Source organism: Sapajus apella, unplaced genomic scaffold (genome assembly GCF_009761245.1).
Source record: "Sapajus apella isolate SASKATOON/1434 unplaced genomic scaffold, GSC_monkey_1.0 scaffold37, whole genome shotgun sequence".
Classification (NCBI taxonomy): domain Eukaryota; kingdom Metazoa; phylum Chordata; class Mammalia; order Primates; family Cebidae; genus Sapajus; species Sapajus apella.
In genome coordinates this window covers 19674126-19741529 of record NW_022436977.1, presented here as the reverse complement: position 1 = coordinate 19741529, position 67404 = coordinate 19674126, and the positions used below count along the sequence as shown (strand labels likewise).

General features: G+C 41.3%; 1 protein-coding gene, 1 long non-coding RNA gene and 2 other non-coding genes across 7 annotated transcripts in view; 2 read left to right on the top strand and 2 right to left on the bottom strand.

Moving 5' to 3' along the window:
• The window catches only part of LOC116564442, a 33593-nt gene extending 31950 nt beyond the window's left edge, over positions 1-1643 (top strand). For both annotated transcript variants that reach the window (XR_004274895.1, XR_004274896.1), the window contains one exon: positions 642-1643. This is a non-coding gene — a long non-coding RNA (uncharacterized LOC116564442). The remainder of the gene's footprint in view (positions 1-641) is intronic.
• Positions 1644-9974: 8331 nt separating this feature from the next.
• SLC30A4 (solute carrier family 30 member 4) lies at positions 9975-41480 on the bottom strand. Of its 3 annotated transcripts, XM_032297559.1 has the most exons (8): positions 41279-41480; positions 40636-41140; positions 31666-31812; positions 15251-15404; positions 13520-13721; positions 12336-12441; positions 11443-11577; positions 9975-10210 (listed from the first exon to the last, which is right to left on the bottom strand). In XM_032297559.1, exons 2-8 carry the CDS (start codon positions 41024-41026, stop codon positions 10056-10058), a joined length of 1290 nt encoding a protein of 429 aa, XP_032153450.1. In that variant the 5' UTR covers positions 41027-41140; positions 41279-41480; the 3' UTR covers positions 9975-10055. The 3 variants fall into 3 exon arrangements, with proteins under 3 accessions (XP_032153450.1, XP_032153452.1, XP_032153451.1); XM_032297561.1 differs by lacking the exon at positions 31666-31812 and having other exon boundaries at positions 9978-10210; positions 41279-41476; XM_032297560.1 differs by lacking the exon at positions 41279-41480 and having other exon boundaries at positions 9978-10210; positions 40636-41237.
• Positions 16426-16529, bottom strand: LOC116564652. The gene has a single exon (XR_004275025.1). It is a non-coding gene; the product is annotated as a small nucleolar RNA U13 (small nucleolar RNA).
• A 13948-nt stretch (positions 41481-55428) lies between the features above and the next one.
• On the top strand, positions 55429-55555 carry LOC116564644. The gene has a single exon (XR_004275018.1). It is a non-coding gene; the product is annotated as a small nucleolar RNA SNORA41 (small nucleolar RNA).
• Positions 55556-67404: the final 11849 nt, after the last annotated feature.

The following is a 67404-nucleotide window of genomic DNA, read 5'->3' as shown; positions in this document are numbered from 1 at the left end:
GCTGGAGTGCAATGGCGCGATCTCGGCTCACCGCAACCTCCGCCTCCCGGGTTCAGGCAATTCTCCTGCCCCAGCCTCCTGAGTCGCTGGGATTACAGGCACACGCCACCATGCCCAGCTAATTTTTTGTATTTTTAGTAGAGACGGGGTTTCACCGTGTTGACCAGGATGGTCTCGATCTCTTGACCTCGTGATCCACCCGCCTCGGCCTCCCACAGTGCTGGGATTACAGGCTTGAGCCACCGCGCCCGGCTAAATATCATGATATCTTAAAGATGAGAAACACTTTTCTTTTTTTGAGTTAGGGTCTCACTCTGTCACTAAGGCTGGTGTGCAGCAACACAATTTCAGCTCACTGCAACCTCGACCTGCTGGGCTCAAGTGATCCTCCCACCTCAGCCACCCAAGTAGCTGGGACTATAGGTGTGTGCCACCATGCCCAGCTAATTTGTTGTAGAGATGGGGTTTTACCATGTTGCCCAGGCTGGTCTTGAACATCTGAGTTCAAGCGAGCCTCCCTCCTGGGCCTCCTAAAGTGCTGGGATTACGAGTGTGAGCCATCATGCCCAGCTGAGAAACACTTCTAAAACCAAATACATATCATTGACTAATATATTAAATTATATAACACTTTATTTTAGGGTTTAAAAAATATCCTGGACTTTGGAAAATAAAGTAAAATGAGGATGGAACAGACTTCGGCTCTGCTAACACTGAAACTCCAGTCAAGTTGTAAACTGAGAAAGAATGTGTTGGAACTAGGAATTGCCCCATAGTCTTCACAGGTGAGTATGATGGATTAATGAATGGAAGTTCAGGAAACATTTCTTACCTTCACCTCAGTCCTTCATGCCCTGACTGAAGTCAAACAGTCACTGTGATCACTGTTCAAAGTGTAACCATTGAACAGCTGTAACCATTTAAGCTGTTAGCAGGTTTCCTCTGGAAAGGAAGTGGGCTCAGATCTTCAAATGCTAGGAGAGTCACGGGAGCAGAGATGATCTGTCTTGCTTCAGGGCTAGCCTTGCTTTCATGAGGTCTCTAAAATTTTCCCGTTTTAAAGAATCTTACTCTCTTACCAAGAATTAGCTCGATATATTTCGGAGAAAAACTAACCCTCACACCTTTTTCCATTGCATTGGCATTTTGTTGAAGTGACAAAAGTATTTTTTTTTTTTTTAAATACCAACTAACCACAAACCGATGTGCAGAAATTGGCAAGCGAAACACAGACAATCGGAATTTGAAAATCAAACCAGAAAAAAAAGAAAAAAACCTAAGTCCAGGAGACATGCAAGCAATTTGATAACTCACAGAGTATCCTCTTCATGTTTATAGGGTAAGACCCATGGACCAAACTTTAATTTTGGTAGTGCTCTGTAAAAATTACACAAGAGCCTGTTAAACCAAAATGCTGCTTGAAAGTGTTATCTTTGGTGATATGTCACTGATGCTGGATTTTTAAACCTCCTATCTTAAACACATGACTCATGTAGAGATTATATTTTGTCATAAGACTTCCTACTTCCTATTTGTGCTTAGTCTATTTCATAGCTTATAGCAATTATTATGGGACCATAGTTGGAGTTGAAATGTAACCAAAAATTATTATTCTATGAATATATTAAAGTTTAGCATAAAAATAGTTTGTAAGACTCTTGTTACCCAAATTAGTATTTAACATCTGACATGGACCAAAAAAATGACACATCAAAACAGAAATATAGCTAGGTAATCAAATCATATGTAACATCTATCTTTATTAGTATATATATGTGTATAATTTTTTTTTTTTTTTTAACAAACAGGGTCTCACTCTGTCACCCAGGCGGGAGTGCAGTGGTGCAGTCTCAGCTTACTGCAACCTCTGCCTTCCAGGCTCAAGTGATTCTCCAGCCTCAGCCTCCCGAGTAGCTGGGACTACAAACACGCCACCATGCCTGGCTAATTTTTGTATTTTTTTGTAGAGATGGGGTTTCACCACTGTTGCCCAGGCTGAGCTCAATTCCTGAGCTCAAAGTGATCCATCTGCCTCAGTCTCCCAAAGTCCTGGGATTACAAACTCAGTCTCTTTACTAGTATATCCTATTTACAACTCACTCTCTCTCTCTCTCTCTCTCTCTCTCTCTCTCTCTATATATATATATATATATATATATACATATTTTAAGATGGGGTTTCACCATATTAGCCAGGATGGTCTCAATCTCCTGATCCCGTGATCCACCTCCCAAAGTGCTGGGATTACAACTATGAGCCACCATGCCTGGCCAACTATAGTTTATTACTTGTTTCTAAATATTGCTGTCTTTTGCTAGGAAACTTAAAACCTTAAAGAACATCATTTGTGAGCTCCCAGTTGGCACAAATTACATAAAGTACTCTACACATATTTTTATTTTCTTAACTTTTTGTTATAACAAGTGAAAAATGTGAAAATCAACTGAACAAGCTTTTATGTTGAAAAGTATGCTTAAACGATCCTGGTGATCATGGTGTTCTAGTAAGAAAAGTGCTTTGCTAGCATATGGCACATGAATATTTGAAATCTTGCTACTCTTTTCTTATATTCTGCCCTGAACCCAAATGAAGATTAAAAAGAAAAAAAAGGTAAAAGTAAGAAAGAACCTTTGGTGACTCAGGTGGCCTCAGATATACCAGTCACAAAAACTTGCAAGCAGGCTCTAGAAGACCTCACTGCATCCTTATGTTAGAGTCTTAAACAGTCTACACCAGGGGTTGGTAAATGTTTCCTATAAAGCACCAGATAGTAAATATTTTATGGTACTATGCAACTCTCCACAGTAGCATGGAAGCAGCCATAGACAATATGTAACTGAATGAGTGTGTTGTGTTCCAGTAATACTTTATAGATACAGAAATTCACTTAAAGTCCATATCATTTTCACATGCCATTAAATATTATTCTGGTTTTTTTGGGAGGGGGGACAGGGTCTGTCACCCAGGCTAGAGAGCAGTGGCACCATCATGGCTCACTGCAGCCTAGACCTCCTGAACTCAAGTGATCCTCCCATCTCTCAGTCTCCCGAGTATCTGGGACTATAGGCATGTGCCACCATGCCCAGTTAATTTTTGTATTTTTTGTAGAGATGAGGTTTCACCATGTTGCCAAGGCTGGTCTTGAACTCCTAGGTTTAAGCAATCCACCTGCCTTGGCCTCCTAAAGTGTTAGGATTACAGGCGTGAGCCACTGCACCCAGTGATTTATTTTTAATAAATGTAAAAATCATTCTTAGCTCTTGGGCCAAATAAAATAGGCTTGCAGACCAGATTTGGCCTGGGAGGTATAGTGTGGACTGGTCCAGGCTCTTACTCTCAGACTTCCCTGTGGGCCTCACCAGTCTATTTTACAGTGGCTGCTTTCCTTCCTTTCTGCCACTGTTGATAGAACTGGAGAGACATTGCATGTGACTCATATCAAAAGAGAAAGATTCTTTTAATAAATCTTTCCATACTATCTATAAGATTTTTTTTGTTTTACTTCTTAAACATCTAAGAGGAGATTATAAAATGACATTATAAAACTAGATAGGTTATAATAGATTTTCTTTTGTTTTTTAAGAACAATGTTTTTAGGCCTACTAACATTACTTAATAAAAAGAGCAGATATTTAAGGGACTGTACATTTTTATTTAATAAACCACATGACAAAACAACACTTTAATAAATGTATAGGAAATTACAATTTGAAAGTTGCAAATACAGTACATATATATATATATATATATATATTTATACTTTGATCTTAATTAACAAGGACACACCCCAGCTTCAAAATCTTTCTAAAATCAACCATATGCAAAATACTTGGTTTCTGAAAGGGCATATGATAAAGTATATACAATTTCTTAAGCTGTGATATGGCATATTTAAGAACATGTATTTATTTAGAGAAGCATAAACTTTCCAAATATACAGTATCTTCTAGGCAGAAAGATGACATACTGGCACGTTTCAATTTTTTGTTGCAGTTATTTCAGAATATACTAAATTGCACTATTTAAATGGACACTGTCATAGATTTAACTGGGGAAGTCTCCATAAATGTTTTCCAGTTTTATGAAAAATCAAATTGGTCCTCAATGATTGGAAGAGGAGGTTAAACCCTTTATAAGTGAGAAATGAATCACTGGCTGGCCCGAGTGCACACATATAATTCAATACTGAGGAACTCCCACAACACTGTCTTCTAATTTGCATGCTCCCATGAACATCACAAATAATATACCTGATTGGCAATCAGTAAAACAAATCTCAAGCCCTGGCTGTCAAGGTTCACATGACATATCTGGAGTTAGGGTTTGCAAAGGTATTATGGCTACAGGGCTATTAAGCTTTATCAATTATTTGGAGATCAGACTTGCCTCCCCCCTCAACATAGCGTATAGTGATGTGTGACTGTTCGTTTATGACTAATACCCAGCTGGCTCATGAGCTTGGCCTGGTTCAAAGACAAACTGAACCAAATGAACTAATCTTGGATCTAGGAAACACTCTAACTTTAAATTTGGTATATACAATTCAGAGCCAACAGCACAATTTTCCTAAAAAACTTATTTCAAAGGGGCTCATGTTCTATAAGAACACATTATGTTGAACTCATTAACATAAATGCATAAAAGGAAAATAAATTTAGCTAACAGTGCTTCAGAATCAAATGATTAAGTCTACAAAAGCTGTGAGAGTGGCTATTTGAGAAACACGGCCCAGAGTGTTCTTAGCAATGACGTTTACTGGTGGTTGTGCAGCGTCGTCTCTTTGTCTGCCACACTTCCTCTATGCAGTCCAGTATGCAGAGAAATCTGGATCAGGAATAACCAGCCATTTTAAAAAGGTTCTTTCCTACCTGGAAATACATTTCTAAGTGGTGCCTTGTCTCTGAAAGATGGCTTTCCTCACATTAAAATGAGAGAGAAGCTCACGTGTCTGATCTTGACTATGTCTATTCTGAAAGTCTACCAAAGACAAACACTGTCAGGTGGAACACCTGGGTTCAAGAGGAACACTAAGTCTTGTAAGAGCAACAAACTCAGTTTTAGAGAATGGAAATAAAGCACCCAAAATTGAGAAGAAAACAGTAAAATGAGAAACCCAGTGATGTCAGTGGCAAAAAACACTGATGGGAACTGTAAGTTGTGAAAAATCTGCACTCACATTACATAAGACATAGCTAATGGAAATGTATGCAGGAATTACAATAGCTTCAAGTTCTGCATATCAAAACCTTCTGAAATAAGCTTTCTTCAATTACACTCCCATTATGTTTCTAAGGCAGCATTAACTGTTAGTGGAATAATAGGTCTTTTCCTGAAACAGGTCAAAAGGCTACATCTGGCCACAGTTGTGAAACACAGGTTTATGTACGTTATTTGCAAATATTAACTAAAATATATCACACCAAAATACTGCCAAGTTTTTATGTTGTGGTCTGTGGTCCTGTCATAATCTGTTTTCCCAGGGCAAAATTAACAATGCTGTGTTCATCCAACTCAGCCACTGCTTTTCCTTCTTTCTGTTTTTTCTTTTCTTTTTTTTTTTTACTAGATTGTCTCCACTTTGTTGTGAGACAGCCACTGCTTTTCACAGGGCATAGAACTCTTTGATAGCTCAGCTGAGAAGTGTAATGCATGGCTGTAGCTCAACGAGTTAAGGATAGACCAAACACTGTCAGAAGTCGTTTAGTCCTTGGTCCTATCTGCTAAGTTAACATCCTTTTCTGTTGGTTTTGTTAAGTTACAAAAAGTGGAATCTATCAATTCTCAAATCTCATAGACTCAGTAAGGTACAGATACAAAATATGCAGTTCTTGCTACAAAAAAAAAAAAAGCACAGGAAACTTTATGTGTACCTCACTTTAGGCAGAACACAACAGTTAAGATTAACAAAAGTTTTCATGGCCAGGTGGGGTGGCTCACACCTATAATCCCAGCACTTTGGGAGGCCTAGGTGGAAGGATTTCTTGAGCCCAGGAGTTCAAGACCAGCCTGGGCAACATAGGAAGACCCAATCTCATTTAAAAAGAAAAAAAGAAAAAAAGATTTACAAAAGTTTTCAGTGTTTCTGTATTTTACAAAAGGATTCTTTTTGGCTGGGTGCAGTGGTTCATGCCTGTAATCCCAGAATTTTGGGAGGTTGAGGCAGGCAGATCACTTGAGCTCAGGAGTTCAAGACCAGCCTGGGCAACATAGCAAAACCCTGTGTCTACCAAAAATACAAAAAATTAGCCAGGTGTGTGCTGGTGCATGTCTGTGGTCCCAGCTACTTGGGAGGCTGAGATGGGAGGAACACTTGAGCCTGGGAAGCAGAGGCTGCAGTGAGCCAAAATTGTGCCACTGCATTCCAGCCTGGGTGACAGTGAGACACCATCTTAAAAGAAAAAAAAAATTCAATCTGCAAATTAATTTAGCTTGTTTTATCAAATACATTTTTTTTTTCTTTCTTAAGACTGAATCTTACTCTTGTTGCCCAGGCTGGAGTGCAATGACTCAATCTCCCCTCACTGCAAACTCCGCCTCCCGGGTTCAAGTGATTCTCCTGCCTTAGCCTCCCCAGTAGCTGGGATTACAGGTGCCTGTCACCACGCCCAGCTAATTTTTTGTATTTTTAGTAGAGATGGGGTTTCACTATGTTGGTCAGGCTAGTCTCGAACTCCTGACCTCAGGCAATCGCCTCAGCCTCCCAAAGCGCTGGGATTACAGGGGTGAACTACCACACCTGGCTTATCAAATACATTTTTAAGGAATAGGTTGGTATGAAAAGCCAGACACTTCTCCATAAGATAAAGAAACATTTATAAGAAACAAGCTCAATAGATATGAAAAAATGATTAGGGTATGATGAATTTTTTTTCCTTTTTACTTGCCAGATACTCAAAGTCTATAAATATGTCCAGATGTCCACTGAAATAGCTCTCATTTATTCTGACTTGCTTTCTATATGTAATAACATTTTGATTTAAATAGTTTATATGTTCCTGAAATTTTTGAGAAATTCAAGTCATTATTTTAAGTGACTTCACAATAGAAATCCCATCATGTAAATTTTCTTTTCCTTCTTTTTGTTTGAGACAGGGTCTCATTCTGTTGCTCAGGCTGGAGTGCAGTGGTGTGGACACAGCTCACTGCAGCCTCAACCTCCTGGGCTTAAGCACTTCTGCCACAGCCTTTACAAGTAGCTGATACTACAAGTGTGCACCACCAGGCCTGATTAATTTTTACATTTTTGTGGAGACAGGGTCTCCCCATGTTGCCAGAGTGGTCTTGAACTCTTGGCCTCAAGGGATACTCCCAGCTTGGCCTCTCCAAATGCTGGGATTACAGACATTAGCCACCACTGTGTCTGGCCACAAAAATTTTCAGTTCAATTCAACAAATGCCTACTGGGTTTCATTAGTGGGACCATCAATTCTTTTATTGACACCATTAACTCCCAACAATCTTTTTTTTTTTTTTTTTTTTTTTGGGACGGAGTTTCACTCTTGTTACCCAGGCTGGAGTGCAATGGCGCGATCTCGGCTCACCGCAACCTCCGCCTCCTGGGTTCAGGCAATTCTCCTGCCTCAGCCTCCTGAGTAGCTGAGATTACAGGCACGCGCCACCATGCCCAGCTAATTTTTTGTGTTTTTAGTAGAGACGGGGTTTCACCGTGTTGACCAGGATGGTCTCGATCTCTTGACCTCGTGATCCACCCGCCTCGGCCTCCCAAAGTGCTGGGATTACAGGCTTGAGCCACCGCGCCCGGCCTAACTCCCAACAATCTTATAGGTAAATCTGGGTTTTCTTATGTTAGGTTTATTTATAGTAAAATGATGAAATGTTTCCTATTCTTCATTTATATTGTAAGTCATTGGCATGCCTATCTAGAATTTCAACTCACAATTTGCCTGGTATATTGTTACTCTACTCTGGTTCTTAGAGGAGCCTAAGAACCATATCCATTCTTGGTGTAAGAAACTGTCACTGTAGAAAAGGGACTCCAAATGTGCATAAAAGGTAATCTTAAAACCAATGGCTGTGAAATGAAACATGACCAGTCAAGCTGCCTCTTTAACAGGAGCATTTACAAATTAGGTTGCCTTCAGTTTGGAAACCTCTGTGTTTAGTTTCCCTGCCACACAGATTTAATGTCCATCCCTATCTAATGCTTTGCTTTAAAACACACACATACAGGCCAGGCGTGCTGGCTCATGCTGTAATCCCAGCACTTTGGGAGGTGGGCAGATCACCTGAAGACAGAAGTTTGAGACCATGGCGAAACCCCGTCTCTACTAAAAATACAAAAAAATGAGCTGGGGTGGTGGCGCGTACCTGTAGTCCCAGCTACTTGGGAGGCTGAGGCAGAAGAATCACTTGAACCCAGGAGGCAGAGGGTGCAGTAAGCAGAGGTCACGCCGCTGCACTCCAGCTGGGTGACAGAGTGAGACTGTCTCAAAAACAAAAACAAAACCACACACATACATAAGGTCAAAAATCCTTTACATTTCTGTTTTCTCAAAGTAATATCCTCCCCCAGCCCCTTGGGCATTTCTGCTTTGATACTACTGGAAACCCTCAAAATTGAATTTTAGGATTCTGGAGTGCACAGAGAATCCCTAACCCATATCATAAAACATCAAATGTATCATAAAACATAACCCTCTTCGCCTCTTAGGTCTGAGAAAAAAAAAACATAACCCATATCGTAAAACATAAAATTCTCTCTGGAGTAATGTTGTTAAACTGTATGTGAAAGGTGGGAATTATAAACTGAACCCTCTACACAGACGACTTGGTGTGGAGGCAGGAACCAACGTATGACGCTTTTTGTACCAACTATTGGCAGTTCTTAAAGGGACAGAGATTATTGTTTACATTTTGCAATCTCTTGCTTTTTTAAGACAATTCCATGAATGATGAAAGTGATGTTGGGAAGACATAAACCTGAAACTCCAGCCCCCATCCTCGTTCCTTTATCTCATTTTAAATCATCAAACAGTAATTTGAGTTTAAGACTAACAGCCATTCAGAATAATACTGAAAGTATTTCCTAAATCATTTAATGACAGTGACCATAATATGTAAAGATTTGGTTCTAAGGTTATAAATAATCAAAAATGTTAACTTTGAGATTCAAAACCCTGTAGCATCTGTAAAAGGCTGTTTATAAAGTTTAACCATAACAGTATCATTAAGACTTATTTATGAAAAAAAATTTCTGAAACACGTAGGAATACATGCTTATTCCATTTTCAGGATAACTACTAGTAATTTCTGAAATCTGTTGGGTAGTAATTTCTGTAAAAAGAAAGCAGCAATTCCAGAAGCTGGGTGTCATGATTATTATATGTAATTTTAAAAATTCAGTTTTCCAGCACTGGCTTAATATAAAATAGCCTTAAAAAGTTTTTTTTCTTTTTTGAGATGGAGTCTGGCTCTGTCGCCCAGGCTAGAGTGCAGTGGTTTGATCTTGGCTCACTGCAACCTCCACCTCCTGGGTTCAAGTGATTCTCCTGCCTCAGCCTCCCAAGTAGCTGGGATTACAGGCACCTGCAACCAAACCCACCTAATTTTTTTGTATTTTTAGTAGAGACGGGGGTTTCACTGTGTTGGCCAGGCTGGTCTTGAACTCCTGACCTTGTGATCCACCTGCCTCGGCCTCCCACACTGCTGAGATTACAAGCGTGAGCCACAGCACCCAGCCCTTAAAAAGTATTTTTAAATGGAAATAATGAATTCTTGATGCTTCCTTTAAGACATGTACTCTGTCAAATTAATGACGTATAATCTTGGATTGTCTTCTATGAGGTATGTGTAGTCACGTCTCATTCTGTAAACAGTGTTTGGGAAACATCTCCATCTGAAAATTATGGCAAAGTCTCATTTTACCATGAAACAGAGACTAGCACTGTCAGGCTGGGGTGACTGTAATTGAGAGACTGTTGCTTGATATGGACACAGCTGTCAGGGATTCCATGTTCTCATTTAGGTTTGCATTTATTGCTCTCAAGTCTGTGACTGCAGGATAAATAAGGCAGGAGTCCCAAAAATATATAAAATTAGGGACTAGAACTCTGACAATTTGCACAAGTTCTGTCCACTTCTTGCCTGTAACTCTGAAGCTGAATAGTACATCTATACATGCCAAATGTGTTCAATAATAAATGGTTTGCTTTGGATTGTACTTCTTCCCATTTAGATGAACTTCCAGGAACTGCAATGTCAAGAAAATATCATTACTATTTATTGTACAATTACACCTCTAATAAGATACAGAAAAGAAACCCCAAATATACTGGGAATGTATTTTTATCAGTCTGATTTCTATCCTCTCTAAGCTATTCTGTTAGAGAAGTATGTCAATTTATACATCCTTAATGGCTTCTCATTATTCTAACCTCTCCAGTCTCTCTACCCTCAGGTAGAGAAAGAATACCAGACATCAATAACCTGTCATTAAAAGATCTTATGCACATTAAAAGTAAACCTCATGCATGTATTATTTTGATTAAAAAACATCAATAGCATCAATCTGTGAGATAAATAACAAGGTAAAAATCTGGCTTTTCCTATGTAGAAAAGAGCATGAGAAATATATATATATTTTTTTCCCTTGAGATGGAGTTTCACTCTTGTTGCCCAGGCTGGAGTGCAATGGCCCTTCTTAGTTCACTGCAGTCTCTGCATCCTGGGTTCAAGCGATTCTCCTGCCTCAGCCTACCAAGTAGGTGGGATTACAGGTGCATGTCATCACACCTGGCTAATTTTTGTATTTTTAGGAGAGACAGAGTTTCATCATGTTGGCCAGGATGGTCTTGAACTCCTGACCTCAGATGATCCACTTACCTTGGCCTCCGAAAGTGCTGGGATTACAGGCATGAGCCACTGTACCTGGCTGAGAAAAACTCTTACTACCTTTAATCTGAAGGTTAAAATCAATTTGTAATATCTTATCCTAAAGAGATGGAAAATTATTGTTCTGGGTTAGGTGCGGTGGTTCACGCCTGTAATCCCAGCACTTTGGGAGGTGGGCAGATCACAAGGTCAAGAGATCAAGACCAGCCTGGCCAACATGGTGAAACCCTGTCTCTACTAAAAATATAAAAATTAGCTGGGCGTGGTGGTGGGAGCCTGTAATCCCAGCTACTCAGGAGGCTGAGGCAGAAGAATTGCTTGAAGCTGGGAGGCATAGGCTGCAGTGAACTGAGATCATGCCATTGCACTCCATCCTGGGCGTCAGAGCAAGACTCAGTCTCGAAAAAAAAAAAAATTACTGTTCTGGTATCAAGACTGACCTGCAACTTACCCTTTAAAGAGCCTCACCCCTCCCTTAAAACAAATCTTTTCAGTAGGTAAGTCTTCCTACATAATTATACGCATGGATGTTTAGTTTCAAAGACAGAACTCCACCAAACCCCAGGCCCACGTTTACTATCAGCAACATACTTAGCTGTATGTGAACTATGGCAGTAGATTTTCCTGAAGTGAGAGACCAGATATTTAAATCTTCCACTGAATATACATCTTCTATTTTCATCAAGGCTTCTTTGATATAGTCTACATTCAAATGGCTGGGCACACCTATTAGGAATATGTAATTTATATGTAAAATTTATTTAGGAAAAAGAGAACTTTTACATTACCGGTATTTCTCAAAGAAAACAAATGGCTTTACTAAATTCAGTTTAAACAAATACTTTAAAATATTAATACTTCAAGAAAACCACATACACATATATTTTTATTAAAAATGTAAAACATATACAAGAGGGTAATACATATTTTAAAAACATATTCATTCTCACTAAGAAGAAATGCCAATCAAACCAGAATACTTCATTAGCAGATAAGCTATGATAGACAAAAAAAAGGAAAGAGAAAAACATATAGTGATGATAAACCTATTGTTGAGAACTTTTATTTTCATGTTTATACATATCACTAAGGGAAGGATGCAGTAAATATAACAAAGTCACAAGCTAAGTGGGAATTAAGGAAATCCTACCTAGAGTTGCATTTTTGTCCTCGTGCTATGGTTTATTAGCAACATGACTTTAACCAAAGTATGTTATCCCTCTGAACCTCAATTTTCTTATCTGTAAATGGAGATAATTTGCCACATTATCTGCCTTACCTACTTTGCTTAACTATTATAAGTGTCAAATGGGTAAGAGATGGGAAAGTGCATTGATCCTTATATACATGTAAGGTACTGTTATATGGCCTAATAGGTATTAGTAGAAAGCAAAAGATGTAATTCCTATTCAGAATATCCTGTGACTCCTAATCTGCTTTAGGGAAGTAATAAACTCATAATAAAGATATTAGTGAGATCTTACCTTCTAGTATTATAACTACTGTATCCCATATGATTCGAAATGTTGTAAAAGCCACAAGTAATGAAAATACATATGTACAGATGGGATCAGCAATCTTGTATTCTGGCTAAAGAGTAACAGATAAAAATTTATGATTAAATATAGACAGACATAAAACAGACTACAAAGCAAAACAAGGAATATTGATTTTCTTTAGCAGGACTATACATTAACTTTAAAAGTTGGATATTATAATTGAGAAGCATCTTTATCCTAGACATTTACATCACTTGCCTCATGGGACCTATTTCTAGAAATGTAATCACTTGTTCTATTGTTCCCTGTGCTGTCTCCAAATCTTCTAGAATATCAGAGCTGGAAAGAAGTGTGTGCGTGCGTGTGTGTGTGTGTGTGTGTGTGTGTGTGTGTGTCTTGCTATCATAGGTACAGCTCTGTACCCAGCTCTGGAAACAGTTTTAGCAGCCACTAGTCTAAGCCCCTTGTAATGAAGAAGAAACTCAAGTTTCGAGTTGAGGTACTTGCTCTCAAGGTCAAAGCACTAACAGCAGAGCCAAAACTAGAACCAACCCAGATCTCTGGATTTTTGGTCCAGAGCACATTTCACTACCTAGCAATTCAATCACGAGACTTAAAATACAGTTATCTGCGCAAGTATGGTGGCTCATGCTGTAATCTCAGCACTCTGGGAGGCTGAGGTGGGTGGATCTCTTGAGCTCAGGAGTTTGAGACCAGCCTGGCCAACATGGCAAAACCTTGTCTCTATTAAAAATACAAAAATTAGCTGGGCATGGTGGCATGTGCTTCTAATCTCAGCTACTTGGGAGGCTGGGGCATGAAAATCACTTGAGCCTGAAAGGCAGAGGCTGCAGTGACCCAAGACTGTGCCACTGTACTCCAGCCTGGGTGAGAGACTGAGACTCTGTCTCAAAAGAAAAAAAGAGAAGAAAATTTGTTATTCAGTGAAGGCACTACAAAAGCCAAATACAGAAAAGTTACATTGTGAGGTGATATAATTTTGTTTACTGCTAGCAAAAGAACTTTAATGATGGTCAAGTAAACTTACATCAATGTAAAATGAATAGAACTGGCATTGGTGTCCAGTATACTAATAAAAGACAATCAGCCTTAGTTGTCATGTTGAAATTAAATACATTTTAAAATAGAAAAATTAGCAATCATATTACCTTGAATCGTATGATGTATGCGGCTATTAGCACACCAACACTCTGTACCAAATCCCCCAAAGCATGTACAAATGCAGCTCTCACTGCCAGGCTATCCTGCCCATGGTTGCGTTCACACCCAGAACCTATGGCAGGAGGATTTGAAGGCCGGGAGTGGGAATGGGAGTGATGGTGACCAGACTGGTTCAACAGAAACCCCATTCTGTTAAAAATAAAAGAAAATATTATTATTTTTCCTAATATTGACAAAAACATTTGTTACTAGTCAGACACTAATGAGGTAACATGGAACTCACCTTTTTAATAAATTTAGAGTGCCTATTATTTATCAGGTACTGTTCTAGGTGCTGGGGTCAAAACGGTAATAAGATAGACATATCCCTACCCCCACAGAGCTTATGTTCTAGTAGAGAAAGCAGAGAAGCCAACAAATAAATACATAATGTATAGCCAGGCAATGTGAAATGCTTTAGAGAAACATAAAGCATTTTAAGGGGATGGAGATGATGGGCAGAGTTTTAGGGGAAGGATTCTCAGATTTTCTCTTGAGCAGATACCTGAAGGAGGTCAGAAAGCAAGTGGTCGAAGAGGGTTCTAGGCAGAAGAAAAGCAAAGCAAAGCCCCTAACGTGAAAATGTGCTCTTTGTACTTGAAAAAGAAAGACAGTCACTGTGGTCAGAATAAAGTGAGCAAAAGTGTCAAGAGATGAGTTGTAGAGGTATGCAGTCTTAATAACAATGCTACGGCAAAAAATTTGATTTCATTCTAAGTACAAAAAGAAGCCACTAGGGCAGATTGGTAAACTGCGGCTGGCAGATAATATTTGGCTCGCTGATTTTTCTTTTTACATAAAAAAAAAAAACACAGCCATGTTCATTTGGAACACAGCCAGGTTCATTTGTTTACATTCTAAGTGTGGCTGCTTTTGTTTTATAACAACAGTGTTGAGTAGTTTTGAAAGAGAATATATGGGCAGGAGGAGGGGGAGGGAAATAAGAAAAAAAAAAAGAGAATATATAGATCTCAAAGCTTAAAATGTTGACTATCTAGCCTTTTACAGAAAAAAATTGCTAACTCTAGTCTAAATGATTATAACTTCTTTTTTTTGTTTGTTTTTGAGACACGATCTCTCTCTCTGTTTCCCAGGCTGGAGAGCAGTGGCCCAATTATAGCTCAATGCGGTCTTGATCTCCTGTGCTTAAGTGACCTTCCCACTTCAGCCTCCCAAGCAGCTGGGACCACAGGCACGAGCCACCGTGCCCAGCTAATTTTTATTTTGAGTAGACATGAGGCCTCATTATGTTAGGCCATGCTGTCTTGAACTCCTGAGCTTAAGTGAGCCTCCCACCCTGGCTTTCCAAAGTGCTGGGATTATAGGTGTAAACCACTGTACCTGGCCTATGTTAAACTTTCAAAAGTTTCTTCCCTAAAAAGTTTTGAGGGAAAAAAATTGACAAAGAAAAAAAATCTAGTTAACATAAAAGTATTCTAAAAGTTAAACAACAAACAACTTCGTCCTACTTAAATTCATGATTTTAACTCAATCTCCAATATACCTGAGAAAATTAATGAGGAATTTATAATGTCCAAAGTGTTTCATTTATAAGAAAAATTAATGACCTATATAATTTTTAAAATATCAAAATATCACTGCACATTACTAAATGCATATGCAATAGTCTCAGAGTTCACAGTACTTGAAAATATTAATGTGAAAAAAACAGGGCTTACATTACATTAACTGCAACTCCAACAGCTGCGGTGATGAGCATTATATCTCCATTTATTTCATAGTTCATATGGATAGTTCTTTGCACAGCTTCATATAAGAGGAATCCCATAAGTATATACACCAACAGCACACTAATCATAGCTGACAAAACCTCTAGAGGGAAAAATATATGTAACAAATACATTTTCAGTATGGTTATTATACTTCATCCAATGAAACAGTCTTTTTAATATTCTTTCCTCTAAGGAGATAAAAGTCTCATATAATTTTTGTCACGCCATTTTTCTTTCTTTTTTTTTTTTAGATAGAGTCTCCCTCTGTCACCTAGGCTGGAGTGCAGTGGCACGATCTCAGCGTACTGCAACCTCCACCTTTCAGGTTTAAGCAATTCTCCGCTTCGGTCTCCCGAGTAGCTGGGATTACAGGCATGCACCACCATGCCTAGCTAATTTTTTGTATTTTTAGTAGAGATGGGGTTTCACCATCTTGGCCAGGCTGGTCTTGAACTCCTGACCTAGTGATCCACCCAACTCAGCCTCCCATAGTGCTGGGATTACAGGCGTGAGTCACCGTGCCCAGCCTTGTCACGTCATTTTTCTTATTTTTTGAGACAGGGTGTCACTCTCTCACCCAGGCTGGAATGCAGTGGCCTGATCATGACCATAGTTCACTGCAGCCTTGATCTCCCAGGCTCAAGTGATCCTCCCATCTCAGCCTCCAAGTAGCTGGTACTACCGGCACATGCCATCACACCTGGCTAGTCGTTTTTCTTATTTAAAAAGTGTTTAGCATGTATAGAAAAAACAACTTGTTTAGCAACTTGACTGATCTGGATCCTCCACTAATTTACCCTTCTCTCTCCCCATCCTCCACTCATCTCTCTCCAGAGTCAAATTATGTATATTTACAGATCATTATGTGCATTTTTACCATGCAAGGTAAAAAATGACAAAATGAGAAAAAAGATTTGTAACATATGTGACCACAGACTAATTTTTTGATATTAAAAGGTACACTCAAATGTTGGTAATAGGCCAGGTGCGGTGGCTCATGCCTATAAATCCCCCAACACTTTGGGAGGCTGAGACAGAAGGATCACTTGAGCCCATGAGTTTGAGATCAGCCTGGGCAACATGGTGAGACTCCATGTCTTTTTGTTTTTTCCTTCCTTTCATGTCAAATGGATAATGTGCCAACGTTGTAACAAGTTTCCAGGGTGGCACATCTCACACATGTATGTGAACACCCAACTATCACACTTACGAACTACAAGAGGATCAAGACTCTTATCTCTAAAAAATATTAAAAATTAGCTGGACATGGTGGTGAGTGCGTGTAGTCCCAGCTACTTGGGGTGCTGAGGTGGGAGGATTGTTTAATCCCAGGAGGTCGAGGCTGCAGTGAACTGTGTGCTACTGGACTCCAGCCCAGTCTCCACAGCGAGACCCTGTCTCAAAAAAAAAAAAAAAAAAAAAAAGAAAAAGAAAAAGAAATCAATTAAAAAAATGGCTAAAGGACATCAATAGTAATTCATACTACAGAAATGGCCAAATCCTTAATATATCATAATAAATGAAATTCAAATAGGAATAAGATTTATTTCCTCCTACTAAATTGGCAAATTTTTTTTGAAAATCAAAAGTTTGATAATAGAGATAGCAGGGATCTACTGGTGGAAATATCAAATAGTATTACCTTTTTGGAGAGCCAACTGGTAAAGCTAATCAAAACTTAAAACATACACATTCCTTCATCTAACAGTTCTACCTCTAGGACTCTACTTGATAGAAACACCTCCATGTGTGCAAAGATATGTACAATGTTTTCACTGTAGCATTGCCTATAGTATCCAAAAAAATATCTGAGACATCCTATATGTCCACTGAAGAGGAACTTCGTAAGTTATGATTTATACATATATAGTGGGGATACCACACAGACATTTATTTTCAAAAAAAGAAAAAAAAGAAAAACAAAAATCAAATAAATTGATAATCACAAGGAAGTATTACATTTGGAAAGTGGTACTAGAAGTTTAGGGGATTTATTTTTCACTGTATTCTTTTAGGTAATATTTGAAGTGTTTTAAGTTTTTACCATAAATGCATATTACCTTTAGACTAAAAAAACTTTTTTAAGGCATGCAAATATTCATGCCTTCATGAAGGCTGTTCATTAAATGTTGTATATAATAGCAAATTATTGGAAACAACAAAAAAAAGTGATTAGTAGGGACCTTGTAACATGGAATACCATGCATGTAAAAAGAAGAATAAAAAAGCTTATTCTGGTAAGGAATAATGCTCCACACATAGCATTATGTGGAAAAAAGCAAAGTACACATCTGTGTATGATGTTACCATTTGTGTTAAAAAGAAAAAAAAGAATATAAAAATAATCACCTGTAAACACAATCTCTAGAAGCATTATACAAAATACTCATTAAAGACTGGTTATCAGCTGGGCGCGGTGGCTCACGCCTGTAATCCCAGCACTTTGGGAGGCTGAGGTGGGTAGATCACAAGGTCAGGGTATCGAGACCATCCTGGCCAACATGGTGAAACCCTGTCTCTACTAAAAATACAAAATTAGCTGGGCATGGTGGCATGCGACTGTAGTCCCAGCTACTCAGGAGGCTGAGGCAGGAGAATTGCTTGAACCTAGGAGGCAAGGGTTGCAGTGAACCGAGACTGTGCCACTGCACTGTAGCCTGGGCGACAGAGTGAGACTCCTCAAAAACAACAACAACAAAAAACAACCTGGTTATCTCGGGTGAGGACAACTGGTGGCTGGGAGACAGGGATGAGCTTGCCCTATATATGCCTTTGTATCATCTGACTTTTCTACCATGTAAATATAAAGCAAAATAATTTTGTATCTTTTCAAAATAACAAAAAGAGCAATATGAAGTATATTTAAAAACAATTAATGTTATTACATGAAACAAGGGTTGACCCTCAAACAATAAAAGCAAGAAAATAATTTAAAGAAAAATTTGCCTTTAGAGAAACCTGACATTAATCCTCTGTAAGTGTTAAAAGGTAAAATAATCTGAAAAACTGTTATGTGGAATAACTCACTGCTCAAAGTTGTTTAAGTATATTGAACTTTGACACATTTTCATTTCAATGTATAAATTATAACAAAAAACTTATCTAGCAATTACAGGCTCTTTTCTGAAGACACCTAATTAATGTAGTCAAAGCTATAAAAACCTGTGCATCAATAGAACAGATATTAGAACAAAAACATATACCATTTCTATTAAAAAACCATGAAACACCTATTCCTAACATACAGATAATCATACTTGGAAAGAGTTATATTAATATATTTAAAAAAGAGATATAAGCTGAAAAAGAGAAAACACTTAATGAAATATACAAAGCTATGGTGAGACGTCTATATTAAGTACAGACTATACATTCTTTGAGGATATGGTCCAAGTTGTAGTCCATGTCATATTTACTGTGGTACTTAGCAGAGTAGTTCACTTATAGCAGGTATTCAAATATTTATGGATGATTTTGTAGAAATAAATTAGTTAAGGGTTAAGCAAGGGAAAATAAAAGGCTACACAATTAAGAAAATAAAGCTAAATATGAATAATAGGTTATTCCTTAATCCCCCAAAAACAGAAAGTAAATAGGTTAAAAGAGAAGGCATAAGCCAAATAAAAGAAAACACATGGAATTTCTTGTCGAAGTTGTAACTGCTGATGGTAAAGTAAACATACAAAAATACTGCAAAGAGGCTGGGTGCGATGGCTCATACCTGTAGTCCCAGCACTTTGGGAGGCCGAGTTGGGCGGATCACCTGAGGTCAGAAGTTCAAGACCAGCCTGCCCAACATGGTAAAACTCCATATGGACTGAAAGTACAAAAATTAGCTGGGTGTGCTGGCAGCTGCCTGTAATCCCAGCTACTCAGGAGGCTGAGGCACAGGAATTGCCCATACCTGGGAGGAGGAGGTTGCTGTGAACTGAAATTGTATCACTGCACTTCGGCCTGGGTGACAGAGCGAGGCTGTCTCAAAATAAATAAATAAATAGTAATAAATAAATACAGTAAAGAAGAAGAAATAATTTAAAAAATTTGAAACTGTAGAATCTCATGTACTTGTGGTAGCCTCCTACCACCTGGAGAACTTTAACCAGTATAAAGACTGAAGCTAGCAGTCAGGTCACCATTAATTTTTAAGGTGCCCTAACCAAAATTTTAATATAAAAATTATAAAGCAAGTAGTGTCTCACACCTGTAATCCCTGCTACTTTGGAAGCTAAGTGGGGGAGGATCACTTGAGGTCAGCAGTTCAAGACAAGCCTGAGCAACATAGTGTGACCCTGTTTCTCCCCCCAAAATTGACTAAGTGTGGTAGTTTATACCTGTCATCCCAGTTACTTGGGAGTTTGAGGCAGGTGGATCACTTGGAGTTTGGGGCTGCAGTGAGCTATGACAGTGCATTACTACACTCCAGCCAAGGGGATAGAGCAAGACCTCTGTCACTCAAAAAATTTTTTACAAAGCAGTACACTTTACATTTACAAAGATTCATAGCCACACAAGGTAATGGCATAGAGATGTGCTTAGTAATGAAATTTAAAACCCATAATTAAAATTTACTTCAAAACCCTTTATATAATTAGGTTGTCTATAGTTTCCAATTTTTCCGGGATAGTACTAGTTTATGTTTGCTGTCCTGGCATGATTATGAATAGTGCCCCATTTCACTCTCAAAACTGTTCTGGTTTGGATGATAAATTATAATTACCCTAGTAGGTCTATCAGATAGAATATTGGATGGCCAGTTAAATTTTTATTTCAGACAACAAACAATTATTTAGTGTAAGTATGTCCTATGCAATATTTCAGACATATTAGGCATCCTGTGAGTATGCTAAATCTGACAAACCCCACACTCCCGTGATTTTACTAAACCACTTAAAAATCGCCTTTTTGTCAATTCTCAGATAAGGCAAACTTACATTGAAGATAAAGTGAAATGAAAGTCAAACAAAAGGCATGAACAGAGCTCCTTGGCAGGATTCCCACCCTTACGAGGCCCACTCTACTCTGGCAGCCTACAGCTGAAAAGTCAGTTCTCTATGCCACAGTTTTCACCCACATAAGCAGACAAGAGATTCTAATGCCTGCCTGAAGTTAACTGTAATGGAATTCAGCTGATTCCTAGAAACTCCTGAAATGTCATATTCAGATACTGCTATCAAAGATATCCCTTTTCCAGTCATTAATAAGGAGTGTGCCTCATTAATAAAGAATGAGGTCCACTTGGTGACAAGCAAAGATATTGATCTGTTGTCTTTTATTCTAATCACCTGCCAAAATGTATTCTAGGATAGATTAGTAACAAGTGCAAAAGGAAAAAAAAGAAAGTAAACTTTAAAGTGATTTTTAGGGCTGAGATTTATAATTGGAAGTATAAAGCATAAACAATACTATCTAACTAAAAATTCTAAGAGCAGAAATGTAACAATTTATTGATAAAAAGCTCTTTTGTTTGAATACATTATGCTTTAGTGAAATACCATAAATAGGACTAACTTAGGGTTCAAACATTTTTCATTCATAATATTCTGAACATGATGGAATGCAGATAAAAATAGGCAAAATTCAGCTCCCTCCCTCTCCCCCGTTTAAGAGAGAGGGAAGCTCTGGCCAGGCGCGTTTAGTGGATTGTAATCCCAGCATTTTGGGAGGCCGAGACAAGCAGGTCACAAGGTCAGGAGATCGAGAAAGAGAAGCTTTCAATCAACTACCAAATTATGACCTGCTCCAATTTTCTCATTCTTGTTCTGGGTTGGTCTTCAGTCACATAACTTACAATAAAGTTTTCCAAGACAAAAGAAGTACATATCAGATGACTATTTCATTTTCTTAAAGGAAACTCGGAAACTTTCACAGTTAAAATCCTCGATTTCTGTGAAAGTTACCACGCCATTAGCTTTAGATAAATTTTTTTTTTTTTTTTTTTTAAATAATAGAGACAGGGTAACACTATGTTGGCTAGGTTGGTCTTAAACCCCTTGTCTTAAGCAATCCTCCACCTCAGCCACTTTATGTGAACTTGAATGGTCCTATTTCAATCTAAACGGAAATTTAGCATTTAAAAGTCTTGAAAATAGGGCTTCATGAAGAAATATATTGTTTGAAAAAAAGAAAAAAATAAAACTAAAAAAATAAGTCTTGAAAAGTGGGAGGGTGTGGTAGCTCATGCCTATAATCCCAGCACTTTGGGAGGCTGAGGAGGGCAGATTGCTTGAGCTCAGAAGTTTGAGACGACCCTGGGCAACATGGTGAAATCCCGTCTCTAATTAATAAATAAATAAATACAAACTAGGCCTGGTAGCACATACCTATTTCCAGCTACTCTGGAGGCTGAGGTAGGAGGATTGCTTGAGCCCAGGAGGTCAAGGCTGTAGTGAGCCTTGATTCATGCCACTGCACTTCACCCTGGGCAACAGAGCAAGATCCTGTCTCAGAGGAAAAAAAAGGCTTTTTACGAAAATACTACAAAACCCAGGCCGGGCGCGGTGGCTCAAGCCTGTAATCCCAGCACTTTGGGAGGCCGAGGCGGGTAGATCACGAGGTCAAGAGATCGAGACCATCCTGGTCAACATGGTGAAACCCCGTCTCTACTAAAAACACAAAAAATTAGCTGGGCATGGTGGCGCGTGCCTGTAATCCCAGCGACTCAGGAGGCTGGGGCAGGACAATTGCCTGAACCCAGGAGGCGGAGGTTGCAGTGAGCCGAGATCGCGCCATTGCACTCCAGCCTGGGTAACAAGAGCGAAACTCCGTCTCTAAAAAAAAAAAAAAAAAAAGAAAATACTACAAAACTCATTAATACAGTTTTTTTGTTTTGTTTTGAGACAGAGCCTCTCTCTGTCACCCCTGCTGGAGTGCAGTGGCGAGATCTCAGCTGACTGCTATCTCTGTCTCCCAGATTCAAGCGATTCTCCTGCCTCAGCCTCGCGAGTAGCTGGAATTACAGGCGCATGCCACTAGGCCCAGCTAATTTTTTTTGTATTTTTAATAGAAACGGTGTTTCACTATATTGGCCAGGGTAGTTTCAAACTCCTGACCTCAGGTGATCCGCCCACCGTGGCCTCCCAAAGTGCTGGGATTACAGGCATGAACCACTGCAACAAGCTTAATATAGTTTTAAAAATATATTTTGCCAGCTAACTACACACATACATAATTAAATCACTCCACCTGGCTGAACTGTAGCCTGAGAGGAGGGAGTAAGACGATTTTGAATATGTGTATTTGATACAAGATAACAGGTCTTTTCTCTCTTTTTTTTTTTTTTTTTTGAGACGGAGTTTGGCTCTTGTTACCCAGGCTGGAGTGCAATGGCGCGATCTCGGCTCACCACAACCTCCGCCTCCTGGGTTCAGGCAATTCTCCTGCCTCAGCTTCCCGAGTAGCAGGCACTACAGGCGCACGCCACCATGCCCAGCTAATTTTTGTATTTTTAGTAGAGACGGGGTTTCACCTTGTTGACCAGGATGGTTTCTATCTCTTGACCTCGTGATCCACCCGCCTCGGCCTCCCAAAGTGCTGGGATTATAGGCGTGAGCCACCGCGCCCGGCCAAGTCTTTTCATTTAGCTGAAATACAAACAAATGTTTATGGTCGATGATCTAATAAAAACTAAAATACATCCTGAATTTCATATATAGAGAATAAACAGTTTGAATGGCTAATAAATGCTAAAAGAAAAAATTAAATGGGAGAAAACATAGATGATTATCAAGTTTTGATAGTACTATAAAATATGAAAATGGTTTACTGTATATTTTAAAACATCAATAAACTGCCCAAACTAGGAGTTTTCAAGGCTCACATGAAAAACACTGGAGCCCCTCTCTGTCATCCTCTGTAATCCCAGCACTTTGGGAGGCTGAGATGGGTGGATCACCTGAGGTTGGCAGTTCGAGACCAGCCTGACCAACATGGAGAAACCCCGTCTCTACTAAAAATACAAAATTAGCTGAGGATGACGGAACATGTCTGTAATCCCAGCTACTCGGGAGGCTGAGGCAGGAAATCACTTGAACTTGGGAGGTGGAGGCTGTGGTGAGCCTAGATTGCACCATTGCATTCCAGCCAGGGCAACAAGCGTAAAACTCCGTTTCAAAAAAAAAAAAAAAAAAAAAAAAGTCTACAATCAATGCTCACGCCTGTAATCCAAGCACTTTGGAGGCCAAGGCGGGCGGATCACCTGAGGTCGGGAGTTCAAGACCAGCCTGATCAACAAGGTGAAACACCATCTTTTTTTTAAAAATTGTAAAAAGTTTAAAATTTAAAAAAAAGTCTACAATCAAGAGTCCGAAGATAAATATAAACCAAGCTAAAGCCAACAGAGAATGCGATCTTTTAAAGTAGAAAACACATCCATGTAACAACTAAAATAGCAATTACAGCTAAACCATGGTTTGATATTTACTACTGTCAGATAGAGTGTAAAATTTCCTTCCTCAGTGTAGAAGAAATTTCCAGGAAATCTAATTTTATGCTTCCTTATGCAGAATCCCAAGACAATATCCTGTGCTCAATTTTTATTCAAAAGTAGCAAGGGAATATTACTTTTATGTGAATAGTTAAGTGGTTGTTCTCCTCCTTTGAGCTCTGGCATTTTCAAACCAGAAGCTTCTATGTACTGTTATAAAGTGATCTCCTGGAGGTGGAACTCTATATACAATCACTGCCTCCAGGTCTAGAATTGAGTATATAGTATACTGTCTATTGCATAAAAAACGGTGGTGAGAAGCAGGATATGAACATATATATGTATCTGCTTATGTTTTCAAAAGGAAGTGTTGGAAGGAATAGGCCAGAAGCCAATTAAAAGGGTCTACTCTTACCGAATGGGATGGGGGGGATGGAATGGAAGGGAATGAAAGCAAGACTTTTCTGAGTAAACCTTTTCTTTTAAGAATAATTTTTGGCCAGGCACCATGGCTTATGCCTGTAATCCCGGCACTTTAGGAGGCCGAGGCGGGTGGATTGCTTGAGGCCAGGAGTTTGAAAACAGCCTGGGAAACATGGCAAAATCTAGCCTATACAAAAAATACAAAAGATAGCCATAGAGAGGCTGATGTGGGAGGATAGCTTGAGCCTGGGAGGTCAAGGCTGCAGGGGGCTGAGATCATGCCACTACACTCCAGCCTGGGCAACAGAGTAAGACCCATTTTCAAATAAAAAAATAAATAAAATAAAATTTGACTTTTGCCACATTTTGCATATTTACAAAATAACAGAGAAAAAACTCATCACTGTCCCACCGCCCCCCCCAACGCCATCAGAACAAAACAAAATTCAACAACAATGGTAACAAACCAAGTTTCTTGTGGGGATTCCCTCTATAAAGTTCTTCAGGACCTGAATCTCCAGCTCTGGAATTAGAGGTCACAAGAGTTATCCTACTTAAATGTGTTCAAATGTAAACATATCTCTCCCCATAGAACTTCAAGAGATTACTCATGAAGCAATGGTACTGCGGAACTCAGGAACACCAACTGCTTTGGGTTACAGCTTTATTCATCAAATCATATGTATGTTTGTTGTCTTTTGAATCTTCCTCAAGCAAATTTAAGTTTTTTTCTTCTAAATTTCCACCATTACTTCAAAGAGAAGAGTAATATGTCCTCATAATATTTTAGAATACAAAATAGAAAGAAGATCCCAAAAGTTTCAGTGTGAAGCTTGCGTATCTCCTGAGCTCTGGAAATACCCATCTATCTATATCTTTAACAATTCACTCCCTTTCATTTTTTTTAGATGACTTTAAAAAATTGAGATAAAATTCATGTAACAAAATTTACCAATTTATAGTGTACATGTACAAAGTTGTATAGCCATTATCACTATTGATTCCAGAACATGTTCAATACCTCAAAAAGAAATACTACACATATTAAGTAGTTACTTCTTTTTATTTTTTAAGTTCTATTTTTCTGAGGTTCTTAATAGTAAGGCTTTGGACATCCTAGATTGGGGTCTGGCTCTGTCACTGAAGCTGGGTTGCAATAATGTGATCTCAGCTCACAGCAACCTCCACTTCCTGGGCTCAAACCATCAGCCTGAGCCTCCTGAGTACCTGGGGCTATAGCATGTGCTACCTCGCTCAGACAGGTTTTGCCATGTTGCCCAGGCTGGTCTTGATGTCCTGGCCTCAAGCGATCCTTCCACTTTGGCTTCCCAAAGTGCCAGGATTACAGGGGTGAGGTTTTTTAAATTTTTATTTTTTTAAAAGAGATGGACCTTGCTTTGTTGCTCAGGCTGGAGTGCAGTGGCACAATCACAGCTCTGCAGCTTTATACTACTGGACTCAAGCAATCCTCTTGCTTCGGCTTCCCTGAGCTGCTGGGACTACAGAAACAGACCACCACACCTAGCTAATTTTTTAAATTTTTGGAGAAGGCAAGCTCTCACTTGGTTGCCCAGGCTGGTCTTGGACTCCTGGCTTCATACAGTCCTCCCACCTCAGCCTCCCAAAGTGCTAGGATTACAGGCATGAGCCACTGCACCCAGCCTAGGCCTTCTGTTAAAAATAAAAATTTTAGCCTGGCACAGTGGCTCATGCCTCTTATCTCAGCACTCTGGAAGGCTAAGGCAGAAAAAATACCTGGGCCCAGGAGTTCGAGACAAAGCTGGGCAAAAAGTGAGACTCCATCTCTACCAAAAAAAAAAAAAAAAAAAAAAAAAAAAAATTAGCAGGGCCCAGTGGCTTGTGCCTGTAGTCCCAACTACTTAAGAAGCTGAGGTGGGAGGATCCCTTGAGCCCAGGAGGTTGAGGTTGCAGTAAGCTATGATGGTGCCACTGCACTCCAGCTCCAGCCTGGGCGACAGAGTGAGACCCTGTCTCAAAAAAATAAAACATTTCTGAATTTCAGGAATGGCTGGGTGCAGTGGCTGATGCCTGTAATCCCAGCACTTTGGCAGGCTGAGGCGGGTGGATCACTTGAGGCCAGGAGTTTAAGACCAGCCTGGCCAACATGGTGAAACCCCATCTCTACTAAAATAAATAAATAAATAAATATATATATATACATAGATATAAGCCCAGTGTAGTGGCACATGCCTGTGGTCCCAGCTACTGGAGAGGCTGAGCCACAAAAATTACTTGAACCCAGGAGGCAGAGGTTGCAGTGAGTCGAGATCCTGACACTGCACTCTAGCCTGGGCAAAAGAGAGAGACTCTGTCTCAAAAAAAAAAAAAAAAAAAAAAAGGAGTGGTCTACATAAATAAATAAATAATAAATTTCAGGAATAATTTTAATTTGAAAGTGCTATCTCTTATATTTATTTTTCCAAAATGTTTTATTGTTTTATTATTCTGAGCATATAATATAATTTAAAAACTTTTCTCCTGGTTCTTTTTGCTTTTCTTTTCTTTTTTTTTTTTTGGGACATTGTCTCACTCTTTTGCCCAGCCTGAAGTGCAGTGACTCCATCTTGGCTCACTGCAACCTTTGCCTCCTGAGTTCAAGTGATTCTCGTGTTTCAGCCTTCAGAGTAGCTGGTATTACAGGTACTCCGTATTACATGGTATTACATGGCACCACCATGTCCAGCTAAATTTTGTATTTTTAGTAGAAATAGGGTTTTGCCATATTGGCCAGGCTGGTCTCAAACTCCTGGCTTCAAGTGATCCTTGGCCTCCCAAAAAATGCAAGCATTATTTATAGGCTGCGCCCAGCCTCTCCTGGTTCCTTAAGTTACCTCTCTTTTCTTTAGGGTTAATTTTTCTGTTAGTTTAGTTTTGGTTATTTTAGTTCATGCTGCTGTTTTTTCCCATATGCTGGAAGATTCTTGGTTGTCTATTCATACTTAGGGTAGAAGGATTGGAAACTATCTTTTGTGAAAAGGAAATCCTGTAAGGATAAACCAGAAATGAACTGAAATAATATTTTTTGGTAGTGACATAGTCTTCCTGTGTTGCCCAGGCTGGTCCTGAACTTCTGGGCTCAAGGGATCCTCCTGCCTCCGTCTCCCACAATGCTGGGATTGCAGGCATAAGCCACCATGCCCAGCCTAAAGTGGTAATTAATATGAGGTGTAGGGCAGGGCAAAGTAGGACAACTGTATTCCTTTAGGGTGAGCAGGTGGAGAATCAGGATATAAGGTGGCAGAACTCTGAATTCTAATAAAAGTAAGACTTATTTTGGAACACCAATATCTACACTAATTCTTAGTTTGCCCCAAACATTTTGTTCCGTTTCTTTCTAGATGAACTATCTGGTGTTTTACCTTGGGGAAAATGCAAGCTGCCTGAGTAGAGGTAGGAGTAAGAAGGGAGGTAGGGGCATAGTGACCACTGGGAATGGCTTCCCATTGATAGTCATTCAATTAATCTTCCCTGCTTTCAGCCCCAATTCTAATTTCTGCTCATCTCTGTCCCTAAGCCTTAAGATCTGTTGGGCTGATCCAGTTCCTAGTTCAGAGAATGTTCTACACGTTGCCTTTTGGCTTGTTCTCTCCTTCAACACACTTCTATCTACTTTCCAGCTTCCAAAAACTTCTGGAAATTCGTATATTGGTAACCCAATCATGTAATTCTCTTTGGCGTTTTGGTACTTCTATGTTTTTATGAACTCTCAGAGAGACAGGAATCAAATGCTGCTGTCTACTCTACCTTTTTGGAACTTAGCACTTTTAAGGAAAGGGAAAGATTTAACTTTCTATAGAAAATTCCAGAGACAGCTGGGCACAGTGGCTCATGTCTATAATTCCAACACTTTGGGAGGCTGAGGTGGGAAGATCCCCTGAGGTCAGGAGTTTGAGAACAACCTGGCCAACATGGTGAAACACCATCTCTATTACAAATACAAAAAAAAAATAGCATGGTGGCATGTGCCTGTAATCCTAGCTACTTGGGAGGCTGAGGCAATAGAATCACTTGAACCCAAGAGGAGGAGGTTGCAGTGAGCCAAGATTGTGCTACTGCACTCCAGCCTGGGTGATAGAGTGAGACTCCAACTCAAAAAAAAAAAAAAAGAAAGGAAAGAAAGAAGAAAGAAAGGAGAAAGGAAAGAAAGAAGAAAGAAAGAAAGAAAGAAAGAAAGAAAGAAAGAAAGAAAGAAAGAGAAAGAAAGAAAGAAAGAAAGAAAGAAAGAAAGAAAGAAAGAAAGAAAGAAAGGAAGAAAATTCCAGAGACACATAGGACCAGTCAGTTCTATTTTCTCTCATTTTTACATAGTACTTATTTATGAAGAAGCAAAGTGACTATGTAGAGCAAACACTAAGTACTTCTTTAATATTTAATAGAATTTTCATTTTTATGGGTTCTTAACTTATATGTGTAGCACCTTCTATGTTCTGTTATTGCATGTTTCTGAGGGAGCGTTTCACTGCTTTCATCAAAATTCCAAGGGGTTTATACCCTAAAAGAGGTTAAGAACCACAGGACTATATGAATGTACTCTCTCAGTGTTAAAAAAAATTCCCATTCCATGATGATGTTTACATTTTAGATCTTAACTCCAGGTGTTTAAATCACAAAAGTAATTAATGTTTAAAAATAACTTTGAAGCTGTTTAAAAATCCCAAGGCAACCAGTAAACAAACAATTGTAAAATATATTGAGAAGCAGTGGGGTTTTTTTTAGGAATGCTTTTTTATTTTGGAGACAGAGTTTCACTCTGCAGCCCAGGCTGGAATGCAGTGGCAAAATCATGGCTCACCGCAACCTCTGCCTCCCAGGTTCAAGCAATTCTCCTGCCTCAGCCTCCTAAGTAACTGGAATTACAGGTGTGTGCCACCACGCCCAGCTAATTTTTGTATTTTTAGTAGAGATGGGGTTTCACCATGTTGGCCAGGCTGGTCTTGAAGTCCTGACCTCAGGTGATCCGCCCACCTCGGCTTCCCAAAGTGCTGGGATTACAGGTGTGAGCCACTGAGTCTTAGCAGGAACACTTTCACATGCATTGTGCGGTAGCTTAACAAAAGAAAAACTTCACTTGGGGCTTTAGTTCTTTTGTACAGTAGCTAAGAGTGCTGAGGGGTAGGGATGCTAGATAATTTCCAACCTGATGACCTGGATAGCTACTTGGAATATCACCATTTAGGTATACTCTCAAGTTTTGCACCAGAAGACCCAGTCACAACTAAGAACTCCTAGATGCTGTGGGCCAGTCATTGTGGCTCACACCTGTAGTCCCAGCATTTTGGGAGGCCAAGGCAGAAAGATGGCTTGAGTGCAGGAGTTTGACATCAGTCTGGACAAGGGATGACCCCCTTGTAGGTAGACCTTGTCTCTACAAAAAAATACAAAAATTAGCTGGGCATGTTGGTACAGGCCTATGGTCCCAGCTACTTGGAAGGCTGAGGTGGGAAGATCTCTTGAGCCTGGGAGGCAGAGGTTGCAGTGAGGTGAGATCACGCCACTGCACTCATGCCTGGGCAACAGAGCAAGACTCTATCTTAAAAACAGAAACTAAACGGCCGGGCGCAGTGGCTCACGCCTGTAACCCCAGCACTTTGGGAGGCCGAGGCGGGTGGATCACGAGGTCAAGAGATCGAGACCATCCAGGTCAGCATGGTGAAACTCCGTCTCTACTAAAAATACAAAAATTCAGCTGGGCATGGTGGCGTGTGCCTGTAATCCCAGCTACTCAGGAGGCTGAGGCAGGAGAATTGCCTGAACCCAGGAGGCAGAGGTTGCTGTGAGCCGAGATCGCGCCATTGCACTCCAGCCTGGGTAACAAGAGTGAAACTCCGTCTCAAAAAAAAAAAAAAAACAGAAACTAAAAACAAATACAAAGAAAATATAGGTAAAGAAACAAACAAAAAGAAGTCCGACAGGCTGAGTTAAAATTTTTTTAAGCTAAAAAATAACAAGATGAGGAACTGATTGATATATTAGCCAGGAACATCAGTGTTCCTACAAAATGAAATTATCAGATGTTAACTCTAGTTCTTTGAGGCAAGTTTTGCTGAAGCTACTTAAATGTCAACTTTTAGTTCTACTTTTGGGTCTGACATCTGGGTGAATGGCACTTCATATAATAGTTCAGGTAATTATTTTATACATATTTTCAAAATAAGCAAAAAGTTTAAAAACAGTAATACAGTAAGAAGAGCTGTGTATACAGCAATGTATGATTTCAACTCTTCATAATTAAACATTAATATTTGTTCAAAACAGGCAAAGACAAATGTGTGCATTTGCAGAATTACGTTGATGCAATGGCTGCAGTCAAGTTCAGCCACATAGTATACAGTATACATCTAAGGTCTTTTAGGCTGACTGACGGTGCCACGGATGCCATGTTAACCTCTGTGAGCTGCAGGGACACTCCAGATGAGTTCCTGGAAAATCTAAAGTAACTGAAAGACCATGAAAAGAGGATGATATCATCAACCCCTTCAGTGCCTACTCAACTTTGAGACATTCTCTATTCTTCCTTATTCGCATCTTAATTGATGAGGCCATTGAAGTTCGTAACTGACCTTGGTCAACCTGACTCCACACCCTACGACTCCCTTCCAGCTTGCAAAAAACTGCCCTAAACTGTAATTTTACATTGCCCACTCCAAACCTATAAAGCCAACTCCTGGCCAGGCACGGTGGCTCACGCCTGTAATCCCAACATTTTGGGAGGCCGAGGTGGGCGGATCACGAGGTCAACAGATCGAGACCATGGTGAAACCCCGTCTCTACTAAAAAACACAAAAATTAGCTGGTGTGGTGGTGCGTGCCTGTGGTCCTAGCTACTCGAGAGGCTGAGGCAGGAGAACTGTTTGAACGCAGGAGGCAGCGGTTGCAGTGAGCCGAGATCGCGCCACTGCACTCCAGCCTGGCGCCTGGCGACAAAGCAAGACTCTGTCTCAAAACAAAACAAAACAAAACCAACTCTTATCCCACCGCCCTTCGCTGATGCACTTTTCAGCCTCAGCCCACCTGCATGCAGGTGAATAAACAGCCATGTTGCTCACACAAAGCCTGTTTCAGGGGAGGTCTCTTCATTCAGCTCATGCGTTTTAACAATACAAATGATAGCTCTTCTTAAAATCTAAGCTGTGGTAGGTTTGGCTAAAATGCCTGTAGTAAAAGGGAGAAGCTAATGCTCACTAATGGGTTAAACCCATGTGGTTTTGCTTTGTTCAATAAACTGAAAGTAAACTTTCTTCTGATGGTATCTTCAGGACACAGGGAGCAATGTTTGAAGATTAATGATTATCATATAATTTTATATGTATAAACTGTTTAGCTGACTGGGCCGAATGTACCCTGAAAGAGATGTTTTTGAATAAATCTTGTTTACCTATTTTCATTTGCTTTGTTCAAACAAGGTATCACTGGAACGAGTTCAGTTAATCAAGTTATAGTTCATTGTGGTTTTACTATAAAATATTATAAAGCAAAAGAAACCCCAATTACCTACCTAAGCGATGAAATCCAAAGGTGAATCTTTTAGTTGGTGATTTTGATGATAGCCACAAAGCAAGCAGGGTGAGTATGATGGCGCTTAGGTCAGTTAACATATGAAGTGCATCTGTCATGATTGCTAGGCTATTTGCAATGTATCCACCTTAGAATTACAAGTAGGAAGAAAAGGGAACAAGTTAATTTTTTTAAAAAATAAACAAACTAGATTGTAGGATATGCAATATCCTACAAAACATGAACTTCTAACTAAATCTTTATCCCATTACAATTAAATCAACATATTTTGAAATTTTATTCAAAACATTAGATATAGGTATATTTTTCTCATGAGAATATCCATTTCTTTTCTCCTTTTTTTTGAGACAGAGTCTCACTCCATTGCTCAGGCAGGGTGCAGTGGTGTGATCTCGGCTTACTGCAACCTCTGCACTCTGGGTTCAAGTGATTCTTCTGCCTTAGCCTCCTGAGTAGCTGCGCACCATGCCTGGCTAATTTTTTTGTTTGTTTTTGTAGAGACGGGGTTTTACCATGTTGGCCAGCCTGGTCTTGAAGTCCTGACTTTAAATGATCCGTCTGCCTTGGCCTTGCAAAGTGCTGGGATTATAGGCGTGAGCCACTGTGCCCAGCCATAATATCCATTTCTAGTAACACATTCTGCGAAGAGTCAATGACTTTTAAAAATTTAAGAACCACAAGGCGAACATGTAAAGACAGATTCTGTGTCTTGGCACTGAAGTTTTTGCTCAACTTACTAATTCTACTATTAGATACTGAATTAATAACCATAATATCTAAATATTAAAACAAAGCTGAAGAAAAGGAGGATGTTCACTTGTTGAGGAGCGTTTGAACATAAAATTAAACTGAGGAAACCTACGAAATATATGTTAGTTCAATATGAAAATTAACTGATTCACTTGGATATAGACAGCAATATCTCTGAAGAGGGGGACAAAAGGTGGTATTTAGAACACAATTTTTGTTATTGATTTTACAGGCATTTAATATATATATATTATACATTTTTTTTTGTTGTGTGTCTGTATTGTCCATAAAGGACAACCAATTTTCACAGCAGTATTCATTGAATAAGCTTTTTATATAATACAGCAGGACTCACGCTTTTATGTGTATTGGAATCTCCTGGAGGGCTTGTTAAACTACAAACTGCTTAACCCCATTCCCAGAATTTCTGATTTGGTAGGTCTGGGATGGGGATGAGAGCTGACAAATTCCATTGCTAACATGCTCCCAGGTAACTCTGATGCTTCAGGTCTTGGAACCACACTTTGAGAACCACTGTTATAGTGTACAGCAGAACTGCATGATCAGCTAAGTGTGCTGAGGTGCTGATCCTCCTCATTCATGTGCTGAGTATGTAAAGACAACAGCAGCAGGAAAGCAGGAGACTAGGGGCTGATGATCTGTTAGTCACATCCATTTACCCCAATGTGCTCTACACAAATAGCATTTTCTTTGTACTCCCTGACATGAAAAAGCTCCAAAGCACGGAGAGAAGGCTGGTTGTAAACAACATGGAGTTTTGCAATCTCAGAAAGTCTGAATGAGTTAATTTTTTTGAGCTTTAGTATACTCATCATTTTATAATAGGGTAATTCCTTAAAGCAACTCTGTCCAATAGAACTTTGAGATGATAGAAATGTTCTGTACTGCCAGGCGCAGTGGCTTATGCCTGTAATCCCAGCACTTTGGGAGGCTGAGGTGGGTGGATCTCAAGGTCAAGAGTTTGAGACCAGCCTGAACAATGTGGAAAAACCCTTTCTCTACTAAAAATACAAAAATTAGCTGGGTGCGGTGGCATGTGCCTGTAATCCCAGCTACTCGGAAGCTGAGGCAGGAGAATCCCTTGAGCATGGGAGGCAGAGGTTGCAGTGAGTGGAGATTGCTCCACTGCACTCCAGCCTGGGTGACACAGCGAGACTATGTCTCAAAAAAAAAAAAAAAAAGAAATGTTCTGTATCTATGCTGTCCAATGCTGTAGCCACTAGTCACATGTGGCTTTTCAGCATTTGAAAAATGGCTAGCAAGTCTGGAGCACTGTGGCATATGCCTATAATCCCAGCTGTTGGGGGGCCGAGGTGGGAGGATTGCTTAAGCCCAGGAGACTGAGGCTGCAGTAAGCTATAATGGCACCAGTGAACTGCAGCCTGGGTGACAGTGAGACCTTGACTGAAAAAAAAGAAAAAAAAAGAAAAATGGGGCCAGGTATGGTGGTTCACACCTGTAATCCCAACACTTTGGGAGGCTGAGGGCAGGCAGATCACCTGAGCTCAGTAGTTCTGAGACCAGCCTGGATAACATGGTGAAACTCCATCTCTTCCAAAATAATAAATAATAAAGAAAAAGAAAAATGGTTAGTAAAACTAAGGAATTTAATTAATTAAATTAATTTTTTTTTTTTTTTTTTTTTTAAGAGTCAGGGTCTTGCTCTGCCACCTAGGCAGGAGTGCAGTGATATGATCATAGCTTACTGTAGCCTCAACCTCCTGTGTTCATGTAATCCTTCCACCTCAGCTTCCTGAGTAGCTGGGACTATAGGCATGAATCACCATGGTCAGCTAATCTTTTTATCATTTTTTTTAAGAGACAAGGTCTTGCTATGTTGCCCAGGCTTAATTATTTTAGTTAACCTAAATTTAAAAAGCTACATGTCAGTGACAACAACAACAACAACAAAAGTAAGGACCTCTGAAAATCATCTTCACAAAAAGAATTAGAATATGGACGAAAATAGTCAAAATCGGCTTTTTCAGAACTTTGGAAATTAGACAAAAGCTTATACGCATAGCACTTATTCAAGAAAAATAGCCGATTTTCAGTAAGCTAACAGTTATCTTTGTGGTGTTTTAATTTGCGCTGTACCCATTTGTTGTTCCCCAGCTCTACGGTAGCTTTGAAAACCAACAGGCCACAATCATAATGAAAGCCTCAGGTTGGCAGCCACTGGAGGACACAAAATGAGTTTGGAGCTCTTGCAATGCCCCATTCCCAGAGAACTGTCATTATTTGACCTGTCTGGTAGTTCCCTGAAGGACGTGCAAGGATGTTTTTATTTGACTGGACACCTGGAGCTTGCTCTGTATGAACAGGCCCCGTCTTCCCATGCTTCTCAAAAATCAGAGACAATATATAACACTGCAGCTGCCTGAGGTAGATAATGATGTATTCCCTGTGTTCTGAAATTTCACAATGACTACCTTGGTGTGGATCTCTTTTCCCCTAATTTGCTCTTTCAATTTAGAAACATGTATCCTCCAGTTATGGGAAAACTTTCTAAACTATCAACTATAGTGTTATTTCATCACCTTTGCTATCTCTCTTTCTCAAACTCCTTCCTATTATTTGGAGTTTAGACTGACATTCTAAATATTTTTTTTTCTGTCACCCAGGTTGGAGTGGAGTGGGGCGATCTTGGCTCACTGCAACCTCCACCTCCTGGATTGAAGCAATTCTCCTGCCTCAGCCTCCCGTGTAGCTAAGACTGCAGGCATGTGCCACCATGCCCAGCTAATTTTTGTATTTTTAGTAGAGATGGGTTTTCGCCGTGTTGGCCAGGCTGGTCTTGAACCCCTGACCTCAAGTGATCTGCCTGCCTTGGCCTCCCAAAGTGCTAGGATTACAGGCATGAACCACCGCACCTGGCCTCAAAATTGTTTTTGCCCTTTCTCTACAATTATACATCTTTTTGCTCAACTCTGTGACAGAGTATCTTAATTCATCTTCTTTTTTTGAGACAGGGTCTTGCTCTGTTGTCCAGACTGGAGTGCAGTGGCTCAATCTCAGCTGACTACACCCTCCCGCCTCCTGGGTTCAAGTGATTCTCCTGCTTCAGCCTTCCAAGTAGCTAGGATTACAGGATACCATGCCCAGCTAATTTTTGTGTTCTTAGTAGAGATGGGTTTTCACCATATTGGCCATGCTGGTCTCAAACTCTTGACCTCGTGATCTGTCCACTTTGGCCTCCCAAAATGCTGGGATTATAAGCATGAGCCATGGTGCCTGGCCCTCAACTATATGTTTTTAATATGCAAAGCCTCTTTTCTTTATTCTGTATTTTATTTTATTTTTCTGATACAGGGTCTTACTCTGTCCCCCAGGCTGGAGTGCAACTGCACCAACACTTGGCTCACTGCAACCTCAGCTGCCTGGCTTCAAGTGATCCTCCTACCTTAGCCTCCTAAGTAGCTGGGACCACAGGTAGGCACCACCATGTCCTACTATTTTTCTTTCTTTTTTGCAGAGACAGGGTCTTGCCATGTTGCCCCGGCTGGCCTTGAACTTCTGGGCTAAAGTGATCCTCCTGCCTCAGCCTCCCAAAGTGTTAGTATTATAGGGATGAGCTACTGTGGCCACCCTGAATTTCTATTTTAAAGCAGTCTGTTATTGCTTCATGGATACATGATCTTCTCTTATCTCTGAGAATACTAATTATATAATTTTACTATTATATCTGACTGGCTCTTAAACAGGTTTAACTAGCTTTCCTTATTTTAGCTTCCTTCTTCACCCACACTTCCAGAGGTACCTGGTACAGCCAATCTGGAGCCTACTTAGGATTTTCTAGTGCAGTAGTTCTCAAATATGGTTCCTGAATTAGCAGTGTCAGCATCCCCTGGGATCTTGTGTTTTAAGAAGTTCTCTATGTGATTCTGATGTACAGTAAAGCTTGAGAATCACTGCTGTAGTGTAAACTGGGATGGTTTTCAGCCTTCCCCACTGCTGGCTTAGATGTTTGCTTTCTTGGGTCTACTAAGTCGTATCTGTTTCCTTTCCAGTTTCTAAAATTTTTCTTGCTATATTCTCCTCACCAGATTTCCCCATATGTATGAATTTATATGTTTCTAAAAAAATTTCTGTTGTATAAGAGGCCAGGTGTGGTGGCCCACACCTGTAATCCCAGAACGTTGGGAGGCCAAGGTGGGCGGATCACTTGAGGTCAGGAGTTCAAGACCAGCCTGGCCAACAGGGTGAAACCCATCTCTATTAAAACTACAAAAAATTAACTGGGCATGGTGGTGCACATCTGTAGTCCCAGCTACTCAGGAGGCTAAGGCAGGAGAATCGCTTGAACCCAGGAGGCAGAGGCTGCAGTGAGCTGAGAAAGCACCACTGCACTCCAGCCTGGGTTGCAGAGTGAAACTCCATTAAAAACAAAAACAAAAACAAAAAAAACCTTTATTGTATAAGAGAGGCATCAGGAATGAGAAAAATTAAATGCACGAGTTCCATTTGCCATCCTTAGCTGGAAGTTTATATTCACTCTCAATCAAGCATTTTTGTTTTCAATAAAAATGCAGTTATAACTCTGCTACCAAATCCAAAGGATGTTTTAGTCCTAATTAGACCTCTCAATAGTTTCAACCTGTTTATTTCCACTTCGAAATACCCTTTAAAAATTTTTTGGGAACACCTTTTTCCCTCTGCCTGACTTCTAAAGTTGGAGTTCCTCGGGACTTGGGTTCTCCAGGTAATTTTACCCATTCCTGTGGCATTACATACGCATCTGTCTCCACCTTGACCTCTCTTCTAACCACAGACTCATATTCTTGCTTCCAAGAATATGTCCTCCAATCCATTCTTCATATAACAGCCAGAGTAATCTTTCAAAAAGGTAAATCCCATTTCGTTACTCCCCTGCTTAAAACCTTTAACTGGTTGCCATTGCACTTATGAAACTACACTATTTAACATGGCCTTCTAAGACCTGCCTGATCTCTTCCTCCTGCCTTCTTCCCTCATGGTTACACACTGAAGCCAAACTGGCCTTCTTTCTAATTCCTTTTGAAGAATTGAAGGCTTTAGGACGTTGGTACATGCTGTTCTCTTCTCTCAGAAAACTCTCACTCTGTCTGGGTAACTCCTACTATTCTTTTTTTTTGGCTTAAATATACCTGGTTCATTCATAAACTATGTCCTATTGTTTACTATGTCCTATACTACCTTGTTCTTTTTCTTCCTAACACTTAGGACCATCTAAATTTTAAATTTACTTACATGTTCAATGTCTGTCTCTTCCATTGGATTAAATTCTCCAGATAGTAGGGATCATAATAGTTTTGTTGTCCACTGTACATTCAGAACATGTGGCACATAGTGTAAGTATTCAAAATATACTTCCGAAGAGAAGTAAATAATGGATCTTGACCAAGGTCTCAGAGCAAGTTAAGTGGCAAAGCCAACCAAGTGTATCTCAGATCTTTAAATTACTTCATTTTTTCCCCTTCTTTTTGAGACAGTCTCACACTCACCCAGGGTGGAGTGCAATAGCCGGATCTCTACTCACTGCAACCTCTGCCCCCTGGGCTCAACCAATCCTGCCACCTCAGCCTCCAGAGGAGCTAGGACCACAGACACATACAACCACACCAGGCTAAGTTTTTCTATTTTTGGTAAAGAGAGGGTTTCGCCATGTTCCCCAAGCTGGTCTTGAACTCCTGAGCTCAAGCAATCCTCGGTCTCCCAAAGTGCTGGTATTACAGGCATGAGCCATTGCGCCCAGCCACATTGCTTCATTTTTTATTCCTCTATACTTCCTACGTAAGATACTTCCCACATCTGGCCAAATTGCTACTTTTTTTTTTTTAAGATGTAATCTCACTCTGTTGCCCAGGCTGGAGTGCAGTGGCATGATCTTGGTTCACTGCAACCTCTGTCTCCTGGGTTCAAGCAATTTCAGGGTAATTTTTGTATTTTTAGTAGAGATGGGGTTTCACCATGTTGGCCAGGCTGCTCTTGAACTCCTGACCTCAAGTGATCCGCCAGCCTCGGCCTCCCAAATGTGCTAGGATTACAGGTGTGGGTCACTGTGCGCAGCCAAATTGCTTCATTTTTTGTTATTCCATACTTCCTACATAAGATGCTTTATTTATTTTTCTTTCTTTCCTTTTTTTGAGACAGAGTCACACTCTGTCACCCAGGCTGGAGTGCAGTGGAACGATCTTGGTTCACTGTAACCTCTACCTCCCAGGTTCAAGCAATTATCACGTCTCAGCCTCCCCAGTATCTGGGACTACAGGCGCATGCCACCACACTGGCTTATGTTTATATTTTTAGTTGAGACCGGGTTTCACATTGGCCAGCCTGCTTTCCTCTTAACCTCAAGTGAGGTTGAAGTTGCTTTATTTGTAAGCGCTTTGAACACACTTTAATAAATGCTCTATTGTATACAATTTAATTCTGTGTAACATTCCAAATATTTTGTTGTGGTTGTTTTCTTGTGGTTTTTTTTTTTTTTTTTTTTTTTTTTTTGTGATGGAGCTTCACTCTTGTTGCCCAGGCTGGACTGCAATGGCGCCATCTCGGCTCACTGCAACCTCCACCTCCCGGTTCAAGGGATTCTCCTGCCTCAGCCTCCTGGGTAGCTGGGATTACAGGCACCTGACACCAACCCCAGCTAATTTTTTTTATTTTTTATTTTTTTAGTAGAGATGAGGTTTCACCATGTTGGCCAGGCTGGTCTCGAACTACTGACCTCAAGTGATCCACCCACATCAGCCTCCCAAAGTGCTGGGATTGCAGGTGTGAGCCACCGCGCCCTGACAGGGTGTCTTTTTAAACAAGACACTGAATGACAAAAAATTGGCCAAGAAAAGATTTGGGAAAGATAGTCTATGTAAAGCAGTGTTTTTCAAACTACAGGCCCTGACCTACTGCAGTAAACCATGAAATTCATTTAGTAAGCTGGGACCACAATTGAAAAACTATTAGGATACATCACAGGAAGGAGAAATTTTGTTTCAGTTTTATGTATATTTATACACGTGACCTGTGTGTATTCACATACATATGTATACATGCATGCCTACATGAGTCACAATGTGAAGTGTATTTCTTACTATAGTGAAGTCAAAAAATGTCTGAAAGCCACTGAGATAGCGGGACCAGCCACTTTGAATGCCTTAGGGGCAAAAAGAGCTTTGTGAGTTGTAGGAGGAAAAAGGCCAGCATGGCTGAAGTGAACCTGGGGAGAAATGTTATGAAATGAGGTAGGAAATGTATATAATTTTTCCTACATAGCACCGTCTAGTCAAGCATCTTAAATCTGGACTGCCATCTGTTTTTGTCATGGTTCATCATTAAGAGATAACATGGCAGAATCATCTCCTTTTAATGTCACTTTGTAAACTGTCACTGAGAAGTTAATAGTTACACTGATGTGACTGAAAATAACCTCTAAGAATGTATCTTATATTGAAAACGGATTGTTTATATAATTAAAAAATGAAAAAGAAAACCAGGTTTATAGAACTTTGGTGGAGTCCCCTGGTTCATTTCAGGCCCTCCTTTGTTAGTTGGTAATTAATTTTGCAAACCTCTTGGCTATAAACACAAAAGGAAATAGTATAAAAGAAACCACTTAGGTCAAATGTAGAGGAAAAAATGCTGGGACTGTAGATGTGGCTCTTCCATTAACTCCCTAAGTGGCCCTCACAACTTATTTCACCTGTTTGTGCCCTGGAAATCCTTACATGTAAAAGGAAAAAAAAAAAAAGGAGATGGAGAGCAGGTGTTCAATAAGGTCCCTTCATATTGTAAAATTCTACGATCCTAAGTAATTTACGATCATTTACTATTTTAAACGCTGCAAAAATTAACCTGGTATTTTATCAGAATTTTGTAAAAAGAGGAAGTTACATGACATATGATGAAGATAAGGTCCTTAACTTTACGGTAGATGACAGTGTTTGAAGAATGAGAAGACAAAGTCAAAGTTATCTCAGGAGTAGTAATAAAAAAAAAAAAGAAAAAGTTATCTCGGGGTGTTTATATTGTACTTAGATTGAGCTGCACTTTGGAACCGTGTGGCCTTTTCACATGAGATCAGTGTCTTCATAAATACAAACTTCCTGAAAAGATGGTTTAAACCTCAAAGCCTGTGTAACTACAGCTTGACAAAGACTCTCGAGGAAAGGTAAAGGGAAAGTGAGTTGGCAACACAACTCACCTACAAGTTCTCCAATCATGAAAAGCAAGTAAAGAACGGCAGCAATGGTCAACCTGGTTTTCACCTTTCTCTGCTTCAGTATCTCTCTCTGTTTGCTGCAGTTGTCACAGGAGTCCACCTTCAAACTCAGCTGACTGTTGGTCAAAGGTAAGTCCTGGTCCAGTAAGGAATCATCGTCGGCCTGGAGGGTCCGGTGCGCCCCGTTAACAGGCCTTTCCGGGGCTTCGGAACCATCATCGGCCACCACAACTCGAAGTTTGTTGAACCGAGAAAGCCCCTCGTCTCCCCCCTCATCCGAGAAGTCAAAGGCGCTGGTGTCATTTAAAAACAGCGGCGCGTCATCCTTCCTCAGCAGAGATTTGAGGCGCTTCCACGCGCCGGAGCCGGCCATGGCAGAGGCTGAGCGGCCGCGGCGCGGAACGGCTGGCGGGAGGCGGACGGCCGGCGGCGCCTACTTCACCGGAGTGCCAGTTCTCGAGGGCAGTGCCGCGCGTCCCTCCCCATCCTGTGGAAAATGAAACATGTTATAAATTAAAGGCGCCCAACCCTGTCCTCAAGTTCCGAAGCCGCGGGCTGCGGGTCGCAAGGTCGGCCCCGAGGCTTCGCCGGGGCTCCGCGAGGGGGCGGCGCATCTATTTAATACCTGGGGCGCTGCCGCGAGGCCGCAACTCATCTCCCAGCCCCCGGCCGGCTAGGCGAGGCCGGCTTGCGCTTCTCCACCCGGGGCCGCTGGAGAGCAGGGTCGTGCTCGCGCCTGTCGCGCCCGCCGCGCCCGCAGCTGGAGGCCGGCTCCCCGGGTCTGACAGGTTCGGGGCGGGACACCCAGAGCCACCGCCTCTCCCCGCCCTGCGCTAGGCCACGCGCGTGCGCCCGCCAAGGCGCGCGAGGGAGGGGTCGGCGCGAGGACACGCAGGCCCGGCGCGCAGGGTTGGGGCGCCAGCGAGGGGCGGGGGCGTACGGCCCGCCCTGCCCCGCCCCTTGCCCCGAGGCTGGCTTAGGGGCTCCTGCGCCGCTTCCGCCTAGGGGGCACTCACTGGCAAACTGCGGGGACTCGGGGCGGCCCCTTCCACCTCTTCAAGCTGGGAGGCAAGTGCGGTCGGAGGGTCACGACAGGGGCTGGGCGTTGCTGCTAGGAGTTCCGTTCACCAAAAGTGGGTCTCAAATCTCGGGTCGGGATCTGGGTTGCTGGTGATCCGCAGAAGACAAACCCAGTACTTTTCTTGCCAACTGGAAAGGCAGCTTTTCTCTCCTCGAATTGCTTGCCTCTGGCAAATTGGCAACATTTGTTGCACAGTCAACTGGAGAAGGCAAGGCTGTGGTCGTCAGCAGTTGTACTTTCAGCAAATATGTATTGTTCTCTGTGCTCTCGGCCGTGTTCCTTTTGCCTCCAAGGTATTTACGATGTGGACTCAACCCAAGCACAGAAAATCTGCTACAGGCATACCTCAGAGATAATTGCGAATTTGGTTCCAGAACACCGCAATGTGGCAATAAAGTGAGGTCTCACAAATATTTCATGTCCCAGTGCAAATACAATCGTTTATAATGTAGTCTAGTAAGTGTGTAATGGCGTTATGTCTAAAACAGTGTTCGTACCTTAATTGATAATATTGGGAGAGGGAGGAAGAAGTATATGTACATTTGTTATTGCTCTGAGGCCGGAGGGTCGCTTGAGCTCAGAAGGTCGAGATGACAGTGAGCTATGATTGTGCCTCTGCACCCCAGCCTGAAGACAGAGTGAGACCCTACCTCTAAAATAAACAAGTAAATAAAATACATGACTGCTAAAACATGCTAACAATCATCTAGGCCTTTAGCAAGTCATGTTCTTTGCTGGTGGAGGGTCTTTGCTCCATGTTGATGGCTGCTGACTGATCTGGACGGTGGCTGCTGAAGGCTGGGGTGGCTTTCGCAATTCCTTAAAATAAGACAACAATGGCATTTGCTACATTTGTTGACTTTTGTTTTCATGAAAGAGTTAAAGAGTTCGTGACAGCGTGTGATGCTGGTAGATAATATTTTACCCACAGTGGACCTTTCAAAATTGGAGTCAATCCAGATTTCTGAAACTCTGCCCCTGCTTTATCAACTAAGTTTATGGAATATTCTAAATCCTTTGTTGTCATTTCAACAGTGTTCACAGCATCTTCACAAAGAGTAGATTGAGTAGATTGTATCTCAAGAAACCACTTTCTTTGGTCATCTATGAGAAGCAACTCCTCATCTGTTCAAATTTTATGAGATTGAAGCAATTCAGTCACATCTTCAAGCTCCACTTCTAGTTCTCTTGATATTTGCACATCTGCAGTTACTTCCTCCATTGAAGTCTTGAATCCCTCAAAGTCATCTATTAGGGTTAGAATCCACTTCTTCCAAAATCTTGTTAATGTTGATATTTTGACTCCCCATGAATCATGAATGTTCTTAATGGCACCTGGAATAATGAATCCTTTCCAGAACTTTTTCAATTTACTTTGCCTGGGTCCATCAGAGGAATCAATGGCAGCTATCACCTTATAACATGTATTTCTTCTTTTGTTTTTATTTTTATTTTTTGAGATGGAGTTTTCCTCTGGTTGCCCAGGTTGGAGTACTGTGGCGTGATCTCGGCTCACTGCAACCTCTGCCTACTGGGTTCAAGTGATTCTCCTGCCTCAGCCTCCCAAGTAGCTGGGATTACAGGCACCCACCACCACACCCAGCTAATTTTGTGCATTTTAGTAGAGATGGGGTTTCACCATGTTGGCCAGGCTGGTCTTGAGCTCCTGACTTCAGGTGATCCACCTGCCTTGGCCTCCCAAAGTGCTGGGATTACAGGCGTGAGCCACTGCATCTGGCTGAAATGTATTTCTTAAATAATAAGACTTGAAAGTCAAAATGATTTCTTGTTCCATGGGCAGCAAAATGGATATTATGTTAGCAAGCATGAAAACAACATTAATTTCCTGGTACATCTGAAGATGTACCAGGAGAGCTCTTGGTTGACCAGGGACATTGTCAATGAGCAGTAATATCTTGAAAAGAATCTTTTTTTCTGGATAGTAGGTCTCAGTAGGCTTAAATATTCAGTAAACTATGCTGTAGTAAACAGATATGCTGTCACCCAGGTTTTGTTCCATTTATAGAGCACAGGCAGTGTAGAGTTAGCATAATTCTTAAGGGCCCTAGAAATTTCAAAATGGTAAATGAGCATTGGCTTTAATGTAAAGCTACTGGTTGCATTTAGCCTCTAACAAGAGAGTAAGATTGTCCTTTGAAGCTTTGAAGCCAGGGATCAACTTCTCCCTAACTATCAAAGCCTAGGTGGCATCTTCTTCCAATAGAAGGCTGTTTCCCAACTGTATTGAAAATCTGCTGTTTAGGCCGGGCGCGGTGGCTCAAGCCTGTAATCCCAGCACTTTGGGAGGCCGAGGCGGGTGGATCACGAGGTCAAGAGATCGACACCATCCTGGTCAACATGGTGAAACCCCGTCTCTACTAAAAATACAAAACATTAGCTGGGCATGGTGGCACGTGCCTGTAATCCCAGCTACTCAGGAGGCTGAGGCAGGAGAATTGCCTGAACCCAGGAGGCGGAGGTTGCGGTGAGCCGAGATCGCGCCATTGCATTCCAGCCTGGGTAACAAGAGCGAAACTCCATCTCAAAAAAAAAAAAAAAGAAAAAAAAAAGAAAATCTGCTGTTTAGTGTAGTTACTATTAATTATCTTACCTAGACCTAGTGGACAACTTGCAGTTTCTCCATCAGCATTTGCTGTTTCACCTTGCATTTTTATGTTATGGAGATCGCTTCTTTTCTTAAACCTCAAGAACCAACTTCTGCTAGCTTCAAACTTTTCTTTTTTTTGTTAAAAAAAAAATTTTTATTTTTTAAATAGAGACAGGGTCTCACTATGTTGCCTAGGCTGGTCTGGGCATTTCTAATTTCCTTCAAGAACTTTTCCATTTTCCACAGTCAAACCATAACGGTTTAAAACAAACAAACAAAATCCAAACAAACAAAAACAACTTTTTGTTTGCATTCACAACCTGGCTAAAAAGGCATAACACTGAGTGCAGTGGCTCATGCCTGTAATCCCAGCACTTTGGGAGGCCAAGGCAGGTGGATCACCTGAGGTCAGGAGTTTGAGACCAGTCTGGCCAACATGGTGCAACCCTGTCTCTACTAAAAATGCAAAAATTAGCCGGATGAGGTGGCAAGTGCCTATAATCCCAGCTACTAGGACACCGAGGCAAGAAGAAAAAAGAGAAGGCATAGCTTTTAGCCTATCTCAGCTTTCTTTTTCCTTCCCTTCCCCTCCCTCCCTCTCTCCCTTTCCCTCTCTTCTCCTCCCCTCTCTCCTTCCTTTCCCTCCTTCCCTCCCTCCTTCCTTCCTCCCTCCCTCCTCCCTCCCTCCTCCCTCCCTCCCTTCTTCTCTTCCTCCCTTCCTCCCTTTCTCCCTTCCTCCCCTCCTCTCCCTTCCCTCCCTCCTCTCCCTTTCTTCCCTCCCCTCCCTCCCTTCCTTCCTTTTCTTTGGAGTGCAGAGGCACAATCATGGCTCACTAAAGCCTCTACTTCCCAGGCTCAGGCAATTCTCCCACCCCCATCTCCAAAAGTGTTAGTATTATAGGCGTGAGCCACCACGTCCATCCCTATCTCAGCTTTCCATATGCCTTTCTCACTACGGTTAATGATTCCTAGCTTTTGATTTAAAGTGAAAGATATACAACTCTTCCTTTTATTTGAAAGATTTAGAGGTGATTGTAGGGTTATTAATTGGCCTAATTTCAATATTGTGTCTCAGGGAATAGGGAGGCCCAAGGAAAGGGAGAATGAAGGGGAATGGCTGGTCAATAGAGCAGTCAGAACACATACAACATTTATTGGTTAAGTTTGTCATCTTATATGGAGAAGTTTCATGATGCCCCCAAATAATTACAATAGTAATGTCAAAGATCGCTGATGACAGATCACCATATCAGATATAATAATAATGAAAAGGTTTGAACTATTAAGATAATTACCAAAATGTGATACAGAGACATGAAAAGAGCTCACAGGTTATTGGAAAAATGACAGCGATAGACTTGCTTGTTGCCATAAATCTTCAATTTACAAAATGTGCAATATCTGAGAAGTGCGAGAAAGCAAAGCATAGTAAAACAAGGTATGCCTATAGAGGTGTCCATTTGGCTTTTGGGTCTGTGTAAAAAAAAAAAAACAAAAACAGCCAGATGCGGTAGCTCACACCTCTAATTTCAACACTTTGGGAAGCCAAGGAGAGAGGATCTCTTGAGGTCGGAAGTTCAAGACCACCATGGGTAACATAGTGAGATCCTGTCTCTCCAGAAAAGATTTTCAAGAGCTTCCAGGGAATTAGAGGTTGCAGTGATCTATGTTCATGCCACTGGGCTGCAGCCTGGGTAATAGAGCGAGACCCCGTCTTTAAAAACAAAACAAAACCACAAAAGAGAAGAAAAAATAATTGTGTGTGCAGTTCTTTTTTTTTTTTTTTTTTTGAGACAGGATCTGGTTCTGTTGCCAAGGTGGAGTGCAGTGGTGTGATCTCGGCTCACTGCGGCCTTGACCCCCTGGACTCAACCTGTCCTCCTACCTCAGCCTCCTAAATAGCTGGGACCACAGGTGCTTGCCACCGTGCCTGGCTAAGTTTTGTATTTTTTTCCTTGTAGAGTTGAGGTTTTGCCATGTTCCCCGGGCTGATCTTGAACTCCTGGTCCCAAGAGATCCTCCTGCTTCAATCTCCCAAAGTGCTGAGATTATAGGTGTGAGCCACGATGCCTGGCCAATATTTAAATTCTGAGTAGTAGCTTCTGATTTAAACCTAAATTATAATGTCACAATGGAATGGCAGTATGCACCCCCAGCAAAGTCTTAGAGTTTTGTTTGTTTGTTTGTTTTTGAGACAAGGTCTTGCTCTGTCACCCAGGCTGGAGTGCAGTGGTGTGATCTCAGCTCACTGCAAGCCCTGCCTACCGGGTTCAAATGATTCTCATGACTTAGCCACCCAAGTAACTGGGATTATAGGCAAGCACTGCCATGCCTGGCTAGTTTTTCTATTTTTATTATTTATTTATTATTATTTTTTTGAGACCGAATTTTCCTCTTATTGCCCAGCCTGGAGTGCAGTGGCAGAATCCCAGCTCACTGCAACCTCCACCTCCTGGGTTCAAGCAATTCTCCTGCCTCAGCCTCCCAGGTAGCTGGGATTATAGTCATCCACCACCACCCCTAGCTAATTTTTTGTATTTTTAGTAGAGACGGGGTTTCATCATGTTGGCCAGGTTGGTCTTGAACTCCTAACCTTGGGTAATCCATCCACCTTGGCCTCCCAAAGTACTGGGATTACCGGCTTGAGCCACTGTGCTAGGCCTAATTTTTCTATTTTTAGTAGAGATGAGGTTTCGCTTTGTTGGCCAGTCTGATATCGAACTGTTGGCCTCAAGTGATCCGCCCACCTCTGCCTTCCAGAATCCTGGGATTACACGCATAACCACACCCGGCTGTTTTAGAGATTCTTAATCCAGATTTTCTGAGTGGGTTTTAGGGCATCTGGGAGGTCTTAAACTTTTGTGCAAGATTTTGTGCACATGTATATTTTCTGGAATAAGTCTTTTAGCTTTTATCATATTCTCAAATTGGATTGAGTCAAATTAGGTTACAATAACAACATTGTCAGGAGCCCCTAGCTTCTACTTGGAGTTGAATTGTAGTGCAAACTCCTATTTATCCAGTGTTTATGAATGTTGTATTTTTATAATAGTCCACACATATTACCAAATTTCAAGTTACAAAAAATATAAAAAGTCACATGAGAAAACATCATTTTCCTCTGAAGATTGAAATGGCACTTTAGAATCCTGTATGCCTCAGATGCAAGAAATCTTTAAATATGACTCCTTGGATTTAAATGCCCACCATATTTCTACAGAGAGCAGCCATGAGAATCGATATAGGAAACCTAGATCGGAGATTCCATGTTCCCTAGACCAGGAAGGGAAAAATATTTCCCAGATAACCAGGACATGGTAATAATCAGCTGAAAGGAGAGATCTTACTGGGGGATGCTTTCCTAAACCCAAACATTTTAATTCACTGGGTTTGGGAGTAAGTTTTTTTTTGTAGGTGTTTTGAATATCACTTTGTTATACTGTCTGAAATTCTAATGAGAGATGCAGATGAATAAGGAAAATATTTTAGGTATGTGATCATTTTCTCTTTAGTATAAATCCTTCAAATAAGATTCCATTTAGGGAAAGTGGATAGATGTTTTTGAGAAAAATTAAGGCAAGAGCATGGATTGTTTTGGGTGGTTACAGCAAGCTTTGTTGAATAGGGCTGCAGTTCTGCATCTCAGTCTGTTTTTATTATTTTTCTCGCTGAGTACCTGGAGAAAGTGATGGGAGGACAACAAAACCTCTGTCTGGTGATTTTAAAGTATATCCACAAATTCTGTGATACTCTACCCATCAAGAGGTGGAGCTTAATTTCCTTCCTGTGGAGTGTGGACTGCACTAAATGAGTTGCATGTGGCCTATGAATATGGCAGAAGTGACTGTGTGTAACTTACAAGACTAGATCATAAAAGGTATTGCATCTGCCTGCTTATCCTCACACTTGGATCCCTTGCACTAGGAGGAACCAGCTACTGCGTCATGAGGAGCTCAAGTGGCCCCGTGGAAAAAGGCCTATGTGATGAGGAACTGAGGCCAACAGCCATTTGAGTGAACCATTTTGGGAACCATTTGGTCCCAGCTAAGCCTTCAGATAACTACAGATTGGGCAATGCTGACTAAACCCTGGAGAGATCAGGAGCCATAACCACCCAGCTAAGCCATTCTCAGATGACTCACAGAGACTCCCTGAGATAATAAATGCTTGTTTTGAGATGCTAAGTTTTGGGATACTTCATTACACAGCAATAGATAACTAATATGCTACATATCAATTTTCCTCTATATGAGGAAAGACACTTTTCTTATTTCTTTATCACATGGGTTCTTGTTCCTTGGCCTGCCCTCAGACTAGTGGCATGATTTCTATCATTGAGCTTCAGAATGGGCTAAATACATAGACTTCTGCAAATAGGCTTGGAATGTAACTACAATTTGCAACTTTACTTCTCCACGCTCAGAGTTTATAACAATAGACAAATGAACTTTTGAAACAGTGCCCACTTACAGTCTCTGTACTGCCTGCAATTCTGTTTGCTAGCTATTGCTCCATATGCCATTCTTTTATAAGAGACTTCATAAGTTTTTCTGAGACGGGATGAGGGGGGTCTCACTATGTTGCCTAGGCTGATCTTAAACTTCTGGGCTGAAGTGATCCTCCCATCTCAGCCTCCCAAATTGCTGGGATTACAGGTGTGAGCCACCAAGCCCAGCATGAATAATTTTTTTGCATGGCAGATGGAAAAGGTTGCCAACTGTTTAGTCAGTCTCTCAACCAGGTAACTCATAATACGCAGATTGAGGCGATAGCAGAAGCCTGTCAACTGAGTTGCAAGACACATACCTTGGAGCAGTTGACAGGGATGGACACAAACTTTCCTATGTCAAAATCTGTTTTCTGGTCCAGATATCTCTTGAAAAAAATGGCCAGGTGTGGTGCCTCATGCCTGTAATCCCAGCACTTTGGGAGGCTGAGGTGGGTGGATCACCTGAGGTCAGGAGTTTGAGACCAGCCTAGCTAACATAGTGAAACCCCCATCTCTACTAAAAATACAAAAATTAGATGGGTGTGGTGGCAGGTGCCTGTAATCCCAGTTACTCAGGAGACTGAGGCAGGAGAATCTCTTGAACCCGGGAGGTGGAGGTTGCAGTGAGCTGAGACTACACAGTTGTACTCCAGCCTGGGCAACAGAGCAAGATTCTGTCTTATTTAAAAAAAAAAAAATGAAAATAATATCATAGCTAGAATACTTAAGGCTTGTGTGTCAGGCACTATGAGGGCACCTGACTTACATTAGCTCATTTAATCATTACCACATCACTGTGATGAAGGCAATGATTGAAAGCATGGGTCTTAGAGTCAGACTGATTGTGTTTGAGTCCTGGCCTCACCATTTGTAGTTGTATGGTCTCTGGCAAACTATTTAATCTCTTTGTGTTTCAATATTCTTACATACACAGTGGATATAATAATAGTACCCACTTTGCAAGGGTTGTAGAAAGGATTAAATAAGACAATACAGGTAAAGCATGTAAAACTTAGGACACATAATTCCTAGCACACAGTAAGTGCTTAATCAATGCTAGCTATTATTATTGTTATTTTTCTTTCTTTCTTTTTTTCAACATTTGACACAGCCTCAGGAGGTCCCGAGGACATGTGCCCAAAGCTATTATTTTTTATGTAGATGAAGACATAGAGTCTCAGGGAGGTTAAGTATCTTGGTCAGGGTCATGCAGCTAGCAAACAGAGCAAGAACTCAATTCGGATCAGCTTTGTTTCTGAGCTCAATCTCTTAACCATTACCCCACGCTATCTGCTCAGTTTCTTTGTGCCCAAAAATGGAACGAGCTACAGAAAAGCAGCTAGACTCTGAAGCATGTCAGGAGAGATCCCTGTTTCATATATCAACGATTTGCCAGGACCTTGAGACCTCAGTATCATCCTGTGAAATCCCCACTGAAAATGAGCAAAAAGAAAGTGGAAAAGTTTTTAAAAATTGAAATATGGGAGAAGGTGCTACTTAGTTGAGGTTCAAATTCTGTATATTCCCCATCCTGAGAATGCATCTCTATTGGAGTATGTGGCCGTAGGAGATTCCCATGGGATGTTTTAGAACGTGTCTTCTTATCTTCTTCAGGAGGGGTTGAAAGCTGTTGAATGCATAGAACAAGAATTACTGATGTGATACACGCCTACAGTGAGTATAAAGTTTATTCCTTCAATGAGTTCTTCCAGAAATTAGTCCCAATCCAGACCCCAAGAGAGGGTTCCTGGATCTCGTACAAGAAAGAATTTGAGGCAAGTTCATAAAGTGAAAGCACGTTTATTAATAAAGTAAAGGAATAAAGAATGGCGACTCCATAGGCAGAGCACCCCTGAGAGCTAATGGCACCCATTTTTATGGTTATTTCTTGATTATATGCTAAACAAGGGGTGGATTATTCATGCCTATTTATTTATTATTTTTTAGACAGAGTCTCATTCTGTCACCCAGGCCAGCTAATTTTCGTATTTGTAGTAGAGATGAGATATCACCATGTTGGCCAGGCTGGTCTCGAACACATGGCCTCATGTGATCCTCCTGCCCTGGCCTCCCAAAGAGCTGGGATTAGGCATGAGCCACTGCGTTGGGCAATGCCACCCCTTTTTAGACCATATAGGGTAATTTCCTGACATTGCCATGGCATTTGTAAACTGTCATGGTGCTGGTGGGAGGGTAGCAGTGCGGATGACCAGAGGTTACTCTCGTTGCCATCTTGGTTTTGGTGGGTTTTGGCCAGCTTCTTTACTACAGCCTGTTTTATCAGCAAGGTCTTTATGACCTGTATCTTGTGCCAACCTCCTATCTCATTCTGTGACTTAGAATGCCTAACTGTCTAGGAATGAAGCCCAGTATGTCTCAGCCTTATTTTACCCAGCCCCTATTCAAGATGGAATTGCTCTAGTTTAAACACCTCAAACACCTCTGATAGAGTGGCTGGAGTTTCAATTTACTATCTCCTCTAAGGGAGAAGAAACAGAAGAAGAAGGACCCAAGATAGATAAGAGAATTGCCCAAAGACAGGGAAAGCCCTTTTTTGGACAGGGAGGAGATAAAGGAGAGGGTCAGGAGCCCATCTACACTGTAAGGCAAACCAACCTGCCAGCCCAAACCAAAATTTAGTCAAGTTCGTTGTTTTCATAGCTTTGTTTTTGCTTTCCCTTAGGGTTTTTGTTTTTGTTTTTCACAAAATTTTGCTCTTGTCACCCCAACTGGAGTGCAACAATGGCACGATATCAGCTCACTGCAACCTCTGCCTCCTGGGTTCAAGCAAATCTCCTGCCTCAGCCTCCCAAGTAGCTGGGACTACAGACCTGTGCCATCATGCCCAGCTAATTTCTGTATTCTTAGTAGAGATGGGATTTCACTGTGTTGGCCGGGCTGGTCTTGAACTCCTGACCCCAGGTGATCTGCCTGCCTCGGCCTCCCAAAGTGCTGGGAAGAATATAGGCATGATCCACCTCACCCAGCCAAGCTGAGACCCTTAGTTTTAAAGTAAATGTTCTTATGGATTTCTCTAAGCATGTGTGGCTGAAATGAGAGGGAATGGGAGGTCCAAGATGAGAAGGGGTTTTGGGAGTTAGCATACCAGCCCCAGAGTCTGAGGTGGTTAAAGCTGGGCTAGAGGAGTTTAACATTGAGGGTGGAAGGCTGACGTTGGCCGTACATTGAGAGTGCTTCATCATAGATAGGAGCACCACAAGATAACTTGGAGAACCTGATTCAGCATCTAATTTTGTAATCCATTCACTGTGACCCCTAGCAGTGAAGTATTAATAATTGTTCAGCTTATGTTCTTGTCTGTAAAAAGTGGAAAATAATGTTTGTCCTACCTATTTCATAGGGACACTGTAATAATCAAATGAGATTTTATATGTGAAAGCATCTTCCTTTATCACTTTACCAGAAAGACACATTGAAGACCATGCCTCCTGAACTAAACTATAAAGCAAGGGTATGGACAAATGCTAATCATCAAGAATTCTGTCTCACGTGGCGGCTTACCCCTGTAATCCCAGTAGTTTGGAAGGCTGAGGCAGGCAGATCACTTGAGGCCAGGAGTTCAAGACCAGCCTGGCTAATGTGGGGAAACCCCAACATGGTAAAACTCCATCTCTACTAAAAAAAATTAGCCAGGCCTGGTAGCGCACACTTGTAATTCTAGCTACTTGGAAGGCTGAAGCATGAGAATCACTTGAACCTGGAAGGTGGAGGTTGTAGTGAGCTGAGATTGCGCCACTGTACTCCAGCCTGGGTGATTGAACAAGGCTCTGTCTCAAAAAGAAAGAGAGAAAGAGAAAGAGAGAGAGAGTGAGAAAGAGAAAGGAAAAAAGAAAGGAAAGGAAGAAAAGAATTCTCCACTTATGTTTGTTTTTTCTTAGTATTTCTAAACCCAGTTCTTGGTTTATTAATGACACATTCTGACTTATTTAGGACTTATTTAGAACTCCACCACACATTGTTACTTCATTCCTATCCTAAGCTCTTTTTGCATCCATAGCACCTGACCTCATACTTGCAGCAGAAATCCTGGAAATACTCATGGACTAATATATGCAAATATTTTAATCATAGAGAGTTTATCCATAAACTTAAATTCTCCTGTAACATAAACACTTCTGTTTCTTTAAGCTGGAGTATAAGGCCATTTCTAAGGATTTTTTTTTCTTTTGTTTTCATGTTTATATTCTAATCTAAGGAATTTTTTAACTGATTATATTAATGCATCTTATAAGATCAGTGATTATTAATACACTCATAGTTCATATTTATACTATATCTATTTCAAAAAACCTTATTTACGACTTAAGGCAGGACAAAGAAGCAACTGCAGACAAAGTGACTCTTTTGTGGCCTCTAATAACTTGTTGCTTTAAACAAGGAAGGCCATTGTATAAACTCCTTTGAGGGGTTATTGTGAGCATTAATTCGATTAAAATCTGCAAAGTGCTTTGAACTTTTCCTAGAATTCCCTTATAAATAAGGATGACATTTTTTTTTTAGGTGTCTTTATGTTGGTCCTCTCATAATTAAATGTAACAAATTCACCTGCTCTTGAACTGCCTGTGTTCCCTGAAGCAAAGACTCAAGATTAAGTCAAATTTTACGCTTAGTTATTTTAAGCTGACTACAAGAGCACACACAGTGGAGCAGAATTTGTTGCCCATGTCACAAAGAGCTTGGTGTATGATGTGCATGACGCAATGTCCCGTAATCTCTATGCCACATGGCAATTAGATATAAATTATTGTAGTTATTACAGCTATTTTATAATGACCAATGAAGTTTTACCCTTGTCTTTGTTATTTATATTTGAATAATTTACATTCTGTTCACTTACAATAGGATTTAAGGCAGCCTTCCTTTTACTAGTTCTTCCTTATCCCTAAATGTTGAAAAACTTTCCTGATTCCAGGAACTGTTTAATCTTCATTGTATGAACAGAAGGACATGCAGACATTAAAGACTGGAGTCTTAGATCCAACTCTCTTAACAACTGTGGCTCCTTGGGAACCCCTTCTCCTCAGTCTCCTGATCTTCTCTGATCCCAATCTTGTCCTCAATGACCCCCTCTGCCTATGCTGTCCTCTCCCCTTCCCAAAAAGAAGCAGCTCTGAATATTCTTAGTGCTGGGCTTGGGGCAGCAGAAACTATGGAGCAGACCCAGGTGAGCCCTGGGGAACAACAGGATAAGAGAGAGGCCTATTGTAAATGAGGAACCTGTCTGGCAGGTGACCAACCTGGTTTTCTTGGGACTGAGTGGGGGTTCCCAGGACATGGGACTTGCAGTTTTCTGGAATGAATTTACCTGGCATTAGACTAGGTTCTGGGACCACGATATTGGCTGAGTCTTTTCTGGGTGGGGAAAGACACCTTGTTCTTTCTGCCCTGCAGCACACTGTTCTGGGTGTGTCTTCTCAGGGATCTCTGGATGTGACTCTTGTCACATGAAAATGAAAGAGGCCAGAGTTGTCCAAGAGGGGAGCCAGCTACATCCAGGCAGGGCCCCCGTGGCACCAGAGCCCTGCTAGAACCATCAAGGTCCCAGGTCAGTTCTGTAACTTTGCAGGTATGGAAATGGTACCTGTGGGTCAGGCTGGGGAAATTAATGCATGCTAAACAATGCCCCAAAGAGACTGAGCAGATTACTGTTGTGGTTATCTTTATAATCCTGGGGATACACCTTTGCCATTTCCCTGGATGACCCCCTTCACAGGACCAGTGATATGAGAAGCCAAGTTACCTTAGAGCTAGAATAAAGATTTTAAAAGGAGAAAAAGCTTGGTTGGTTGGTAGGAGGCAGGGTCTTGCTCTGCTGCCCAGGCTGGAGTGCAGTTGTGCGATTTAGGGTCACTTGCCACCTCTGCCATTTCCAATGTGTAATTTTTTTTTTTTTGAGATGACGTCTTGCCCTGTCACCAGGCTGGAATGCAGTGGCACAATCTTGGCTCACTGTAACCTCTGACTCCCTGATTCAAGCGATTCTCCTGACTCAGCTTCCCGAGTAGCTGGGATTACAGGCACGTGCCACCATCCCCAGCTAAATTTTGTATTTTTAGTAGAGTCGGGGTTTCACCATGGTGGCCAGGATGGTCTTGATCTCTTGACCTGTGATCCACCTGCTTCGGCCTCCCAAAGTGCTGGGATTACAGGTGTGAGCCACGATGCCTGGCCTCCTATGTGTAATTTTTAAGTGAAAGTGCAAAATCCTAGTCTAGCCTTCCTGGAAATTTTTCCCCAGGCCCACATCAGGGGAGATCCGAAGATAACCAGTCTCCTCTACTGTGTACTGATGGTTATAATCTAGGGGAGGAAATTCACATACTGCTACTCTAGCTGCCTTTAATCCTCCCAGTTGTGTTTAGTCCTGAGTTGTGACCTCAAAGCTGATAGGCCTGTCTTCCTTTTGTAAACAGTTTGGATATTTTTATCTTAAAGTGCATTATTTTGCACTTGCTCCCATGAGAGCTCATTTGTCAATTGTCAGATCACATGGTCAGATTTAGAGGCTCTTCTGATGATCTATCTCAGGGACTGGCAAACTTTTTCTGTAAAAGGCCGGATAATAAATACTTTTACCTCCACCACTATTGGTCTACAGCTCTTCTTGTGGTAGCAGTTGTTGCGTTTCTTTGTGGGAAAGAAAAGATATTAAACACCTCTTTCTTAGCAAAACAGAGAGTAGGCATATGTGTGACACACACAAGATATATTCTATAGTTTTGTTTGGCAGGAGATGATCCATTTCAAAACAAATTAAGAAGACTTGGAAAAAATGTAATTCAGTATTTGAATAATGTTGTTTCATGTTCTTTTTAAAAAATAATTTTAGCTTTGCAGCAATCTTCAGGTGTCAGTCTGTCACTCTGCCCTTGTAGCAGCAGCCAAAGAGAGAGTAAACAAATGAGCATGGCTATGTTCCAATAAAACTTTATTTATAGAAACTGGGATGTGACTTTCATATTATTTTAATGTGTCACAAAATTTTAGTTTTCTTTCCATTTTTTTCAACCGCTTAAAAGTGTAAAAACCATTCTTAGTTTGCAGACTGTACAAAAACAGGCACTGGTGGGATTTGGCCCAGCACTTGCTGACCCCTGAGAGACCTATCTGTGTAGAAGTGTTGTTAGACGTTTTACCGCATATGCTCTCCTCCAGATCATTTACATGTGTTAGTATGTCTTTTCCTAGCACAGATGCCTGAGACTTAGGCTTTTGGTTTCATCAACCCTCATTTCCCAATGTACTGTTTTTTAAATTTATTTTATTTTATTTTGAGACAGACTCTCACCCTATTGCTCAGGCTAGAGGGCAGTGGCGGGATATTGGCTCACTGCAACTCCACTTCTGGGTTCTAGCAATTCTTCTGCCTCAGCCTCTGAAGTAGCTGGGACTACAGGTGTGTACCACCACGCTCAGCTAATTTTTGTATTTTTAGTAGAGATGGGATTTCACCACAAAATCCTGACCTCAAGTGATCCACTCACCTCAGCCTCCCAAAAGTGCTGGGATTATAGGCATGAGTCACTGCACCCAGTCCTCAAATATACTGTGAAGGCTGAGGTATTTATACCACCCAAATACCTTCATTTGGGTGGGTATTGCTGGGGCCCTGGAACCTGCCAGAGTGCTTGCTTGTGGCTGTCCAAGTTTCATAGTGGCCCCTGTGAAAACACACTAGACCAAAAAATAAATAAATAAATAAATAAAATAAAAAGAAAATACGCTAGACCTTTCAAAATGGAAGTCTGATTGTGTCTCCAACCTCCTCCATGCCTCCACCCTCAGCTCAAGGAACTTGCCTCTTTCCTCTGAGCTGTAGCTGCTCTCAGCTTGTATTGTCTGGGGTTCTGACCACAGGCCTTTTCACGTGCAGTTCACTCACTTGGAATACAGCTGGTGCTCGACTTACAACCACGATTGGTTCCGACAGACCGGTCGCAACACGATTTGGTCTTAAGTTGAGTAGGCTATATGCACGCGGAGATGGTAGTGCTGCCGGAAGCTGGTCCGCACTGTCGTACGCCCAGCTGGGCAATGCTTGCGCTGCCAGACGTGGAGCAGTCGTGGCTAAGCGATTGTGGTCGTAAAGTCGAATGGCCGTAAGTTGCATAGGTCGTAAGTCGATCAATACCTGTACCTTTCTTCATCATTCCTTTAACTAGTTAATTCAGGTCAGCTCTCTAGAGCCACTCTCCCACATGGCATCCATCATGCCCCAAGCCTAGATGAGTCCATGTGTTACATGTTTCACTTTGTAATGTTATCTTCATTAGTGGCATTATTTGACTAATGGGTGCTACTAACTCTAATTAGACTCTAAGCTCCAAGAGAGTGAGGGACTACATCTTTGCACACCATTGTATCTTCTGCACCTGGCATTGTGCCTGGCACAGAGTAGGTGGTCAACAAGCACCCGGCAGGCCACAGCCTGGGGCATTGAAGCCTATGACAGTTCCTTCCCTTTACTACTAGCAATGTAAACTTATTTGAATTATAAGATCTCTTTGAGCCTCAGTGTCCTTCTGTGTAAAATGGGGGTAATAATATAACTAGTGTCATTGGTTTATGGTGACTTAAATGAGATAATATGCCTGGCACATGGCCTGATCTAGTCACTGCTAGGTTAACATTAGTCTCCTTCTCCCTTCTTCTTACTGACGTGTACTCCGTAGGTGTCTGACACCCAAGTACCACTTGTCCAGATTCTCTGAAGTGCACAAGACTCCATCTTTCTGTTGAGAACTGCACAGTTTACATCGAGAAATCCAGAATTAGAGGTGTGACTACCAGGCCCTTCATATATCCGCTGCCTTCCCAGGAGCTGTCACTCGGCCTCTAGTTCCCTCCCCTAGCTTGAATCAACAGGCCCCACCCATTATTTTTGCTTCTGGGCTAGTTCCTTATTGTCTCATAATACATTCCACTCCTCATGCAACTTTTATTATTAGCCTGTCCTTTGGAAACCTGTCCAAGGTTTTATTAAGGTTTCTAGGTCGGCCGGGTGCGGTGGCTCACACCTGTAATCCCAGCACTTTGGGAGGCCGAGGCGGGTGTATCACGAGGTCAGGAGTTGGAGATCAACCTGGCCAACATGGTGAAACCCCGTCTCATAAAAAAAATAATAATAAATTAATAATAAAAAGGTTTCTAGGTCAATAATATTAGGCTTTTCTTTATCTTGTTTTCCATTTTTTTAACTGCTTAAAAATGTAAAAACCTCACAGAAATTTAATTTGTCAAATTTTCTCTTTAAAGATATCATCTTGACAGTCTTCTCCGAAATTAATTTTATTTAAGTATTTAGCTTGCCTGTTTCACAAATGAACCATAATTTCCTAGGTTCCCTTTATAAATTTCTAAATGATAATAAATATTATCATGTAATAAATATGATATTTAGAGCCCACTGTGCTAAGAACCTTACATATACTATTTAATTAATTTATTATTAGTAGTAGTAGTAGTATTTGAGACAAAAGTCTCACTCTGGAGTGCAGTGGCACAATCTAGGCTCTCTACAACCTCAGCCTCCCAGGTCCAAGGGATTTTTGGGCTTCAGCCTCCTGAGTGGCTGGGATTACAGGCATATGCCAACATGCCCGCCTAATTTTTTTGTATTTTTAGTAGAGACAGGGTTTTGCCACGTTGACCAGGCTGGTCTTGAACTCCTAACCTCAGGTGATCCACCCACCTTGGCCTCCCAGAGTGTTGGGATTACAGGTGTGAGCCATCACACCTGGCCCACTGTTTAATTTAATCCTTATAGCAATCTTGCACAGTAGACATTATTGTTCCCATTTTGTACATGGAATAAGTAGAATTTCATAAATAATTTGTTCTAAGTTGCACAATTAGGAATCAAGATTTGCATCAGGTATGTATCAGCCAAGTGCCCATTGTCTTTTTACTCTAACGTTTTTCCTCCCTTCTTATGCTTACTAGTTCATAATGGTGGTGGGGAGGGCATATATGTCACATTTTTACTTTTCCAACCTTCTGAATGTGCAGCCAGTTGTTATGACAACTTACCCAGTTTTGCCAGTCGTCCCTCAATGTCATGTTGCAGTTCTGTGAGAAGCTGGGTAGGTCTTGAAGTATTACCCTTATATTAAAAACAGTCATTATCCATCCATGTCTCCATCCACCCATCCATTCAATATTCCTTAAGAGTCCGTATATCAGATGCTATGCTATATGCTGAATATGTCTTAGGCCAAAGAAATGTGTCCCTAGTTTTTAAAATCAGGACATTGTGGAGTTAGTGGAAGAGGCATTGGCGGGTTGGGGTGTTAGGGTAGGGACAAAGAAGAGAAAGAAGGGAAAGGAAGGAACTTCCTATGAAGTCATTCCCCTGGGCACATGAGTATGATGGGGGAAGGCAGGGGAAGATATTGAGATTCTTACACACCCAGATAGGAATGATAAGGCAAAACCAGTAGAATTTTTGTCTGGCATGAAATACTGCCTGTTTGTGGTACCTTATAATTTTCAGTTCCCTTCTCCAGAAGCTGATACCTTCCTATATCTCTGATGTTCTCACGTACTCTTTTTCAAGCCACTTTTAGAAATTGGCCAGCATATGGATGTGGTGATGCAGCATGTGGATGTGCTAGTCCCAGCTACTTGGGAGGCTGAGGCAGGAGGATCACCTGAGCCTGGGAGCTTGAGGCTGCAGTGAGCTATGATTGAGTCACTGCACTGCAGCCTGGCATGATTATGGCTCATGGCAAGCTAGGTTAGTGGTAGATAAAGGCTCTCTCAGGCTGCCAAATAAAAAATCAAGTTTTTGATTCTAATCAGGTCCTGAGAGCGAGACCCTGTCTCAAAAAAAAAAAAAAAAAAAAAAAAAATTGGCCAGCGTAGATGTTAACCTTTGCATTTTGTGTTCTCTGTGTTGGTAGCACCCCCACTTATCTTAATAGCCTATCAGAATGGTGACAGTAGATTTAAGTTATGCTTTTTAAAAGAGCCAACTGATTTACTGGGCTTAAGAAGGGGTTTATTTCATTTTTTCCCTCTGTTTTGCATGTGTATGTATTAGTCTGTTCTTACACTGCTATGAAGAAATACCCAAGACTGGGTAATTTATGAAAGAAAGAGGTTTAATTGACTCACAGTTTCACATTACTGGGGAGGCCTCAGGAAACTTACAGTCATGGTGGAAGGCGAAAAACATGCACCTTCCTCACAGGGCAGCAGGATGGAGTGAGTGCAGCCAGGGGAAAATGCCAGATGCTATGCAACCATCAGATGTCATTAGAATTCATTCACTATCATGAGAACAGCATGGGGGAAACTATCCCCATGATCCAGTTACCTTCGCCTGGTCCTGTCCTTGACATGTGGGGATTATGGGGTGAGATTTGGATGGTAACGCAGAGCCAAACCATATCAGCGTGCATGGTAAATACATGTGCACACAGTGTGTATAGACTTCTACATGTGAAAAGTAAAGGGGGCCTGGATTGTTGTTCAGTTGTTAAAGCATGTTCAGACAGAGGAATCCTGGTAACTAGAAGAACCCTCACAAAGTGGCCATTATTTGTTACGTTCATTGTGGATCAGAGTCTGAAACTTGATTTTATTAACAGCCTGAGAGTGCCTTCATCTCTCACTAACTTAGCTTACAAAAACTAGTAAATACAAAAGAGAATATTGTTGAGTATGCAAGAAAGTGTTCATATGTTTTAGAGATCTATACTCAAGTAAATGGTTATCTTGGTCAGCCTGGACTGCTTCAGCAAAATACCATATACTTGGTGGCTTAGAAACAACAGGAATTTGTTGCTCACATTTCTGGAGGCTGAAAAGTCCAAGATCCTGGTGCCAGCAGATTCATTCCATGTCTGGTGAAGGCCTGCTTCCTGCTTAAGAGATGGCCGTGTTCTCCCTTTGTCCTCATATGGTATAAGGGGATAGGGGCCTCTTGGGTTCTCTTTTTTTTTTTTTTTTTGAGACGGAGTTTCACTCATGTTACCCAGGCTGGAGTGCAATGGCACGATCTCGGCTCACCGCAACCTCCGCCTCCTGGGTTCAGGCAATTCTCCTGCCTCAGCCTCCTGAGTAGCTGGGATTACAGGCACGCGCCACCATGCCCAGCTAATTTTTTGTATTTTTTAGTAGAGACGGGGTTTCACCATGTTGACCAGGATGGTCTCGATCTCTTGACCTCGTGATCCACCCGCCTCAGCCTCCCAAAGTGCTGGGATTACAGGCTTGAGCCACCGCGCCCGGCCTTGGGTTCTCTTTTATAAGGGCACTTACCTCACAAGGCCTCTGTCTCTATGAACTAATCGTCTTCAAAAATGTTCCACCTCCTAATATCACCTTTGTGGGGTAGGATTTCAATGTATGAATTTTATACCATGGCAGTGGGGAGGAAATGACTTTGGGGTTTAGGATTTTCTTTAAAATAGTTTAGTTTTTGGTGGCTCATGCCTGTAATCCAGGCACTTTGGAGGCCAAGGTGGGTGGATCACCTGAGGTTGAGAGTTCAAGACCAGCCTGACCAACATGGTAAAACCCCGTCTTAAAAAAAAAAAAACAATAGTTTAGTTTTTAAAAGTGGTAGAAAGTGAAGCAAGTGTAGGAAAATCTTGATTATGATTGAACATGGTTATTGGGTATTTCATACTATTCATTATACCTTATATATATTCATTATACTATTTTCTTCACTTTTTTCCTTTTATTTACTTAAAAATCTATAATACTTTTGTGTGTTTGAAATTTTTTTTTTTTAACTTTTGTTTTGAGGGGCACCCATGCAGGTTTGTTATACAGGTAAACTCCTGTTGTAGGGGTTTGTTGTACAGATTATTTTGTCACCTAGGTATTAAGCCTAGTACCCAGTAGTTATTTTTCTTGATCCTCTCCCTGCTCTCACCTTCCACCTTCCAGTAGGCCCTAGTGTGTATTGTTTCCCTCTTTGTGTTCGTGTGTTCTCATCATTTAGCTTCCACTTATAAGTAAGAACATGTGGTATTTGGTTTTCTGACCCTGGGTTAGTTTTCTAAGGATAATGGGCTTGAGCTCCATCTGTGTCCCTGCAAAGGACATGATCTCACTCTTTTTTTGTGGCTGCGTAGTATTTCATGGTATATATATATCCTTTATATATACCACATTTTCTTCATCCAGTCTACTATTGATATACATTTAGGTTGATTCCATGTCTTTGCTATTATGAATAGTCTTGCAACAAACATCTGTGTGGATGTGTCTTTACAATAGAATGATTTATATTCCTCTGGGTATATACCCAGTAATGGGATTGGTGGGTCAAATGGTAGTTTGTTTTTAGGTCTTTGAGAAATCGCCACACTGTTTTCCATATGGTTGAACTAATTTGCCTTCTCACCAACAGTGTATAAGCATTCCTTTTTCTTCAGAACCTTGATAATACATGTTATGTTTTTACTTTAACCGTAGCCATTCTGACAAGTGTCAGATGGTATCTCCTTGTGGTTTTGATTTGCATTTCTCTAATGATCAGTGATGTTGAGCTGTTTTTTATATGCTTGTTGGCTGCATGTATGTCTTCTTTTGAAAAGTGTCTGTTCCTATTAATGGAGTTGTTTTTCTTATAAATTTGTTTAAGTTTCTTTAAAATAGTTTAGTTTGTAAAAGTGGGAGAAAGTGATGCAAATGTTGGAAAATCTTGATAATGATTAAATCTAGTTATAGGGTATTTCACAGTAATAATTATATATATTTATTATATTATTTTCTCCCCTTTTGAGTGTTTGAAATTTCTTTTTTTCTTTTCTTTTCTTTTTTTTTTTTTCTTTGAGACAGAGTTTTGCTCTTCCCGCCCAGGCTGGAGTGCAATGGAGTGATTGATCTTAGCTTATTGCAAACTCCACCTCCCAGGTTTAAGTGATTCTCCTGCCTCAGCCTCCCCAGTAGCTGGGAATACAGGCATGCGCTACCATGCCTGACTAATTTTTTGTATTTTTAGTAGAGACAGGGTTTCACTGTGTTGGCCAGGCTGGTCTTGAACTCCTGACCTCAGGTGATTCTCCTGCCTCGGCCTCCCAAAGTGCTGGGATTACAGGCATGAGCCACTGCGCCCAGCCTGAAATTTTTCTTAATACAAATTTTGAAAATACAAAGAAAATGACAATAATTTACAGAAATAAATAAAACAGTCAGGTGGCCTAATTACTCAAGTTAACTTAAACAGAAATACAACATAGAAAACTAATTTGATTAAGACGTCTGGGTCCACCTGCAATCCTAGCAAGGACAGATAGCTGTAGAATCCAAGCGCAAAAGATTAATGCCCTACTGGTTTAGTCTCTGTGTTCTATAATAGAATACCACAGACTGGGCAACTTAAAAAGAACAGAAATTTATTTCTCACAGTTCAGGAGGCTAGGAAGTCCATGATCAAGGTGCTGGCAGGTTTAGCTATCTGGTGAGAGCCTTATCCTCTGGAGGGGAGGTGGAAGGGTAAATTAACCAAATACTGCTTGAAGCTTCTTTTTTTAAGGCACTTAATCCCAAACCTGAGGGAGGAGCTCTTAGGCCTGATTGCCACTTAAAGGCCCCACCTCTTAAAACTATCACTTTGCAGTCAACATGGCGAAATCCTCTCTCTACTAAAAATATAAAAATTAACCGGACAGTAGTGGTGCACACCTATAATCCCAACTACTCGGGAGGCTGAGGCAGGAGAATCTCTACTTAAGCCTGGAGGTGAAGGTTGTGGTGAGCTGAGATCGCGCCATTGCACTCCAGTTTCAGCGAGAGTGAGACTCTCAAAAAACAAAACAAAACAAAAATCCAATCATTTTGAAAACATCTGAATTTTGGAGGGGCCGTATTCAAATGATAGTACCTACTCACCACATAAAATGGCATAACTACCTGTTTTTGTTCTCATGTCTTTCTCCAGAAGAAACTGATTTGATCTCTTTTTACTAAATTACAACTTCGGTACAGTCACAGGGCATCTTGAGTGCCCCAATCTCTTTGATTGCTCATTTACAGCCTCCTAGTTTACTCCAACAGATTACTGATTCCCTCCTTTGCATTCAATTCTTACTAGAATAACCTTCAGAGAATGGCTTATTCTCTCATCTGCAAATCTTTTTTTTTTAGACAGTCTTGCTCTGTTGCCTAGGCTGGAGTATAGTGGTGTGATCTCAGCTCACTGCAGCCTACCCCAGGTTCAAGCAATTCTCTTTCTCATCTGCAAATCTTGAGGAGTGCCCCACAATTGCTCCCTCCTCATACCAACCATATCTCAGATAGTGCTGCCCATTTCCAGCACATAGCACAATTAAAACATGATCTGCTGTAATCTCAGTACTTTGGGAGGCTGAGGCAGATGGATCATCTGAGGTCAAGAGTTCAAGACCAGCCTGAAACAAGGTGAAACTGCATCTCTATTAAAAACACAAAAAATTAACCAGGTGTGGTGGCAGGCATCTGTAATCCCAGATATTCGGGAGGCCGAGGCAGGAAAATTGGCCGAACCTGGGGGGCAGAGGTTGCAGTGAGCCGGGATTGTGCCACTGCACTCTAGCCTGGTGTCAGAGTGAAACTCCTTCTCAAAAACAAAACAAAGCAAAACTGTAACCTGCTCAAGTCCACCACAAACAAGCCTGTGGTCTGACAAGAGAGTGCACTCCAGAACTCTGAAATGCTGCCCTCAACAAGGGAGCCCTAGCACTGCATTTTCCTGGAAATGTTTAGAATGTTTAGATTAATTAGAGGACAGACTTTCTTTTCTTTTCTTTTTTTTTGAGACAGAGTCTCGGTCAGTTGTCCAGGCTGGAGCACAATGATGCAATCTTGGCTTACTATAACCTCTGCCTCCCAGGTTCAAGCAATTCTTGTGCCTCAGCCTCCCGAATAGCTGGGATTATAGGCTCGAGCCACTGTGCCCTGCTGATTTTTTTTTTTTTTTTTTGTATTTTTAATAGAGTCAGGGTTTCACCATATTGGCCAGGCTGATCTTGGAACTCCTGACCTCAAATGATCTGCCCGCATCAGCCTCCCAAAGTGTTGGGATTACAGGTGTGAGCCACTGCACCCAGCCTGAGGACAAACTTTCCTTGTACGTCTATAAATGAATGAGTGAAAGATCATTTTTAGAGAATGAAAGCTAACTTCAAGAGAGCAGAGAGAGGGTAGAGACTTCTGAGATCTGAGGTCTTGCATGTGACTCTCGCACTGTAGGACTGTAGTAGTCAACCCAAGAGTGTTAAAATGTGTGCTCTGAATGAAGAGGCCCCCCAAACAGGCTTTGTGTGAGCAACATAGCTGTTTATTCACCTGCGTACAGGCAGGCTGAGGCAGAAAAGGGCATCAGCGAATGGCGGTGGGATAGGAGTTGGTTTTATAGATTTGGGTGGGCAGTGGAAAGTTACAGTTTAGGGCAGTTTTTTGCAAGCTGGGAGGGAGTCATAGGGTATGGAGTCAGGTTGACCAAGGTCGGTTATGAAGTCCAATGGCCTTATGAATTAGAGCGGGGATAAGGACCAATAGAGAATGTCTCAAAGTTAAGTAGGCGCCCAAAGGGGTTGATAATTTCTCCCTCTTTTCATGGTCTTCCGGTTACTTTAAATTTCCCAGGAACTCATCTGGAGTGTCCCGTGCAGGTCACAGAGGTTAACAGGGCGTCCATGGTACCGTCAGTCAGCCTAAAAGACCTTACAAAGAGAATGACATAGGCTCATCTGTAGGCAGGAGGTCCTCTCTCCCCATCTGCTCTTCTCTCCCAGGATCTAGTTCTAGGGACAGAAAGGACCCATCTTCAAAGACCTAGACATCTGATGCCTACACTCATAGGCTTCTCCCATCACAAGCCCTGTCCCTGTATCAGGTACCTCAGTCCCGCTCCAGGCCAAGGGAGTGGTGCCTTCGCTGCTACCACCAATGGCAACAAGCATCTATTTCTGCTGCTTCCAGCTTCTGCTTTTGCTTTAGAAACTGTCATTCTTGGGATACATGAGAGACAGACACTGCTAACCTAACTGCTAGTTCATCTTCCACCCCTCCTGGCATTTCCATTCCTTCAGATCTTTTAGGGGCTGAAACTGACATAGGAGTTAAGAAGGAATTACTTAGGCAGATAGCAAGGGCATGGAGTCCTCAATAAGGCTTTTCTTTTTAATGAAAAGCAGCCCCGCTAACGCCCTTTTTGGCATTAGCCCACCTGCATCCAGGTGAATAATATATATTAAAAAAAAAAAAAAGAAATAAGAAAAGCAGCCCCAAATCATTTTCTTTTTCTTTTTCTTTTTTTATGAGACAGAGTCTTGCTCTGTCGCCAGGCGCCTGGCTGGAGTGCAGTGGCGTGATCTCGGCTCACTGCAACCTCCGCCTCCTGGGTTCAGGTAATTTTCCTGCCTCAGCCTCCCTCCACCTCCTGGGTTCAAGTAATTTTCCTGCCTCAGCCTCCCGAGTGGCTGGGACTACAGACGCGCTCCACCACGCCCAACTAATTTTTGTATTTTTAGTAGAGACGGTGTTTCACCATGTTGGCCAGGATGGCCTCAATCTCTTGACCTAGTGACCTGCCCTCCTCAGCCTCCCAAAGTGCTGGGATTACAGGCGTGAGCCACAGTGCCTGGCCCCAAATCATTTTCTAACAAAGAGCAGCCTGCAAGCTGGCAGGAACTAAGGACTAGGCATTTTCAAAATAGTGGCTCCATCTTCCCTTCTCTGCTAGCCACATGTATTGTAAGGAGCAGACAAGATGGCGGCAGATTAACTGGGAAGCGTGTTTGCATAAAAAGTTTATGATGGGGCGACCAGTCTTCCCATCGCACTATGTAAACGTCAACCTGATCCAACCAATCTGTGAGCCCTACATAAATCAGACACTGCCTTTTCAAAGTGGACTATAAACTGTTGCATTCACCAACAGCTGGTCCTTTTTGCTAGGAGACCTCTCCCTCTGTAGAGGAAGTTGTTTCTCTTTCTCTTTTCTTCTGCCTTTTAAACCTCAGCTCCTAAACTTCTGGTATGTGTCTGTGTCCTAAATTTTCCTGACACGTGACGATGAACCCTGGGTTTATACCCCAGACAACACAGCCGCTTCAAAACCTAAGAAACAGCAGGGCTCTATGAGGATTCTTGACCTTGTGGCCCATCCTCTCTGCCCTGTTGGCCCAGCACCAGCCTCCCAGAATAGCAGAGATGGCTAAAGCAAAACCTCTGTGGTTTACAAATTGCTTTCAAATACATGGTTTAATCCCATCCTCCTTCAAATCTGTGAGATAGCTATTATTTCTATTTGAAGACAAAAGACACTAGGGCACAGAGAAGTTAAGTAATTTGTTCATAGTCACAGAGTTAATTGATAGCAGAGCCACGATGTGAACTGAGATATTCCATCTCCTGGAGGAGTTCATCTGTATCTAAATCCAAGTTATTAGTAAGCTTTGAGCTATGATATTTCTTACTTTTTTTTTTTTGAGACAGTCTTACTCTGTTGCCCAGGCTGGAGTGCTGTGGCCTGATCTCTGTTCACTGTGGCCTTGACCTCCCTGGGCTCAGCTGAACCTCCGCAGTAGCTGGGACCACAGGCATGTGCCA

Bases quoted from the DNA above. Each gene is read 5' to 3' on its own strand.
- SLC30A4 (XM_032297559.1), bottom strand. From the start codon at position 41,026: ATGGCCGGCTCCGGCGCGTGGAAGCGCCTCAAATCTCTGCTGAGGAAG. The intron at 15,405-31,665 runs GTAGGTAATTGG...TTTTCCCTCTAG, and splicing joins CTTTGGATTTCATCGCTTAG to AGGTTTTGTCAGCTATGATT. The intron at 11,578-12,335 runs GTAAGATCTCAC...TATTCCTAATAG, and splicing joins AGTAGTTATAATACTAGAAG to GTGTGCCCAGCCATTTGAAT.